The sequence below is a fragment of the Chroicocephalus ridibundus genome, chromosome 13 (assembly GCF_963924245.1).
Source record: "Chroicocephalus ridibundus chromosome 13, bChrRid1.1, whole genome shotgun sequence".
Lineage (NCBI taxonomy): Eukaryota > Metazoa > Chordata > Aves > Charadriiformes > Laridae > Chroicocephalus > Chroicocephalus ridibundus.
The window spans coordinates 4032657-4086930 of NC_086296.1; the positions used below are offsets into that span (position 1 = coordinate 4032657).

The 54274-nt window shown below is 56.0% G+C and overlaps 1 protein-coding gene across 2 annotated transcripts; it reads right to left on the minus strand.

Annotated features, from left to right (window-relative positions):
* Positions 1–2509: 2509 nt before the first annotated feature.
* Positions 2510–36571, minus strand: RPH3A (rabphilin 3A). Of its 2 annotated transcripts, none has more exons than XM_063351015.1 (19): positions 36441–36571; positions 27012–27238; positions 25493–25636; positions 16852–16981; positions 16453–16539; positions 15764–15929; positions 12668–12802; positions 11146–11238; positions 10914–10973; positions 10621–10842; positions 9449–9528; positions 9036–9110; positions 7719–7828; positions 7006–7132; positions 6449–6505; positions 6109–6260; positions 4276–4357; positions 3652–3748; positions 2510–3284 (listed from the first exon to the last, which is right to left on the minus strand). In XM_063351015.1, the coding sequence occupies exons 2-19, from the start codon at positions 27086–27088 to the stop codon at positions 3154–3156; spliced, it is 2025 nt and encodes a 674-aa protein (XP_063207085.1). In that variant the 5' UTR covers positions 27089–27238; positions 36441–36571; the 3' UTR covers positions 2510–3153. The 2 variants fall into 2 exon arrangements, with proteins under 2 accessions (XP_063207085.1, XP_063207084.1); XM_063351014.1 differs by having other exon boundaries at positions 10621–10845.
* Between the last annotated feature and the right edge of the window lie 17703 nt (positions 36572–54274).

A 54274-nucleotide genomic window follows, 5' to 3' on the forward strand; every position in this document is an offset into this window, starting at 1 on the left:
TAACTTTCCAGCGCTCCCAAGCCCACCACAATTTCCCACAACGAGGACAACTGCCCACCCCTACCAGCGCCCGTGCTCTGGGGTTCACATTCCCACAGGGAATTAAAGAAGCCAAAAAAAAATCACATTTTTGTTTTTTGGTTTTTTTTTTTCTTTTTTCTTTTCCAATAGTCTCACTTTATTAGATACCACATCAAGAGAGGATGTTGTGCTGCATGCAGCGGAAGACTGGAGTAGTTCTAGTTCCTGTGTAACATTTTCTTTTTCTCTTAATAGTTGTAAACTGATACTTTGCTGTAAAATCACTGCATGCAAGTTTGAATGCAAACAGCAGTAGAAGAGGCTTTTTTTTTTTTTTTTTTCCACCATTCCCAATCCATATGTGCATGCTTTATTTACAACGAAAAGAAGTCATTCAGGACAGAAATGACCACCAGAAAAACTCATAAGAGGGTGGCAAAGGGAGACGAGGACTGTGGTTTGCACAATACCGAGAGGGGGACTGGCAAGTTGCACTTTTATTTTTATGGGTGGGAAGAGATGATTTGAGTATCGTTTGTCTGAAGGGAAAGCAGGCTGAGCAGAGAATGTCCATAGAGGACGTGGGTAAAGGCAACCTTAATTTAATTCTTCTGCACACGCAATGGAGGCTGGGCTGCTGCAGGTCTGGAATAAATTAAAGTATTGCTCAAATATATATATTATTTTTTTTTTTTAAAAGGTAATTTCATCCCTAGCCCCACCTTTCCCCAGCACAGCTCAGAAGTGCACCGTGCCCAACTGCTGCTCTGAGAGGTAGAGGCAAGGGCTGTGCAAAGGTTTTAGGCAGGTCCATCGCTCTGGAAGGGACAACAGCAGCACCCCACAGCCAAACCATCTCTGCCCTGGCACGGCTGCATGAGGCAGTGCATGAGGACACGGAGGGAAACGATCCAAAAGAACCAGGTCATTTCAGTCTGGGTCCTCCTCTGTACAGCCTGCACTGAAGGCAGAGAAGCTCGGGGGCTCTGGGCTGTGCCGCTTTCTGGTGCAGGGTCAAGAACTGCAGGAAAGGGAGGGGAAAGCCATTTTTGGTGTGTCCTCTCCCACTACACTTTTCCATGCATCATGCCCCAGGCAGCTCCTGTGGTGGTGGCCGTGCCCCACGACGGAGCCTGGGGTGATGGAAGAGCTGGCCCAGCCCTGGCTGAATGGAGCAGAGCATGCACACGCGGGTTTAGGTTTGCTTTCCCCATCCGTGGTCCAAGGGTGTCTCCTTGTGGAGAGCTGGCTACAAAGAGCCGGCAGTGGCCAGCCAAGGGGAAAGCAGAGCTCCGTGGGAGTGCAAGCCCTGAGCTGGGGAAGGGCTGCCCCGCAGCAGCATCGCCCAGCACGCAGAGAGCTTGAGCATCACCCAGCGACGTGGGCATCGCCCAGCACGCAGAGAGCTTGAGCATCACCCAGCGACGTGGGCATCGCCCAGCGCACAGCCCCCGCCAGCTGCAGCAATCCCGGCCCTGCAGAGGCAAGTCAGCACTCAGAGCAAGTTCTGCTGGGGGAAGGGTGGGGGGAAAGAAAAAAAAAAAAAAAAAACCACCACAAAAAAAACCCCAAAATGTACCAAGAATAGGGAAATAACTCATCCAATTCAAAAGAAACAGCTCTGCGGTACAGCTGAATTGAGAACACGCCACACGCCAGCACAACACAGCAGCGGTTGCAAGGGAAGTCATGGGACGACAGCGTGAACCGAGGGGGCTGGGGTTCGTGTCCCATACAACATGCGCAGTGACCGACAGTATATTCCAGCAGTGCTCATTGTGCTGCTATCGACATCGCTACACCCGAGGTTGTCCAGAGACAGCGGATGGTACCAAACACCTCCAGACCATCATTAACGCGCAAGTTGAAGACAATGGTTCTTGTGCAGATTTGAAAAAAAAAAAAAAAAAAAAAAAAAAAAAAAAACCAAAACAACAAAAAAAACCCAAACAAAAAAACAAAACAAAAACAAAAAAACAACCCCAAAGTTTGGAAGACCTCTAACTGTTCCAGCTAATTTCAGTATTTGTGGTATCTTAAAGCCATAATCCTTGCACACATCAGCTAGGTGGTGGGAAGTATCTTCTCCCTCGCCTTCCCTCCTGCGTTTGGTACGGCAAACGGTCGGCAATGGCAAGGGTAGTCCACGGAGGGCCCAGGGCCTGCCCTCGGGGTCCAGCTAGTCACCACTGCGCAGCTAGGGGCGGAGGGGAGGTAGGCACGAGCTTCAAACGCAGGTGGGCTCCAACAGCAACGGAGAGCGAGTTCCTCGGGTGAAAGGAACCGCACGTGGCGGCTGGAAACGAAGGCACCCCAACCCGAATCTCTGTTTCCCTGCACGCGCAGAGTGACTCCCTAGTTCTCCTTATTGTATTATTGGCAGATCTTCTCAGCAAAGGTTGTACCGCAATATTGCTCAAGTGTACCGAATCAGAACTAAAGCTCAAGCAGGACTCGCGGGATGACACCAGTGACACAGGCTTTAGCCTAATCACGACAACACAGATACCAGGCTACGGTTACGACCCACACCAAAGCCAAACAGCTTTTTCATTATTGCAACTGAGGTATCGATATCACACAAGCAGAACAGGCCGATGCTCTGACACCAGCACTCATCGCCCCCCCCCGCCCCGACGCCGGACGAGAGCACGGCCGGGCCGGTGGCCACGCATCCCGCTGGGAGATGAAGGAGCCACGAGCTGGGGGCGATGGGACGAGCCACGCGAGCGGAGGCTGGAGGAACACAGAGCATCACACACACAACAGGAAGGCTACCACAGCGTGCGTGAGACTAGTGAGAAAGAGGAACAGTCAGAGGGTAACTATTGCTTGACAAAGTTACACACCAGGACAACTCAACGACCCCTCTCCCCCCTGCCCGCCCCCCCCCCCCCCCAAAAAAAAAAAAAAAAAATGACACAAAGGAAGTGAATACAAAAGATCTGGGTTAGTTTTCGGGTGGAGGCGAGGAGCGGGCACAGAGGATGCTTGGAGGAGGCAGGAGAGCGTTGCTGCCCTGGGACCAGAGACGTGTAGCAAGGCGTGACTGCGCTGGAAGACGGACATCGGAGATCTACAGGGGCTTGGCAGAGGACGGGCCGTTTGGGGAGGTTCGGGCAGCGGCTCCCTTTAATCACTGGCAACGTGGTTCTCGTTTTGGAGGGTGTGCCAGCGTTCAATCTTCTTGTCCTTGTTCTTCAAACATTCATACCAGTGTTTCAAGCGCTCTCCCTTAGCCGTAATGCCGAGCTGACAGCCGCCTGCAAGAAAAGGAGAAGGGTCATCATATTCGGAGATGACGCTGATATTCCAGTGAACCATCTCCGTGGGGACAAACCCCACGTTTGGGGCATTTCTCTCCACTTCCTGCATTTCAAGTGTAGCGGAAACAACTAGAGCTGCTCTGCCTGCACAGAAGACCCCATGGGATGCTGGAGATAGGGTGGTACAGGGGGCAATACTGTATTTCACGGCCTGATACAAGCACCCGAAGAACCTGCGTGGTCCCACCTCAAAGCTCAGCCTGGGCTTCCTCACAGGGCAGGCGACCTGCGCATCCCTCCCGTACAGCGAGCACTATATCGGGCACCAAAACCGCACCCCAGAGCGCAGAGACTTGCGGCTCACCAATGTAATCATTCGATTTTCCGATGTCGTAATCCCAGACGGAAATGTCCAGTGACTTCTTGGCCAGATCGCTGTGTTTGATATCATAGAAGAACTCCTGCAGAAGCAGAACACCCGCATCACCCCGAGCATCCCAGGAAAATGCACCCAGAAAACTGCAGTTGCAAGTGATCTCTCTGTACGGCCTGAATTCAAAATCCAGGATGTTTAACACACACTAACGAGGACAAATGCTCCTTCCACGCAGCTCCCAGGACCACAGCATGCTGCACAGGCCCATAAGCTGAGCTCACCCTTTGTATCTAAGCGAGCACTTTGCGGGTGTCCCATCAAGGCAGCCCCAGCCATGGGACGCCCCAGGGATGCTCATCCTCACCCACGTCCCCGGCTGGGGTGACACGGAGCCGGCAGCAGGGAGGTTTTGGTGTGTACGGTGCTGCCCGGCACCGAAATGGTGAGATCTCCCATGGCAAAGTCATTCCTAAAATATTCCCGGGTGCAGAAGGGGGAAAAGCAGGCTGAGCGAGGAACCAAACCTCAGGGAGTTTGTCTTCCACCTCCTTCGCATGACATTGTAATTGGCTAAGTTGATTTAATAATAATAAAAATTAGATCTGCGCTTACCTCGTTAAACTCAGGATTCAATGTTTTCTTCTTAATCTGTGTCTTGTGCTTGGCCTTTTTTCCCATGTCGGGTTTCAGCCAACTGGGGGCAACAGAAAACAGCTCAAAAACTCAAGTGCAAGAAGAGCATGAGATTATAAGCTTAAAAAAAGTGAGGTTTGGGGCTAGAAAAAGAGACAACTGAAGATATTTAAGGAAGAGAAACGGGTTAGCCAGGTCTCCCTTCCCACCTTCTAAAATTATCTAACATAAATGTAAAATGAGTAAAATCCTGGGTAATTTTTTATTTTCTCCCTCGGATTGCCAGACGAGACATGGGAAACCACAAAGACCTGCTTTGCGCAGAGCGCCGAGCTCGGCAGAAACCTTTCTGGGGGAGCATCTCTTGCTCAGAGCAGCTGGGCAGCGCCCAGAGCCCAGAAAGCAGCGCGCAGCCTGGGCGCCCTTCCAGACCACGCACCCGGGACAAGCCTTCTTTCCCCGAGCCACGCTAAAAGAAACGGTCGTAGATGTTTTACGGAGCAAAAGCGGGTGAACTCTGCGTTCTGCTGGGGAGAAAGAAGCCTGCCGAGGCCGGCAGCGTGGAATAGCTGAAACAAGTCAGGGAATATGGAAAATGAGCAGCTGGGATGGTCACCAGCAGATGGAGGCAATTGCACGGCTGGTCACCGAGCCTGGCCGCTGGAAAACCCAGCCAAGAATGTGTGAGAGATGGGGAGAAACATGGGGAAAAAAAGAAAAAAAAGCTAAAAATAGCCCATTTTAATACCGTGTTTAATAGCCCTTGTTTAATACCACACAGACGAGTGTGCTCAGACAAGGTAAGTTCACCGGCAGAACGTGGGAAAAATTAGGTTTTGGGTTCCGTAGCCTGGCTGCAGACTCAGAACTAAATCGTAGAGTTGGCATTAATTAGATCTGCCTTGGAAGCTGATTTGGAAACGGAAAGCCACCGTCTTCTGTTTGTGGGAATGGAAAATATAAAAAAAAAAAAAAAAAATAAAGAGAGAGAGCACGGAGCGAAACTACCCAGTTGCACTCAGCTACAAAAAGATGTGCAAAATGTTCAACACGAGAGTTATTGAATGAGTTTTAGGGAGAACAGAGGTTTTTTTCCGAGGGCAAGGAGAAAACAGTAATGAAAACCGCAACAAGGAACGACTGCAGGGTCCTCTCCGTGTCACAGTTTATGAGATTCGAGTTAAAATGATCTCACTCCCCCCTGTTCGCAGGAGCCACCCGACGAGCACAGCTCCCCCATCGCCCGCCTCCGCTGCCGAGGGCGCCGACGGGTGCTCTGCCGCTCGAGGAGACCCGCTCCCTGCCGCAGCATGGCATCGCCGGCACGAACCTCACGAACACCATCGTCCGTATTAATTAAGCCAATTTATCTGCAGTGGAGACGTGGCATGGGACAGGGACAGGCACAGCAGGACACATCCCTGGGCTCCTCGTCACACACAGAGGGACATCAAGCCACCCCCTGTCCTGCAGCCATGACGGGTCAGAGCTGGGGAGAAGGATCTCTTGTCCTCCAGCTCTGCAATTACAGGGTTGGGTCTCGGTGTTTGGGAAGCTACAGGGAGTGGATGGACCTGAGGGCTGGGTCAGTCTCACCCAGCTTCAGCCATGGCAGGGGCACTCCAGCAGAGCGTTCCCACCTTGCACAGGCATCACCGAGTCCCGCAAGAGGTCTCAAGGTGCTTGGGAAACACTCTCCTCTCTCCGGTGGTTTTGGAAGGAGCTCTCAGAGCATCAGCTACTGCCCAAGGACAGTGGATGGCTCCATGACCACGTGTTACCGCACTACGCCAGCCCCAGCTCTTCACTTACAGCTTAACGAAAGGGTCTGAGTATCCGTTGGCATCCATGGCTGCTAGATGCACGCAGCGTACGATGCCGACGATCAAGCCGCCCTGCTGGGTGCTGTACATGAGGGACACGAGGATCTTCCCACGCTCCTCCACATCCCCGCCACGATCTACCTGCAAGAGGAAGCGACCAGAGATGGGGACACGGGGACTGAGCGAGGAAGATGGTCAACTGCAGAGCAGCTGAGACAAGATGGATGCAAGGAAACCTTGTATCCCCACAAGGGGGGAAAAACGGGGCTCATACATGAGAGATGACAGGTGAAATTACATGGAGCGTGTTGTCCTCCAAGGACTCTTACCTCCTCTTCATACAGTGCCATCCCACGGGATGAGCCAGTCGTTCCAGCACGCTTCATCTTGGATGGGGAAGGGAAAAAGAGAGACTGCCATGAGCGACCACAGCTGGGAGAGGCACCATCCTGCTGCAAAAACACCCCCAGGAGCCCAGCCCAGCTCTTTCACTGGCCTCTGGAGTGGAAGGAGGCTCAGGCACATTCATCTGCTCCGTCAACCTCCATCTCACCCACAGCACAGGGGAGCAGAGCTCAGGGATGGAGCAACCTGCCATCTCCTCCACAGTGACATACATCAGCACAGGCTGGCAATGCCAGCAGATCTACGGCCACCAGGGAGGTCCCTGGAGTCACTTCCCCTGGATTCCCACCACGCTTTTATCTCCTGGCCTTGACATGTCACATCAGCCCAGACATGGGTGGGAATCCAACTCCTAAAGGTGCCGGTGAAGTCAGACACCCGCAGCCCTCGGCTGGTTCCAGCTCCAAGCTCACCACCAGCTCCACATTTGTTAGCAACCTCATCATTAAAGGTAGCAGAAAGACATTGCACAGAGACTCACTGGTATTACTCTCTCCAAGCAGATGTTGAAGTTCTTTTTCTGATTGGCTTTGAGTTTTTTCAAGGAAACCCTAGTTTCTCCAATAAACTCATTGTGGCCAAATTTATCTTCATCACACACGGAGATCCTGAAGGGAACAGGAAAGGTGAGCATCAGCCAGGCTGGAGCAGTACCTGACACGGGAGCACAAAACCACCACCGCTGAGGGGTGGACAAAGCAAAGCACCATCTACCTGGCTCTCCTCTGGCCAAAAGCAGGCAGAAAACAGAACTTGTTTTGCCAGAAAAATCAACATTTTTAATATGTGCTCTGCAATGGGGCAAGAAATCAAAAGGTAGAAGTTTCTGTAGGAAGGAAACGCGAGGAATTTTAGAGACGTCTAAATATTTGGGTGGGACACTGTCAAATCATGCACAGATATGCAATACACAAATGTCTATGCTGGCAAGAATAATAATAATGCCAATAATTTAATACTAAATGACAGGGTCAAAATGCCTTTCTTTCTCTTTTTAAAAAGGACCACCAAAATTAGCATGTTGATGGGAAGGATGCTGATTTTGATAAAAAACCGCATTTCCAGGTGCTCTATCAACACCTGCACTTTGCTGCCGGTGCCCTCCTGGGGAAGGCTGGCTTGGGATGCTCCGTGCAAGGAGACCCACGGTCCCCATCCCACCACACCGGGGGACACCCCAGCTCCTCTGCTTGCCTGAGTGTTTTCCTTTGCATGTCCTCATCTGTGATGCCGTGGTACACCAGGGTCTCGTTCCACACTGGGTTACGGGTGTTGCGCAGAGTCTTCGTCCTCAGCTTATTTGACTGTGACATCAAAACAAAACAGGGCACAATTACTCCTCCCCACCTAAATTTAGGCTCCTGGCAGAGGAGTGTAAATCGGACGCTCCATCACTTCTGGCTCGCAAGAGGTGGTTTGACTGGGGCACGGAGGACTCTGCAGGGCGTCACCGCTGCCTGCTGAGGCTGTCGCGCCGGTGAGCCATCAACTCCAGGTGAGCATCACCGACCCGACAAGGTGGACCTTCATGCAAGCACTGGGGACTCTGTCACCTGCAGTGGCCAGGGCATCCTTCACCGCCCGGCTTTCTTCACTGCCAGGGGTCTACTCCCTCAAGGGCACTTGTACAAGAAAGAGTTGGACAGACCGTTGCGGGGCTTGGGTAATGGCTCTAGTGGTCTAAAGGAGATGACAGCTTGGGAAATGAGGAGCTCTGTCACTTGTTCACATGTTTTTCCACAAACACACGGGCACAATGAAAAATTAAAAGGAAGATCAGAAAACAAGGGAACAATAGAAATCAAAGCAGTTCCCAAGACCACAACACCTCGATTTACTCTGCAGACAAGGTGGCCAGGAAGTCCCTGCACATAAAGTAGACCCGTAAATATCAATCCAATGGTTTTATTATCAGTTTTCCCCCTTGCTTTACACTTAGTTCCTCTGAGCAAAACCCTGCCGCAGGAAAGAGCTGCTCCCGAGCAAGGATCCAGCACCCCTCAGGCGCCGTGGTGGTGGCCATCCCTTCCTCAAAGGTTTCCCTATCGAGATCAGCTTAGCTGGGCTGGGGAGTGAGATTTCCAGGGTTTTCTTGGCGGGGGGTGGGGGGGGGAGGCAGTTTACTCAGAGTTTATTCAATGGCTATTTCTTCACAGCTCTAATGAGAACATGCTGCAGCTTCAAAGCAAACGGATCTTTCAAGCTCCGGTAATAATTAGATTTGGTGTCAGATGTTCTGCGATGCATTAGGAGTGTCACCTCCTCCGGAGCTCCCTTCCATCCCTGAGCAGATCCCTGCCTGCGGGATGAGCTGTTCCTTGGGTACGGGAGAACATCTGCAAGCATCATCGCTTTTCAGAGATACCTCCCGGGTGAAATAGCAGCAGCGAGCGACTGCGCGGAGAAATCAAGGGGAGGGAGCCTGACGCAGGGAGGGGACCCTGGGGGGCTTTGAGAAACCTCTGCTCCATCCTCAGCCCAAAACGCCCTCAAAACCAGGCAAAGACGCACCTTGCTGGCTCCAGGCAAGAGGTGCAGCTTGACGTAGGGATCCGCCAGGCCGTTTGAGTCCATTGGTTTTAAGCCCTGAAAGATAATAAAGAAAACACGGTGCAGGAATCCTCCTTAAGCAGAGCCAGGGATGAGAAAAAGCTACCCATGACGCAGCTCAGTAAAGAGAAAATGTGTTCAGCGAGCCAAGAGCTTCACGCTCTGCCCTGAGACAGATCAGACCCACTGGAGGAAAAGCCCCACAGAATTCTCCTTCCCAGCCAGGAGCAACGGTGCCAGCCCGGGCTGGGTGTCCCGGCGGAGCAGCCTCTTCCAGCACCCACACCGCTTCCATCCCACCTCACTGGGGACACTGGGAGCCAGCTGGACTTAAATCGGTGAAAGAAGGAGGGGAAAAAGAGAGGACCGCTTACTTTGGCCTTGATGAGGGTGCAGTGCAGCGAGCTGTTCTCCTGGTCATAGAGCAGGCTGAACTCCAGTGCTCCCAGCGTAGCTGACAGCGGAGGGGGGAGAGAGGAGGTGGAAACAGGACCCGGTTAAAACCCCAGCCAATAACTGCTTCATCAGCCCTGATGAGTAATAATTAGAAAAGATCTGCGGTTCAAATGTAAAGCCAAAAGTGGGAAAAGCATGTGGGTCTATGCCAGCATCGGCCGAAGTACCACGCACAAATCCAGCCAGATTGACGAGCTCTGGTCATCAAAGCTTTATGGAGGTGGAGCTCCCAGGGTACAAGGAGGGCACCTGGGGCTCCGGAGCTGACTTTAATATTCCCACGCAAAGGAGGATGTAACGGTACAAACCCTTCTCTGGGCACAGCTCAGGGCAGCAATGGCACCCCAGGAACACCCTGAGAAGGTGTTTCAGCTCGGGTGGCCAGCATCTCCTCCCAAGGCTTGGGGCTCAGCGTTTGGCCCCCATTTTGACTTGTTGGAGACCAGCTCACGCTTCTCTTCACGTGTTCACCAGAAAAAGGTCACAGGGACGAAGAGTGAGCACAGAACCTCAGCTGGGTCCACCTGCTCCTATCCGAGCACAATTCCTGCACCCGCTCCTGGCCGGAGAAGTTCTTCCCATCCTGGGAAGAGGCTGGAGAGGTGAAGCACTGCCCGGCCATGGACACTCACCCTTCACGCAGCAAATTCCCTTTTTGGGGAGCAAATAACTGAACACCAACATCTCATGGCATAAAGGTACTGAAGGCATGAAGCCGTTCCTACAGAGGAGTCCAGCGGTGTTTCTCGCAGCGGAGGACGCTCTGATGGAAAGAGGCAGCCGCCTTCGGGACTCAAATGGGAAAATCGCGTGAGCACAGAGCCCACACCAGCACACCTCGGAGCTGAGTCATTTGGTGCAAAACCGACTGCAGATCCCACAAGCTGTGCTGAAACGGCTGAGCGGGGCCAGCCTGCGAGACCCTGCCCCAGCTCCGAGCCCCGCAGGGAAGCAGATTCCCCGAGGGCTCTCCCTGCCAGAGACCCACGACCTTACGGTGCGAGTCACACTCCCGCAGCACCCACCTCCTCAAATTCCCAGCTTTCCCAAAGAAACCACTCCCTCCCCTCCAGTCATCCCAGCTACATACTGCCTTCATCAGAGTCGTAGCTGTTGGCGTCCTCCTCCTCTTCCTCCTGGGGGGGCTGCCGTAGCGGGGCACTGGGTGCCGGCGAGATGGCGGGGGGCTGCGGGAAGGTGGGGGGCTGCCGAGCTGGCCTCTCCTCTCTGGCGGGGGGCACGGCGTAGCCCCCTCCTCGCTCCTCCCTGGCGGCAGCACGGGCCGGCTCCGGGGGTCCCAGTGGTGGGCTCACTGCTGGAGGAACCCCGTTAGTGCCCGGCACGCTTTGCCCCCCCAGCCCCTCGCAGGTGGCCGAATTTTACCTTGTCTTTCCGGGAACCGGCCAGCTGCCCCAGGACCCGGTCTTCCCACTGCCGGCGGAGCTGGGAACAGACGCAGCATTACTGGGGCATCCGTCTGAGTGATGCTCTCCGTCCCTCTCCCACCCCAGCACTAGCACTGCCCCGAGCAGGGGGGTCTGTGCCCATGGCAGGACATCGGAATGTCCCCCCCGCAGGGACCGAGCATCCTGGCCACATCCCCATTGCATCCTACCTGTGGGTGCTGCTGGACCGGGTCCAGGAGCGGGGCCGGCAGCGGCTGGCGGGGGCGGCCGTTGGGCTTGCAGGGAGTTGGTCCTCTTCACGCCTGCAAGGAAAGGGGACAATTAGCAACGGCATTTCGGGCCCCAGGGGTTTTGTCTGCGTTGTGGAGGGGGTTACAGTCGGAATGGGCCAGGGAAAGGCATCTGGAGGCAGCGGAGAGAGGTTTGGTTGATGGATGGAGGTGGTGCGCGTTGAGACAGCGGCTCAGCCCCGCACGCTTTTGGGGCCAGCGGTGCGGGGAACGGGTGCAGCCCGGGCTGGAGCAGGGAGCATTTCACTAGGGGGACCCCGTGCCGCGCCGATCCGCCTGCAAGAGAGGGAGACGCAGGAGAGGTGGAAGAAGGAGGACGGATGTGGTTGCCGCCAGGAGCTGGTCTGAGCTGGGAGGTGAACAAACCCATGAGCATCGCTGCGATGCCCGTCACACCCCCGTCCTCCTGCCCATCACATCCCCATCCTCCCGCATGCCCGACCGGCAGCAATATCCCCGGATCAGCACCGCACTGCATCCCCCCGGGCTGCACGCACATCCCGAGGCAGCGATGAGGCACGGGTGCACCCTCGCAAGGGTTATCCACCCAAAAATGAAGAAAAACACCATCTCCCCATGGCAGAAGCCCGGACAGCCCTGAATGCCCCTCTCCAGCTATTACCCGACTATCTGGCCATTGAATATTCCTTTCTTTCCCAAGGAATTAAAGAGGACTTGGACGTTTTCCAGCCACTTTCAGCTTCACCAATTAAACTTGCAAGCTCAGCTCCTAGATGAAAAGCAGTCTCCGCAAGTGCCTTTCCCCTTCTGGAGGCACCTGGGGAGGATTCGGGCCCTGCCGAACGCTGTCAGCCACCCCTTCGTACCACAGCCATTTACAACAGCTCGGAGCACATCAAATTTTCATGAAACAAGAAACGACATCCCCAGCCAGGCGCCCACCAGCGAAGCACGGGCTTCCACAGGCAGGGCTGGCTCCTGCCTGCTCCTTTGTCAGCACTTTGTCGTGAAAAATAGTTTTACTTAGGGTCCCGACTTGGTTGCATTTCATCTCTGCTTAAAATTAGCCCGGTAAGCACTGAGCCTACTCCTTCTTCCACCTGCAGCTCTCACACCATGCATGGGCCTTCTCAAATTCATGTCCTTCCTGGGCCATAAAATGCCCCTTTGCGAGGAAATGTATGGCAGGATCCTTCCTCCCGTCCCTGCATGCAGGGGAAGGGATGGGGATCCCCCTCGATGCCTCCCCCTGGTCCCACCAACACCCTGGACCTCCCCATCAGCAAACCCCACGGAGCAGTGTAAAACAGCGGGCGAGCGGCGCGGGAAGCAGGCACCGGTGCTCTGCCACGTGAAATCCCCCAGCATCGCTTCGTGCTGCACGTCGAGCGGAAACCACCCTCATACGGCTGCCGGCTTCGTGACCCCCCCAGCCCTCCCCTTCCAAGCACACAGAAGCACGCAGGAGAGCGGCTCTCACCGGGGCTCCTGCTGACCCCGCTCTCGGCAGCGTAGTCGCGGCTATCCATGTCCCCGCCGGTGTCTTCACTGCCCTCGGCCGGCTTGCGGCCAGGCGCTGCGTAGCTGCCCCGGGCAGCCGCCGTCGCATCGCTGCCTGCAGGGAGAGCGATAAAGGCAGCAGTGAGGTTTACACCCCGATCGCCCGTCCGTCCACAAAGCTGGCCCCGAGAGGAGCCGCTCGGGTGATGCCCAGCCGGGGTGTCAGCACGAAGAGGATGAGGATGGGTACGGCCACCGCGGCATCACCCCCAGCGCATGGGGGACTGCCAGCCATCCCGCACCCGCGGGGCAGTAGGAGGGCTCTGCACCATCAAACCTGCACACAGTGGTCGGCAAAGCCCAAAGGTCACAGCAAACCATGGGGACACCAGGAGAGATGAGAACCCCGCTGGAAAACAAGGCCAGAGGCATCCATCAGCCAGTCCTCAGCACCCATCAAACCCTTAATGCCATTAGAGCTCCGCAGGCCCCAGGACGGGGGCATCATATTTTCTTTTTGCTGATCATCTTCCATTTATTAGAGAGACAATGGTGACAGCTGCCTTTGCCTCTCGCTTCCATCCACCCAGCAGCAGCCGTCCCAGCGGATAAATCCCAGCCGCGCGCGCCAGGGTGCCGAGATGCTCCGCCGTGATAAATTGCAACCCGCGGATGAGATGGAAAAGGTCTTGGCGCTCACCTGGCTTGTGCCGGAGACACCAGATATAAATCTTTGCTGTGACATAAATGGGATGTTTATCCTTGGCTGGGCTCTCAGGGTCGCCGGGCACAAGGAGAAAGCAAAACGCATCAGATTGCGGATGGGAGAAAGGAAGGGGCGGGGGGGGGGGGTGTAAAAATGCCACGATGCTGAAAAGGAGGGAGGAGGGAAAATGAGCATCCACAACCAGGAGCGTTGTGGTGCAGAAACAGCGATGCAATAAATAATTTTCCAAGGGAGCTTTAGGAAAAACCACGGGCATGTCGCGAGCATGCTGATCACCGGGAGGGACCTGTGGAGCCTGACAAACCCTCCCCGACTCGCAGGCGAGCCGGCGGCTTTATAAAAGCAGCCTGTTGTGGGTCCGGGAAGCTTAACGGCACCAGCTACCGTTGCGATTAAATAGTCTTAATTAAGTGGTTTCCCCAACTGCTGCTGCGTGGGAAGATGAGGATCATCACTCAGCACCACCCGGCTGGGCACAGCCTTGCCAAGGCCCAGCTGGAGCCCCCCCCCTCCCCCGCCGGCACTACGAGCTGTAGCACGGGTTGTGGTTGAGCCTGGGTGGCCTCCCATGGGTACCCCAGCCTGTGCACGTCCCCATGGGTACCCCGCCATGGGGCTCACCCCGACACCACCACCCAGACACGTAGGATGTGTCCCCATGGGGAGCGGTGCTGCAGGGCTGGGGGGAGCACGGTTCGGCACAAGGCTGTGCCACCCGCCCTGCCCGCAGCCCACCCTGCGCGCAGCAAAGCCCCAGGCGGCCGCAACTGGGAAAATCGATCAAACGCGGCCCCGGGAACCAGCCATTAAAACCTCCTGCGCACCGACGGCCATCTGCCAGCTGGGTCATCGCTGCCCCGACAGACCCCGGGCTGAAGGAAGGGTGGGATGGAGGGGACCGCACCGGGGGAGGTGGGTGTTGAGTCCTCAGCCCTCTGTGCAGCCGAGGAAGTGGAGAGGAAGAGGAGGGTTTGCAGCCACTGGGCCGCTCCCAGCCTGGTCCTCACCCAGCCGGGAGCAGGCAGTGCTGGAGGGGAATCAGGGAATCTCATCGCCTCGATGCTCCCATGCCAAACGGGGGAAGTGGGGGCTGTTACTCAAAATTAACTCCCAGTGACGCGGCCGGTCTGGGAGCACCCCCAACCCCAGCTCCTGCCGGTGCTGGCAGCAGAGTCGGGGGGATGCGGGTCTAGGGCAGCGCAGGGCGTACGTGAGATTAGAACGAGGAGCCCCGGGGAGGAAGATGGCCTCACCCCTGTAAGTGGGAGGCACTGATTGCTGCTGCTTAAACGCAGCCCCCTGGGTCGGCATCGCTATTAAACACACCGATGCAGGCAGAGCTTCGGGGGACTGGGAGTGCTGGAGGGGACAAGGTATAATCATAATAACCATCCTCCCGCATCCTCACCCTGCTCCGGTACCCATGCACGGCACAAGCCTGAGCACAGGAGCTTCGATGGGGGAAACCCGACGTGGCCAGAGCAGAGAGCTCGGCTGCTCCATCCCTCACCAACATGCGCAAGCCCCCCACGAGCCTCCTAAAGTTTCCACGGGAGGTTTTCTAAGGACTGCCATTAAATAACCAGAAAAACACCCGTCAATCAGCAGCAGGAAACGCCACCTACGGAGGCAATTCTGCTCAGCGCTCTAAATTGCAGCGTTTCAGCCCAGGCGTGTGCAGTAGGTGGGGAAGCCCCAGAATAACTCGGTCCCCGCGCGCGGTGGGTGGTGGCAGCAGCAAGAAGAGGTCCTGCCGCTGCAGCCTCCCGCGGGAAAACACCGTGGGGAAAGGAGGGAGGGAGAGAGGGGGCTCAGCACAGGCGGCACCGAGGCAGCGGCACAGGGGAGGGTGCGAACGCTGGTGCTTACCGTCAGGGTCCTGCTCAGCCGGGGGCCCGGCGTCCGCCTGGCCTTGGGGGGCACAAACAGAGCAAGAAGCGGTGAAGCTGGAGCCCACCTGCCCTGCCAACGCCAACCCGGGCTGTGCTGCCACTCTTTCCCCAGGTTTCCTTTTTTATTCTTATTTTTCCTAGGTTTCTGCATCGCCGCGTTCATCCCCAGACACTGCCCAAACCCCTGGCCGGGCGCCCCAGACCCCCACCCAGGGCTGTTTGGGCTTGAGGGTGTCCCTGGAAAACCCGCCCATCCTGACTCGGACAGCCTGGAAAAAGGCTCAGCGGGTAGGGAGGGCAGCAAGGAGGGCGATTGCTGCTGTCTTTAGAAAACAGGCAGCAGCTACACGACTGCTCTGGATGCTTTTTGCTGGGGCTCGCCCTTGCAAACGACGGGGAGGAGACCCAACGCCTCGCTGGCGGGACCCCTCGCACCAAGGGAGGGGGTGGCACCTACCTCGGGCGGGTGCACGGGAGGGCAGTTTCGGGTCCTGGGCAGGCGGCTCCGGTGGGCTGGGCTCGCTGGGGGCTTGGGGTCCCTTGTTCTTGCCGACGGGCATCGGCTGGGGCAGCACTTGCTTGGGCAAACCCTTGAAGAACCAGGCGCCGGAGCGCTTCCACACCTGGGGGGGTGCAGGCAGTGGGGTGGCACCCATGTCCTGGGGGGGATGCTGGGTGCAGACCCGGCAGCCTTCACACCCCCCACCCCTGCGTCACCGGGGTCTGCCTCCAGCAGGCAACACCGAGGATGTGCATCCCCAGATCCCCCAGTGATCCCACAGCCCCTCCTGCTAATTAATTAAACTTCGGTGTTCGCAGACTGTAGGTGGCGGGGAGCTGATCTCTGGCCACCACAGCCTCTTCAACCCCAAGGACTTTGTTTTTTGGTGGGGGGAAAAGAAAAAAAAATAAATAAAAAAATAAGGCATTTTATCTAGAAAACAAGATCATCTTTCAAGAACTCAAATAGCTGGGCAAGGTTTAATGGTGCTGGGGGACAGGCTGAAGAGTCCCTGGGAGCATCCCCTGGTCTGGAGCTGGTCCTACCCCAGAGGTCTGGGGTGGGGACAGTGCACGGGGTGAAACCAAAGGGAGGGACCGCGTCCCCGATCCGGCAGGAGGAAGACAGGGGGCTGCCACGCTCACCTCCCGCTGCTCGCTGCAGATCTTGCAGAGCCAGATGGCGTGGGGCCGGCTGTTGGTGGTCTCCACCCCGCACTTGGTGCAGACGTTCTGCAGAGAAAGCAAAGCGCCGGGTGGCAGCGGAGACGCCGAGGCCACCCAAAGGTCCCACCGCCCCAGCACTGCCCCTCGGGAGCGTGAGGTTAATGAGAGATGGATAATGGGATACTTAATGAGAGCTCTCCCAGCACAAACACGGATGATTGCAGAAACCCCCAGGGACGTCCCGTTGAGCCACAAGTGGAGGGATGTGGGCAACCAAAACACGCGCCGGAAGACCGAGGTGGCCATTTCCACACTGGGGGGGGGATGTGTGGGTCCAGGGGACTGCGCCCAGCAGCGGGTCGCAGGGAGATGCCTCACCTTCTTGCAGTCCTCGCAGACGACGCAGGCGGATCCCCGCGGCCCCAGCTGCTCCCCGCAGAGGATGCAGCGGTTCACCCCGTCCCCCAGCACGCTGCGGCGCATGTCCTCCAGCCGCGTCATGAGCCGCCTGGGCAGAAAGGGGACAGGGCATGTCAGGAAAGGCACGGCGCGGCCTGGGACGCGGGGGTCCCGCTCCCAAGGGGTGGCTGCTGCCGTTGGTCCAGCTGCTCCTTCCCAAAGAAGCTGTGGATGCCCCTTCCATGGAAACGTTCAAGGCCAGGTTGGATGGGGCTTTGAGCAACCTGGTCTGGTGGGACCCGCCCATGGCAGGGGGTTGGAACTAGGTGATCTTTAAGGTCCCTTCCAACCCATCCCATTCTATGGTTCCCACAGAGCCTCTCCTCTTCCAGCTATGGGAACGCAACCAGGGGAAGAGACACATCCCAGGGGATGTGTCAGAGTATTATATTCCCCTATAGCTTTCTATCGCACAACTATTAACTTCCACTGACACTGCCAGAGAGCGGACACCGGCCCCAGCTCCCACATACACACACGTGCAAGAGCGCCATCCAAGTGGGCACCTTCGCACAAAGTGGTTTGGCATCAGCCAAACGGCTTTTTCCCCCCCACACGCAAATGGAAAGCTTTCCAGCCGGTCCCAGCGACTGCCTGTGGAAGAGCTGCGAGAGGAGATCTTGGAAGGGCTCTGGCGGGAGGACTGAATGAATTAATTAGTTTTCTCATTTTCTAAGAAAAAAAATGGCATATCATTTACTTTATGGAAATTCTTAGCCCTTGGAGTAAAAGGCAAAAGGCCCACTGGAGGACAGGCTATAAAAACACATCTGTTTACTGCAAAGGTAAAAAAAAAATCCCCAGTTAAGCAACTTCAGTCGACAAAAGCAGTTTGCAAAGCAGGAGCAGGAGCGAGCTGCCTGCCGAGCATCCGAGAGCTGGCGGCGAGTGCTATGCTCAGTTAACCCAGAATCCTGGCCCTAAAAATAGCACCAGAAGGGAAAAAGGATGCATTATTTATGTCATTCAGCAAGGAGGGAGAAGGAATGGAGAGGAGGAGGAGACCCAAGCCCACCGGCGGGAGCAGCAGCCCCCCCCCTCACCCATGGGGCTTCCATCGCTCCCATGGCAGCCTGACCCAAATCTGACAACGCCGCTAACACGGCGTGCCGCAAAAAAAAAAAAAAAAAATCCGACGTTTAAAAGACATTTTCCCACACGCCTGATGACAGCTTCAGATTTATGGCGGCTCGGCTGCCAGCACCTCTGAAGCGCTCATAAACATTAGATGAGCTCTCCTCCACCTAGGGTGCCTCCGCGGCTGGTCGCTGGACGGCCGGCAGCCCGCGGACAAGCAACGGTGTTGTTGTACGCGGGTGCTTCATAAAGGAAGAGCAGCAAGAGAGGAAAAAAAAAAAAATAAAGCATCGTGGAACATGCAACCTATGACAGTTCATAGAACGCCCCCTTGGAAACTCGCTGCCATCAACAGCGGCATCTCGAAGGACTTCATCAGCCACTGAGTGAGGCCCAAAAGATGCGGCTCCATGATTCAGCGTGTGTTATCCAACCCAAGCCACGTTATTACAACATCTCATTCAGGTGGAAGACATCAACCCATCAGCGACCTTCCCTCTCCTCCCCACGCAGGGGCTGATCTCCGCGGGCTCAAGCACGCTTAGGGCTGCTGCTGCGGAGATGCCTCCTGATGGTTATTAATGAACCCGCAGCCCATTCCCAGCGAGGAGACGGCAAAGCCGGGCTGGGATCTGCCAGTGGAGCCAGACGGAGCCAGCAGTGGGGAGAAATCACCCTGTTCACAGCGACGGTGTCACCAGACAGCAGATGGGCGAGCTCGCAAGTTCCTCCAGTCTTCGTCGCCTGAAGTTTGGGCGGCGGCATGACCACGGGGCTCTCTAAATACAGCAGTTCTGGTTCTCACCCTCAGCCAGTTTGTTTCCTGAACAAACCCGGTTTTGTTGAAAAATGACATCCTCGGAGCGCAGCGGGGTGCTTTAATGCCTTTCCACTTTGCTCTTAATGAGGAAACTAACTCCCTGCTCCGGCTTTATTCCCCGAGAGCTGTGGCTGCCCATCCCTGCCCTTGAGCATCTGCTCTCTGCTTTGCAGGTGATCCACAGGCGATTTCTTCCTACAGAATAAGCCAGCTGCTACAGCCACCATCCACCCTCGGCGCCTTCCCAACCTCCGCGGCCGATACACCCTGCTGCAAACACCGATTCCCAGGGATTTTGAGCGCGCTGCATCATCCCATAAACACCTGGCCAGCAATGAGCCGTTTTCCAATTAAAACCTGGAAACTGGCCGTTCCTAAAACACTTCTTATTCAAAATAAATGAATCCCACCACAGTTGTTACCAGCCCACCGCCCACCACGTGCACCGTGGGGTCCCCACCAAGAGCCCCCGACAGCAAATAACCAACAACATTCAGCTCCTGTCGCAGCGCATTGCTCCCACCCGGGGAGGGAAAACATTTTGGGGGCAAAACCTTTCTTTTTCCTAGCAGGGAAGCGCATTACAAGCCCATATTTTCCCCTCAGTTCCCCGCCCTGTGCTGCAAGAGCTCTGCTCCAAGAGAAGCGGCTTCCAGTTGGAAATCTGCAAGCCCAAACAAACTTATTATAGAAACGAGAACAAATGGCACAATCAAAGGAGAAAAAAAAAGAAAAAAAAAAAAAAAGCCTTCGCATGTCAAGAGATTCATTATTTAGCTGCAAAATCTTTCCCAGTCTCTCATTTAGCAGAAGCGGCTCCTTAAGAGGTTGTTTTTTTTTTTTTTTAAACCAGTGGAAGAGCTGCAGCAGCCAGTACACACACCTGCGGCACCAGTTTCAAGCAAAGCACTTTTGCCTAATTAAAACATCCATTCCAGCTGGAAAAATTGGGCTTCCCCCCCGGCCCCCCAGCCTATTCAAACACTGCCATGAGAGGACTGTATAAAGTCCTGGTGTGCGCCAGGCAGAAAGAGAGCAGGAGCTGAGAAAGGGGGTACCGCAGCAGCGCCCACAGGCTGGGAAGCTCCTGATTAAGGTGAGAACTGGGAGCAAAAAACCCAGGTTTCTCTTCGACTTCATCCAGCATCACCCTACGCACATGCTGGACCCCCACGTACAGGCTCTTTGCCCACCGATAACCGGAGGGATGCCCCGCTCTTACCCAGGTAGCAGTCAGGAATGAGCTTTCTGCCTTCCCAAAAGCTTTTCCCTTCCCTCTCCCCTAGGTATCATTTCGTTTCTCATTTTTATTGCACGTCAACCAGCCATCCAATTCATCCCTCTGCCCTGCACGTCTCGGGGACTCCAGCAACATCTTCCTCACCGTTATGCGCACTTCAGAGCGCCCAGCCCTCTGGCCTCGGTAAAGACTAACTTCAAAGAGCAGGAAATATGCTTCAAACTGTTAAAACAGGGTAAAAAAAACCCAAACAAACCAAACCACACACATACACAAAAAAAACCCAAAAAACACCCAAGAGAGGAGTAATTGAAGCCGGTGGCTTGGAGCTGGCTAAGCCTGGCACCCAGGAGCATCGCCGCTCCCAGAGCCAGCCCTGCGGAGAGGGAGACCATCCATCATCCGCCAAAGAAATATGTATTAGTCACTGATGGGAGCAAGATACGAGAACCGGGCGGTATGCTATATCCAAAATGCTTAACAGGCACCCGAGATAACAGCAATAAACCAGTCCCCTGATAATATAATATCTGCCTGGCCTCATAAATACAAGTTTGGGAGAGAAAAGCCAGCAGCCGCGGGGCAGCGAGGGCTGGCGGGGGACCTGCCCTGCCGGGAGGAAGGCCTGCAAGCACCTCCCGGGATTTCAGGCAGGCGGAGGGTCCCACCGCGACGCAGCCAAGGCTGAGGGACCAGCTCAGGCCAGGCTGAATCCCAGACAGGACAGAAACCCGCAGTGCTACGGCACCCGCGTTTTCTCTTGCGCTACGACCAGAGAGGGGCAGCGAGTCCCTGCCATTAAGAGCTGATGAACTCGGGGGAAACAAGACTGAAGAGCGGGGCAGGCACGCAAGAGTTTGTCGTGTTTAAATATTCATTGCCGCTCTGCCGAAATGAATGGCTGATGACGTGCCTAATGGGTTTTTAACCGCCCGGTGGAGGACGTTTTAATGCGGCAGGCAACAAAAGTGCTGCGCAGGGGTGGGAGAAGGACCCGACCTGCGAGGAAGGGCCCGATCCAGGGCACCGAGGAAGGGCCCGATCCGGGGCACCACACGGGAACCGGCGGGGACAGACTCGGCCATCACTTACGTGGCAAAAAGAAATCAAAGTAAAGCACAAAGGAGGTCACAAAGCGCCTCCAGAATTAAGCACTGACTTGGCTCCGTGGGGAAATCATGTGCCTTAAAGGGCTGAATATTAAATTAAGGCTAATTTTAATGGTCTAAAAGAGACAAGAAAAGAAGCCAAGCTACAGATTAAAGAAAACATAATTAAAATCAGGATGAAATATTAGAAGTAATTTTCTTCCCTTACAAGTGCACAGGTAACTAAAGGTAAGGCGTCATTTGCGCTTTTACAGGTCGACTTTCAGAGCTCGTCCTTGCTATGGGGGGGAAGATGCCCACGGAGACCAGGGGGATTCACGCACTTCAAAATATCCCAGCCCCTGCTAGTGCATCACTGCGGGTGCTTGCTGCCTCCTGGGATGTGTTACAGGAGGGTTGTTAGTTTGCAGTTTCATCCCACTCTCAAAAATAAGAGAGGAGGGTTGGTGGTTTTTTTGGGCGGCAGGGGAACAAGACCAAAACCCCACAAAAATTCAGGAAGCGCAGGAGCTGTCTTCTGGCCATGAATCAACCTTGTCTCTTCTAGAAGTTGGCATCTCAGGAGAGATTTCTGCCTGCCTCCAGCAACTACCCTGCCCTTCCCGGCCCCTATTTTTATTTTTGTGTTGTCTGAACACGAGGAAGAAAATAAGAGACTGTGGTCCCCAGAGAGCATCCCTGCTGCTGGCCACCAAGGTTAATGACTTAATCCCCTGTGACTTCAGCCATCTGCTCCAGCATTATGCATGTGTCATCCCAGCAATAAGCAGCCAAATTAAAATGCAATCCTGCCTGATAGCTGGTGCTCTCAGAGGAAAGGTGAGGGGCTGTGACCCACGGGGAGAAAGTCAAACCATCGCACTTTTAGAGGGGACCGGAGGGAAGGGAATAGCTGCGCCCAGGCACGGCCAGATCCAGGAGCCATGTGTCATGTCACCCTGGGAGAACCGGCTCTGTACCACAAGGCGTTCTCCAGAAATGGCAATTTCTGACTTTGGATGGTTTAAGATATTTCCTTTGATGCCGAGAGCACGATGGACCTCATTAGGCAGCAGAGCAGACTTGGTGGGTTACTGATGGCACCCAATTATAGGTGCATAATGGAGCCAGTTAGTGCCTGCAGGTGCTCCCACGTCAGCTGGGAGGAACAGGCTCCTTGTGCATCACAGCTGGAGCACCACCACCACCAGAGCATCACCACCACCACCAGAGCATCACCACCACCACCAGAGCATCACCACCACCACCAGAGCATCACCACCACCACCACCAGAGCATCACCACTGCAGCAGGAGACAGCACAGAACCACCGCAGGGAACCCCTGAGCACAAGCCCAGGCCAAGCAGAGAGGGAGAAGGGACAAGAACGGATCCATCCCTCCACAGGTCCGCTTCGCCCTCCGAGCCCTTTGCCCACCAGCTTTCAGCCCCTCTGCCCCAAACTGACCCAAAGGATTATCCTAATCCCCAGGCAGTTGTAAATTCCTCCATCGACTCACACCCAACGAGCTCTCGCTGTATCGCTGTTTAAGATGATTTCAGATCCTATTATCCTTCTCAGTGCTATGAGACAATGACCCAGCCAAAAAAAAAAAAAAAAAAAAAAACAAAAAAAATCAAAACGCAAACAGACACCAAAGTGTCCCTGTCCTACAATCCTCATCAGCATCCCGAGCACGTATCCTGCGGGCCTCCATCCACCCCAGCTGCTAAAAATACTCTTTCACTAGATTAATTTGAGCTGGATTTGACATGAAGCCCAATTCCACAAACACCTTCTCAACGAGCAGCAGCGATTTGTTCCCACCCTGTCCTGGCCGGCTGAGGTAAGGTGCTCGTGGGACGGCGGATGCGGGAGAGGGGATAGGAGAGGGCGGGAGAAGATGGATGGGCACTAAATCAGAGGGACTCTGAGGCACGAGGAGGTGCATCTGTGGCCAGCACCCAGCTGTAGACTCCGCGATTGCTCAGACATGACCCGTGAAGCTCAAATCCACCCCCTCAAACACATCCACTTACTAAGACAACTCCAAGGATTTACCGCACGTTCCCCCTTTGGAAGGGGCATTCACTTCATGTAAGCTATTCCTTATATTCACCAAAACCAGGTTTTTAATGGATCTCCCTCCCCCCCCCCCCCACCTTACAGGAATATAAAATCCCAGAAAACTGCAGAAAATCAGGCTTTCCAGGAGCAATTCCCTACAGCAGCCTGTCCGGCCAAGGGACGCCATCACAACCGCAGCATCCCCCGCCAGAGGCCAGCCTGGCAAACCCGGATTATTTTGTAATATAAGGAGCTATCCTGGATAACGTCCGAGCAGCTCCCCAACGCTTGACTCCGTACGAGACCGATACGGACGCTTGTCCCATATTTCTGTAGCTGCACATCCTACAGCTCTCGTCGCGCAAGCCAACAAACACAAAGGAGCTGGCAGGGCTCCCGCGACGCCTACACGCGGCAGGGAAATCAGCTGCGACTGCACATCCGCCAGCCTTCCCCTGCTCCGCTCCCAGTACGGCACCCAGTCTCCCCCCCCTCGCCCAGCTTTTTCATGAATGAGAAACCTCCTCTGACTCGGCTAACGGAGGGAGAGAAAAAAAAAAAAAAAAAAAAGGGGAGAGTTTCTGCAGGAAGGCACAATGCAAAAGAAAAAAATATATATAAATAAATAAAAATCTCTCCCCCCCACTGCTAAAGTTCATTTAAGCATAATCCAAAGCGCGTCGCATTTGAGACTAATTCCCGCACCAGGCTGCAAATGGGCAAAGCGGGGGAAATGCTGTTTTCCAAGCACTTTTCGGGAACGAATCACCCCCCCGCCCCGTTCATAGCTACTTTCCCCTGGTTTCTGCTGGAAAGCTGGGAGGAGAAAGCGTCGCGCGTTGTAACATGAGGCGGTGCCGGCCGGGAGCCACCCCGCGCCCACGGGACCAGCACATCCCCGGGGCACACGCCGAGCCCCGGCCAGCACCAACAGCCACCGTCGAGGTGATACCTGCCTACGCTGCTCACAGACCCGCTCCTAACAAAATATTCCTAAAAACGAGTAAATAAATCCACCCCTTCGGAGGCCACGGGCTGCAGCCACCGAGGAAGACAGCCTGCCGCAGCTGGAGCGCCCCGTGCCTGCGTCGCAGACGCACACCCAATATTTAAGGGTTATTAAGCAGCTGGGGTGATGGATTTAAGCTCGGTGGGTGCGGGCAGGTCCTCTCCGCGTTTCACCAAGCGGCTGCCCCGCAGGACCACGCGCCTTTTTGCTGAGCAAAGCTGTCCCCAAGCTACGGGAGGGACTTTGATGGTCTCCGAGGCAGCGGAGAGCACGGCTCCTGCCTGGGCCTGAGTGCTTTCCCTGCAAGTTGGAGGAGACGAGGAGGGAAAGAAAAAAGGAAAGAAAAAAAAAAAAAAAAGGCGGCAGTTGATGCTTAAGCTCAGCAAGAATAAACTGCTCCTCTGTAATGAAAAAAGGCATGACGCCTGACAAACGGGATTATGGAGATCCCCTCCGGAAAACCATCCCCAGCACAGCAAGTCGATACCTAATTAGCAGCATTACTTCGCCTGGCACCTTTGCCCAGGCAGGGGAGAGATACAGGAAAAGCAAACACAGGCACTTCTTGCCCTCTGCTCCGCGCCGGGCGCGTCGGCACCAGGGATGCTCCCAGCGCCCACCAGCCATCGTGGGTACCCCACCACGGATGCAGCTGGGGCAGCGCCAGCCCCCCAGGAGCTGGTCCCAACGCGTGGCCAGCCCCGAGACGGGGCATCACTCAGCCCTGTTCAGCTCGTTTCTGGCTGGCAGGAGGGATCAACCGCCAGGAGACGCGGCTGGAGGGGGTGATGGATCCATCCGTGTTCCCGAAACAAGACAAAACCCCTTTTGGTGAGCCATGGCTTTGCCCGTGCTGACGGGAGCTGGGGCTCAGGTCTGGGCAAGCAGCAGCAGCTTCGCTCCCTGAAACGAGATGTTATTAATGATCCCTTCTGGCCCAAAATATAAAATAAAGTAAATGGAAAAAAAAAAAAAATCAATGAGACGATAAATTCTTGGTCCAGAACACAGCGGCACACCGAGCAGCTCCCTCCCTTGCTTACAGGTTCCTCCTGGCCAAGGACCAACGCCAGCTCAAAAAGATCCCCCGCAGGCTCCCTTTCAGGAGAAACACTGCAGTGCAGTAGCTGCTGGCCAGGAAAGCAGCCAAGCGAGAGCTCTCCCCCGTGCCGTGCTTCGGGCTGGGCTGGCCACTACAGGCTCGGGGTCCCTCCCGTCCCACCGGCATGGTGGTACCGGTGCCACCACGCTGCCTTACCCGATGCGCTCCTGCTCCATCTCCTCCATCTTCTCGGCCCGGGCGATGACTCGGTTGATGATCTCCTTCTCCTCGTCCGTCAGCTCCTCGCCCTTGCGTTGCCGGTCGGGCTGGCCCCCCCGCGCCGCCCAGCCGGCGGGGAGCCTGTGGGGGAGAGTCGGGGCTTCGTCCACAGGTCATGCGTGGGCAGGCACATGTGTGGGGGCAATCACATGTGTGCGGGGGCAGTCGCCAGGCACCAACTCCCAAGCCCAGGGGAGAAGGGGTACGGCACCCCCCCACCCTCTATTCCAGCAGGACGCCTGCAAACGGCCCCCGGCCAGCAGGTGGGAGCTCTTATACCCATTTTGGGAGGGGGGGGTCATATGGAGACACTTGTTTTATATGGAGAAAACCAACTTCCTTTTAAAAATATTTCCATGTTAAGCATTAACTGACACAGCTAATTCCGCACCCCACTATCCGACGGGTAACGCCGGGTTTGCCAGCGAGCTGCGGTGCTGGGGCAATGGCCGCAGGAGCGGGCAGGTTTTTTTGGGTATATTTCATCAAACGTGGGAGTTCTTCCCTCTCCTAACATCATTTCCAAGGATCCTTTCGCACAGCGAGCGCAGCCTGGCCATCAGGCAGCTTTAACCTGGTGACACGGTAACGGCTGCCACTCAGCCCTGCAAATTAGCAGGCGGCAGAGGGGCAACGCTAACGAAGGACACAAAAGGGAAAACACCCCTCCTCCCCCCATCCTACCCATCTAAAGACCCTTCCAGGCTCTTTTGCCCCTGGGCTGAGCAGACCCGCATGGTTGTAAACTTTAAAATTTATTAAAGCCCTATGCAACACTTCCCAAAGTGAACTGGTTTTTTCTTGCACCCAGGGCAAGGGCTTTCCTGTTCTCTCAAGGCCATTAGAGTAGCAGGTAAAGAGCAATAGGACGAAAAAAAGCCAAGCGAGATACTTACTGCTCCTTCTCACTGCTGGGAGGCACAGGGAAAGAGAGGGAAGAAGGATTAGGGGAGAAAAGGGACGAGGCGAGCTCGGCCCGGGCGCAGCCAGTGCTCTCCCCACCTCGGGGGCGACGGTCCCCGACAGCACACCCCGTTCCACCAACTGTCCCCGCTGCTCCTCCGAAGCGGCGCAGAGGGGCGAGCTCCGAACACGAGCTTCACCCAGCCCCTGCATCCTCCGGGCACCCAAAACCAGCTCCCATCCACGGGTGCTGCCACCACCCATCCAGCCGGGACGGAGACCTGCCATGCGGTGGGATGCATCCGGACAGACGGATGGGGCTCCTGGTCAGCACGGGGGTACGTGCACACCCGGGGGTCCGTCCCCACCACCTTTCTCAGGGGGTTTAGGAGGCAACATGGCAAAATATCCCCATCCAAGTGGTGCAAACCCAATTCCCAGTGTCCCCAGAGGAGGAAACGGGATGGCTGCGCCCGCGTTGCCTCCCACCCCCAGGGACTCCCCTCCCTCCTGCAACAGCAGCATCCCTGTGTCCCCGGCTCCCTCCTCTCACCTGGCCCGGAGAGACATGGTCCTATCGCTGGGGCACATCCACCGGTCAGAGCTGCCACCCACCACCGCGTCAGTCATCACCCGCTGCCGAGGGGACGCGGGGACACGCGGAGCGAGTCTGGGCACACCGGTGCTCCGCCGACAAGTGCCGACAGTCCCTTTGCCTGTCTGCCCGTGCTCTCAGATAGCAGCGATGCTGACGAAGGTAACCTGGTGCTTTCAGCCAGGCTGTAGGGGAAAAAAAAAAAACAAAACAAAACAAATGAAAACCACAAAATCACGTTGGGCAGGGATCTATTTTTTGCCTTAAGAGGAGTAGGAAAGAAACAGGAATGTCACTTTAGTCGCTGTCTCAATACCATGCACGAGACGCAGGAGCCCACAGCCACCACCCTCCCAGGAGGGTGACACAGCCGCGCTCAGTGCGGAGGTAATTAATGAGATACCCGACCTCACATTAATTATGAGGCTTCGGAGCTGAGAGGGAAGAGGATGTTTCTGTTTCAGAGAGAAATCCACAAACTAGGAAACTTTTCCCCCTAAACCCAGCACGTCTCGCTGTCCTCCCCCAAAGCACAACCCCTCCGCAACAAAACTCCTCTTTTTTTCATTTTTGTTTACTAAAGTTTTTGCAAAATGAAAGCCGGAGAAGCACTGGAGGAAGATGAGGCAACAGGACCTGAACACAATCTTCCGTCTCCTCATTTCCAAAAGAGTCAAAGGCAGGGACCTCTTCAAACCCTCCTCCTTTCAGCAGAGCTGACAATTTTCATTAAAAAAAGATGTAAAATTCAGAGCCTGAGTGCTAATTTATTCCCACTTTCTGGGGATGTTTTACCCTTCCACCCACTGCCCCTACTCACTGCATTGGGATGAGGATTGGACGGCAAAGCCCAACCTGATGCCAACCGGCATCGCCCACGCCGCACGGATGGACCCATCCATCCCATCACCTCTTCTGGGGGAAAACCCGTGCTTTTACACCGGGGAACGCCGCAGGTATCCAAGGACAGGACCTATCCTCCTGCGCAGCCCCCCATCCCTGCCCGGCCCGTGGGGTGCCGGGGGATGCTGCGATTACGCTGCGAGTCACTGTCACACCTGGACCCATCTAGGGATGGTCCCCAAGAGCAGTGGGTGCAGCTTGTGGGTCCACGGACGGCATCGCCCATGAGGCATCACTTGCGGAGGGAAAAGCTCAGGTCGAACCCCCCTTTACAGTCATTAAGGTAGAAATAAAAGAGAAAAGGCAATCCATCCACGAAGGGGTTGGCTTTGCTGCAACACTAATGAGAGCGCAAGGCACGGAGGACGATACGACTCACCCCTTCTCTAGGGCCCCCCCCACCGATGGGGAAGTTTTTGTGAGCTCAACTATTTCCCCCATCCGCGCATTTTTCCCCATCATCCGTCTCCTCTGCGGAGCCGCCATGGGGTACCCGCTGGGATCCCCCCGCAGCGGCAGCCTCCCGCCTGCATCGCTTGCAGCACCTGCATTTGAATTGCCTTCTCCTGCCTGCAGCAGAACTTGGGGGGGGGGGAACCAAAAACCCACCAAAAAACCCCAAACCCCTCTGCAGAGCCCGGCCCGCAGGCACCGAGGCTGCATCCCATTCATCCTCCCAAACCTGCTGCCCTGGGAAGACGCTGCCCCAGACATGTCCCCCCTGGCTGGAAGGGACCACGCATGAGCCACCCACGTCCCACCGGGTCCCAGCACCGAAACCAGCACCCCAGCAGGACCAGAGCTCAGCCCAAACCCGACAAATGCACCTTTGCAGGGCACAAAGTGACTTCATCTCTCAGCAAAACTCCAACGGGAGCACCAGTCGGTTGTCCCGGGGAGAGGATGGAAAACAGGAGTTTGAAAAACCATCCCACCGAAATCACAAACTCCAAGCCATGAAGAGACGTGCAACGTTCCCAGAAAGAGGGGAAAATGTAATTCCCATTCTCTACTTTCTGCTCTGCAACATTGCAGGGGTTTCTCCATCAGTCTCTGAGGAATCAGCAGAGATTTGAGGATCACCTTTGCATCACTGATAACTTCTAAAAATACAGATATATATTAAAATTTAAAAAAAAAAAAAAAAAGTGAAGCACGTGGGGTAATTAGCGCTCTGCTGGTTTCATACAGCGACTATTCCTGTGCCAAACCAGAAGGCTCTGATTGACAAGGTCGGTTAAATAAGCAAATTGTTCATTTACAACCCCACCTCCACAGTCTGCACTGCAGCACCACACTCCTGCCGGGGATTTAGGGTCCTGCTGCGGCCAGGATTTGGGGGGGGGCGGCGGGGGGGGGTGTCTCATGGGGGTGCACACAGATTTAATGGGGTGCCCTGGACGGGCAGCACCGTGCCACCAACACCTGTTTTGGGGGAGATGCGCCTAAGTCCCTTATCCAGTGGTCCAAGGTCATGAGGAGCCGGAGCAGCCACACAGACCCCGCAAAAATAGGGGAAAATCCCTGTTTTTTTCCCCAGCAAAGAGGGCAGAGCAATTACCAGCACTTCAGCCACGGGGGGGGGGAGGAAGAAAACTCCTTCCCTCAACTAGAACTTTCTGCTAATAATAGAGAGGCCGCGGGTGTTTCGCTTTGTTGCGGATGGAGAAGAGCCCGGGGACGGCTCCTGGAGGAATACACAAGCCTTTCCCTCCGCCTATAAATAATAGATTTTGAAGATCTACTTTGCATTACTTCCAGCAACTACTCTTGCTTGTCCTAATGCTTGGTTCTGCATTTTTAGCGCGCAGTAAAGAACAAAATAACAGCTTACAGCGGCTTTCCCCCTCCACCACCACCACTCTGCCAAATCCTTGCTCGCAAGCAAAAGGATGTGGCAATCCAAGTGGTGATCGATGGGACGCAGCAGCATTTCGTTAATGAAATGGAAATATCCCACCCGAGGAGGATGCCAAGACCTTCCAGGGTTGGGCTGTGCCCAAAGGGTCCCAGGACCTGCTCTCCCAGGTCCCTCTGGTCCCCGCACGGCGCTGGATGCTCGAGGTTCCCCAGTGGCAAGGAGAGGGTCAGAGGAGCGAGGTGGCAGCTCCCGCCGGCGTGAACACGGCGTGTCCCGGGCAGCGCCAGGAATAGAAGCGAGGTCTTAATTTCTGGCCTTAAGGAAGAGCCGCATGACTCTAATCACGCCGCTCCATTACTTCTGTATGACGGAGCCCATGAATTTGATCACGCCTTAATAAAAAGGGACTGAACATCTTCCGTGAATCACTCGACTTCTCCCCGAGCCGCTGGCGCTGTCGTCCCGCGTGCAGATGCCGCTCGCTCCCAGCCAAGAGGTGCCCATTCACGGCACCAAGCCCTGTCCCAGCAGGTCCCCCTCGCCCTCCAGTAGCCCTGGGCCAGTAGGGAAAGGCAACCGGAGCCCCACGGCACAAGCCCATCCTGCCTCATGGGCACCGGGAGGGACACAGGGCTGCTGGTGCCCATGGCAGGACCCAAAGCCACCGGAGAGACCCACATTGCCACCACCAACCAGGCATCGGCAAAGAGGGACACTCACAGGGCTGCCCAAACACGCTGGTTTAGCCATCTGGAAATAACATACCAGGGTAGAAATACAGACGATTCAGTATTTTAAAGACTCCCACTGCAATAATCAGGTTTTTACGGTGAGCTCAACATTTCACACTTGGCGGTGCCTGCAGAGATCGTCTCCACCAGCAAAGACACTGACACAGGCAACCTATTTCTCCAGCCTTCTCAGCTCTGCAATGCAGCTTTCTTAAATATTGAATAAGTCTGCCGCTCTACACCACCTGCCAGTGCCAATGATGAGGTAATTTTTGCATTGACAAAGCCTAATGCGATTAATCTGGTTTGAAAGAGCAGGTTTTAGAGCCCGTCTCCATTCACTCGGCGAAACGCTCTCGCAGACAGAGCATCGGCAGCAGCTTGTTATTCACAGCCAGTAGCCAGACCCCAAACAAACAACCCAAACCACCGCTCGGATGCCAAGCGAGAGATTATTTCTGCCTGTCATTGCCAAACAGGAGGATTTTTGAACTCGAACGGATCCAAACACCGTCCTCCGTCAGGCTGCTGGGATTTTCACACCAGCTCCAAGGCCAGCCTGGGCACAGAAGCTGGTTTATGCTCCCCAGCGGGATGGTGAAACTGGGGATGGGGAGGGAAAAAATAGGGTACGAGCGTGCGATTGCCTGATGGGGCTCCCCAGCCCCACACCCAGGGAGAAGGGGTGCATATTTTGGGGTGACAAGTACCCAGTAAGACACACCCCCCCCCCAAGCCAAGCGTTGAGAAGAGCGAATGCAGAAGCCGGGATGCACCAACAGCCCCGGAGACGGGAATCGTGCCTCCCTCGCCTCTCAGCAGGCACACGTGTCCCCAAACACCATTTTTAGCTGGAACTCTCTCCCAGTGACATTTATGGTGATGTAGCGGTGACATTCGCCACCATCTCATGAGTCCATCGGGACCGGATCCCTGCCCTCTCCTCCACGCCCCAGCACCGGTGCCTGGCATCCCTGGGGACCCCGTGTCCCAACCCCAGACCTGGCACAGACACTGGGCACCCCGTGTCCCGAGCATCCCGCAACACCCAGGCTCTCCCTTTCCCAGGAAAAATAGTCTGCCCAGCGCAGGAGCCACGCACACCCCACGGCATCCCCCACGGTGTGCGTGTGTGGCTGCCCGAGCCGACGGCGGGATGCTCGCTCCCCACCAGGGTCAGGCAGGATTTGGTACTATGGGATTTACATGCACAGAGGAGCCGGGGGGGGGAAGAAAAAGGTGTAAATAGCCCCAAAACAGCTGCTGAAGCAGCTGTGGAACGCTGCAAAATAATCAGCGGACCAGATGGAGGGGCAGGAGAGCAGCCCAGCCCCGTGGGGTCCCGCGCACCAGAACGCCCTCGAATTCCGACATCCCCGAGCAGCCAGGATCCGCGCTTTGTCTCAGCTCGAATGGAAAGCATTTCAGAAAGTTTGGGCAAAATTAGACAAGCTGCTTTACGGATGGTGCTTCAGGAAACAGCCCACGTTCAAGACTTGCCTTTTAAAAAAAAAAAGAAAGGAGAGAGGCAGATCGCAGCTGGCAGAAACGCGTGGAAGCGGCAAATGGAAGCTGCTTGGCCTGGAGCCACCCGCAGACACCTGGACAGGTCTGGCATCAGGGCACGGGACAGCAGGACAGTGACTCCAGATGAAGCACCAAGCGACCCCCAGCCGCGGCAGCACACACTGCTGTGCTCCCGTGGGGACCCACGTGCCCCAACCGCCCGCAACGCTGCTCCCGTGCGAGGTGGGATCAGACCCCGGGGCACGGAGCCCTCCCGCCGCACTGCGGCAAAGCCAGGGGTCCGGGAAATTCAGCTTTCGGGAAAGACCCAGTACCAGCAAGTCCTAAACCCAGGTCGCTTCATCCTTTGCCCCCATGCCAGACCCTTACAAGGAACCAAGGCCCCACAACGTCTCAGCCCAGCTTGGCACCAGTCGGTAAATCAAGGTAAATGCGGCCCCGCAGGTAACCGACGGTGATGGCCGCAGCCCACAGGTGACAGCGATCCACAGATTAGAGGCATACAAGAAATGCAAAGCAATGAAAGTCCTGGCCCATCCTCTGGTTCCCCGATCCCACGGCTGTCCCCACGATTCCAGCCGGCAGCAGCCTGTCTACAGCATCCATCCACCCAGCCCCAGTCCCACAGCACGCCAGGACGGGACCACCGCGACCCGGCACACTGCTCAATGGCACGGGGCATTCACCCACGGGGCTGCTCCTGCCTCCACCGCCCTCCAGCGAAATCCACGCCACAGCCCAGCCTGGAGCAACAGGGCTAGGAGCTCTCCCGAATGCCGATGGCCTTGGCTTGGCCAATGCCTCTGCCACCTTTAAATTCACATAAGGTGCTGAGAGATGCCTTTTTTTCCCCTTCTCCTTAATTCCCAGTTCCCTGCCATCCTCCAGACAAAGACCCATCCCAAGGCAGCTGAGCAGCAGCGCACAGACAATTTTATTTGAGCAGCACGTTGACATTTCCTCCAGCAGCTCCTTCCCAAACCAAACACCGTTGTGATGCTGTCACAAGGATTTACTGCCATTGATTAATTGCAGGAAAGACAATGGTGTGGGGAAAAAAAAAAATAAAATAAAAATCGCTTCTGGGTTTGTACGACTTACCCGCGGCTGCTGGAGCTGGGGGTCTCCGGCCAGGTGATGCCCGAGTGCACCCCAAGCCTACACGGTGCTATTAAATGCAGCAGCGGCGTTGCCATCGCTCCTCTCGCCACGGCAGAGCTGCTCCGAAGGCTGCTTAGCAACAGATCGCTGCACCGCTCCGGCATGCCGCCCGTGATTCGGGCACTGCCGAGGACAGGGCATGTGCCCGGAGACACCAGGATGGACCAGCCCCATCAGGGATGCTGGCAGGAGGACGGCACAGGGACCCCCGCACAATGACGGCAGCTGAAGGAAGTTTAGCGATGGGAAAAGGCTGGGAATACGCACCAGCCCAACGATGCAAAGCGCAATCGGAGGCAGCAGGTCCTGCTCGCTGCCGGGGGTGTTTTCCCAAAGGCAGCGACAGTCCCCGCAAGATGCCCCAGCGGCGGTTGAGGACCACGGCATCACGCTGCGCCGCAGGACGCGTGCCCCATCCCCGGACCACATCCCTGGGTAAAGGATGCTCAAGATGCAAACCTGCCCTCCTGAGGGGGCAGCAGGGATCCCAGCCAGGGCCAGAGGAGCCAGGCACCCCATGACAGGCCTGTGCAGAGGGGTCCCCCCAGCACCACAGCCCGACCCTCCCCAAGAGCCACAGGGAGCCCGGCCGCCAGCAGGGAAAAGTGCACAGCCCCCGAGCTCGGTGTCTGCACCACCCTGGGAGATGCTGCGCTCCCAACTTCCCCAGTCACTAAACGCAGCTCCTTTCTCTCCCCACACACCCTCGTTAAGCAACTGGTGTCACACAGCCAGACCTGTCCCCCACCCCTGACGCATTGGGCCCGAACAGGAGAGCCCGTACCCACCTCCCGGGGCTGGAGGAAGGCGACACTGCTCAGCCCCACACCAGCAAAGACGGGGACGGAGCCAGGGCATCTCCCAGCACATGAACATTATAAACCATCATGGTCATTATAAACCATCACCATCGTCAGCTGCTCCAGCCATTCCCCAGTCTCCAGCTTTAAGGAGGTTGGGGGAATTAACCAGGCTGGTCTTGGGGGCAGAGCTCTCCTCCCCACCCAGACCTTGAGTGCTCAACTGGGACCACCTGGAGCGATTCATTACCTATTATCACTAATTGGCAATGACTGCAGTGACATCACCACCTGTCTGCAGGCAGGAGGAGGGCACCGGGCCGGGGCCACCAGTAGCCCTGGCGGGCAGGCAGAGGGCAGGCACAGCCCCCAGGACCTGCAGCAGCACAGAGGAACATCTCATTTTCAGGTCCCAGAGAAAGTCCCTCAAAACTTAAGCAGAAAAAGAGACTGTGAGTGAGTCCCCTCACCTTTCCTCAGCAGTTTTTCTCCCCTTGTCCTTTCCAATACCGGGGAACATTTAACACGGGCACACACGTACGCACGCGGCCACAGAGGCGCAGCAGAGTCCCGCAATGGGCTCCTGGGTTTCACCTTCACTGCAAAGGGTGCTTCCACAAATAAAACATGCTTTTTCCACATTCAGCGTGCTTCTCGGCTCTCCTCGGGAGCCGGGGCAGTGCAAAAGCAAGCCTGCGAAGGAGGAGAAAGCAGACCAGCAGGCTGGAGGCAGTGCCAAGCAGGGGTCGGTATTTGCACCCAGGTGGGTTGCAAACGATGGGGTTGGTGGGTCTGATGCAGGGGGGCTTCGCTGGCAGCCCACCCCGCAGACCACGCACACAGGTGATGGCAAACAGCTCCCACCGCATTGCCTGGATATGGCACAGCTCTGCCGGAGGCGGCTGGCGCCCGCCCGGCTGCGGGGCTGCTGCGGACCAGCATCGCCCACCCAGCGCTGCTCTCCTGGGGGATGCCCAGCAAAGTGCCCACGGGATGCCACGGCGATCCCCGATTTAACATGTGGGGCTCAGACCCACGGCCCCACATACCCCAGGCTGATCCCCACAGAAGGGCTGAACGCAGATCTCCTGAGTCAGCCCCTACAGCAAAAGTGAGCAGCTCGCTAAATCCCTACCAGATGAAGGATGCATCATCAAATAAAGCCCAGTATCACAACATTAACAATATTTATTTTCAGGCTAAGCTGCAGCCTGGGCTTTTGATACCAGTAATTAAAGCAAATGGTTCATCTGTTATCATCTTTGCATCCCTGGAGCCAACTGTCCGTGTTTTGAAGCCCTGTATTATCTTTTTTTATTGCAGCCTCCCGGGAAGGGAAGGATCAGGCTGATCCATACACACTTTTTAGATCCCTGGAGCGGCGTAGCACGGACCGAGCCCAAAGCAGAGCCACGATCAGGGCAGCCACCTTGCTCAGAGCGTTTTAGCAGCGAAACGAAGCAGCATTAATTGCTCAAAGACAAACTGCTGCTCCAGTTTGTACCCGAGATTAGAATTAATAGAAAGACATCAGCAAGAAAGACAATGAGATCCCCTCGCTGAAACAACCTGTCCCTGGGAACGGCAGCATCAGCAGCCTCAGCCTATTTTCCGAGGTGGCTGGGTTTGCCTCCAGGAGGCTTTTAATGCTGTTTGCAACACTTTTTGTCTGTCCTGGGAAAGGAGCAGAGAAGGCACCTGGCTAAAGCCCTTGAGGCAGCGCCGAGCCGGGCAGCGATGCCCTTTCAGAGCCCTAACGGGGAGCAGAAAACCCAAAGCACCTTTGCAGCAGCTCTCCGCTCCGGGGCCAGCACGGTCTCCGCATCCCACCGCTGCCAGATACCCAGGGATGGGGCTCAGCTCCGGCTGCCATCGCAGCTCTCGCTATTCATGCTCCAGGGACAGGGACAGGAGACGATTTCAGGGGCTTAAACCCCCCCCCCCCCGATACCTAACATGCTCAAAAGTTGCCCGCACACGGCAAAGTCCAAACGCAACGACCAGAGCAACCCCTCCACCTGCAACAACGCGCCCAAGGGGCGATGCCAGCTCCACACACAAGCCGGGTGCCAGCTCCGGCCGCTGCCACCGGTCCCCCACCACGGGAGACACGGCCGTGGTGGGGGGGTCACCCACCTCCCGCGCACAGCCCCGGGACGCCGCAACTTCCCCCGGCCGGCTGCTCCCCGCGGGCTGCGGGGCGCTTTGCCTTTGGCCGAAGCATCCCCGCACCCGCGCCCCCTCCGGAGCGGGGACCCCCAGCGCCTCCGCCGCTCCCCCCCGGGGCTCCCGCTCGGCGGAGAGGAGCGGCGAGACCTCCCCCCACACACACACGGGGTGCCGCTCTCCCCGCTCCCCACGCCCGGCTCCAGCGCCGTGGGGGGCCCCGACCCCCTGCCCTTACCTGGGCCGGGGTCCCGCCGCCCGGGGGCCGCCGCCCTCTGCCCCCCGCGCAGAGCCGGGCTCGGCGCAGCGCGGCACCGGCGGCGGCACTGCGGAGCGGCGCGGGGGCGGTGCGGGGAGGGGACACGGCCGGGGACGGCCCCGCTCCGCTGCCCGCCCCGGGGAGCCGCCCCCGCCCTGGGGCGCAGCCCCTTCGCAAAGCGGGGCGGGTCCCCCCCGGCTCCCGCAGCGAGATGCTGGGGAGGGGGGGGTTAGGGGCAGCGGCACCTTCTCTCTGCCCATCCTTTCCTTTATCCCAGCCCCTCTCCATCTCTCCCCCACTCCCATTCCTCCTCCCTAACCCTCTCCCATCCTCATCTCCCATCCCTTCTCCATCCCTCCCCATCTCCCATTCTCACCTCCCATCCCGTCTTCATCCCTCTCCCATCCTCACCTCCCTTCCCCTCTCCATCCCTCTCCCATCCCCTCTTCACCGTTCTCCCTCTCCCATCCTCATGTCCCATCCCCACTCCATCCCTCCCCCTCTCCCATCCCATTCCCTCTTCATCCCTCTCCCTCTCCCGTCCTCATCTCCCATCCCCTCTTCACCCCTCTCCCATCCTCATCTCCCATCCCCTCTCCATCCCTCCCCCTCTCCCATCCCATTCCCTCTTCATCCCCCTCCTGTCCTCATCTCCCATCCCGTCTTCATCCCTCTCCCATCCTTACCTCCCTTCCCCTCTCCACCCCTCTTCCATCCCGTCTCTCCCCACCCTTGCAGGACACAGCACTTTTTTGCACACACACATCACCTGGGAGAGACTGGGCTTTGGGCATCTCCCCCCAGCCCTGCCTGCAGCCCCCCAGCTGCCTGCGCCATCATCTTACCAACTGTACTTGGGGGCCCAAAGTGGGGCAGGTGCTTCCCCCACACACCACCTGCAGCACCAGCCAAAATCTGTGGGGTCTTCCTGCCCTGCCGGGCTCCCCATCACCGGGGTTTTGGCTCTTGCACTCGGGTTTAAGCAGCACAGGGGATCCCACAACCTGGTGGTCCTTGCCCAGATTAGCCCTGAAGACCAACCTGAGCCTCCTGCACAAGCAGGGAACACACTGCCTCTGGCCAAGATCTACAGTGACTTTAGCACTGCTCAGACCTTCAGGAGAGCACAGACCCTGCCTGCAGGCACCATCACTGCAGGGAATCATAGAATCATAGAATCGTTAGGGTTGGAAGGGACCTTAAAGATCATCTAGTTCCAACCACCCTGCCATGGGCAGGGACCCACTAGATCAGGTTGCTCAGAGCCCCATCCAGCCTGGTCTTAAAAACTTCCAGGGATGGGGCTTCCACCACCTCCCTGGGCAACCTGTTCCAGTGTCTCACCACCCTTATGGTGAAGAACTTCTTCCTAACATCCAGTCTGAATCGTCCCATCTCTAGTTTTAATCCATTCCCTCTAGTCCTACCGTTGCCCGATATCCTAAAAAGTCCCTCCCCAGCTTTCTTGTAGGCCCCCTTAAGATACTGGTAGGCCACTCTAAGGTCTCCTCGGAGCCTTCTTTTCTCCAGACATCGGGGGAAAGGGGAAAGCAAGTGGTTTAGAGCACAGAGGGAACCCTGTTCCCAAGCTGAGGCACCCATAGCTTCATAAACTGAAAGGGGCAGCAGCCTGAACCCACCTCCAGGCACCACCCCACACCTCCCGGCCGGAGGGCTCTGACCTCCTTCCCCCAATCCGGAGGGTGGGGGACTCAGCTCCCAGCCAGGAGCTGGAGCTGGGCTGGGATGGAGCCCACCTCACCAATGTACTTTTGTGCCAAGTTCATCAGGTCCAGCAGCCCCGTTTTACCCACTCTCAACATTCCAGCGGGGAATCAGAACAGCCCTCGGGCTTTCATGACTTTCCAGAAGATCTCCTGCCAGTTGTTCCTGCATCATCTCCTGCCAGGTGAAGCGAGGTGGACAGATCATCTGCCGGCAGGAGGGGATGGATATCTGTCAGAGCTGGCCTGACACCTCGGTGTGAGGAGCCGAGGAGGGAAATTTAATGAAAAAGTTTGACAAAAGGATGCTGTGAGATGAAGCCGAGGGGGTGAGTCGTGGCTCTGGGCTCCCTCTGCGAGCAGGAGGAGACCAACAGGCTTTAAGCAATGCTAAGCCACAGCCAAGGATGCGATGCCTGAGCCGGGGGAGAAGGAAAGTTTCTTTTTCCTATATTTATTTCACCATTTCTATATAAAAGATTTTTAACTGGTGGCAAGTAAGCCTTTCATGAAAATCCTGCTTTTTTTTTGGATTTAAAAAGAAATCCCCAAAGAGACAGAAATCCTTGAAGGATTGAGCAAGTTCCTGCCTTCAGCAAGGAAAGTATTCCACCACTCAAGGTTGAATCCTGACTGGCATTCACCTAGGTGCTTGATGGACATCTTCTTCTCTTTCAGGCTCAACTATGTGTTTTTATTTAGTGAAAGAATGCCTGGCTTATGCAAAGTAGTTGGAGAGACAAGCACAGCACTTTCAAGCTGATATGTCTTGACACCTTCCTTGGAGATTCACAAAAAAGCAGCAGCGTGTGCTGGAATTTGAAAATCAGATCTAAAACCTGCTTTCCAGAAAGGAAGAAAGCAACACCTGCAATTCTCTGTTCTGAATACCTGACACTTTCACTCCCCCTTTTTAGCCCGTCTTCTAAAAATAAAAGAGACGGTTTGATTTTTGTTGAATTATAAATACATTTTGGCAGTCTGGCATCGCCTGCAGCAGATCAAAGCATGGGAGTTTTATTTATTTATTTCCTCACGGCTTTATTTTTATGTCCGCGAGCCCTCTAATTCTCAAGGATTTGTCATATTTCCCCTTGCGATCCGAGGCAGCACGCAGCAAAACGCTCCGTTCAGCCCCAGAGCCGTCCTTTCCGGGGGCTCGGATGGAGCCCGTCTGCGGTGCTTGGCTGCAGCGCCGTGTACCAGAGCTGCTGCCCGCACGCTCAAGTTCAAGCGAAGAGGGAAAACTCACGGAGGTTATTAAGGGCATCGCAGCATCTCCCTGCTCGAGGTCGCGAAAACTCAGGCTGGATGCACCCGGGGCACCGCTGCATCGAGCCAGTCTCCGTGCTGTGGTACCCACGGTTGGGTACCACAGTCTTGGTCTGCTTACCATCAGCAACCTCACTGATTTCCATGGGAATAACTGAGGGATAAAACCAAGTTCATGGCTACAGACAGCCCCAGGCATCAAATCAGCACCAGAACCAGACAGGGAGGCTGCGGGGCTGGGCTCTGCTTCACCTCCAGCTGTCTCCCCTCCTCGGCTGCAGCCGGTGCTGGGGATGGAGCCGGGAATGGAGCCGGGGATGGAGCCGGGGATGTAGCACTTTCCCCTGGGGCAGCGTGGCCACACAAGCACAGCCTGATGGCAGGGCACTGAAAACATGGCACCGCAGGCATTTTAAAGCATCAAAAGCATGGCACATGCCATACTCAGCTATTGCCACCCTTGGACCACTGGGATGCTTTGGGAGGAAACCTCTCCCCTTGTTTTATAGCCCAATTAGTTGCACCTAATTGAAGTGCTGGACAGGAGATAGGGAGTGGTGAGCCAGCGCCAGGGGTTATCCGTCCGGTGTTTGCACAGTCGGGCAGAACCCTGGAAAAAGGAATACGAGCTTTATAAAACATTTTTTTCTGCAATGTTTTTAATTAGGATTAAAAGCGTTCCAGTGGAAATCTGTAAACTCTCAGAGCTCGAGCACAGGAAAGCTCAGGGCTGAATAACAGCTGCTGTCGCTGGCTCCAATACCGGGAAAAATAAACCAGGAGCACGTCAAGCGCCCCCCCTCGCAGCCGCAGCTCCAAGCACGGTTGCATGCGTTAAATTAAAATGATTGATGGCAGCTCGGGCACCCAAGAGAGCATTTTCCGCTTCTGTAAATCACTAAAAGCCAAGCTGCTCCCCGCCCTCCCAACCAAGCCTGCCTGGCCACAGATCCCGACGGATGCCCCCAGGAGCTCCCGGGGATGCGATAGCAAGAAACACGAGCCACCCCCACCATAACTCACCGCCGACCGCCTTAGCACGTGCTCCCCTCCGCACCCAACCCAAGTGCTCTAGTGCTGACTCCAGCATTAGACACGCGAGAGAGATGGGAAAGGACCCACCTCCCGACACCCGGAATCTGTAACCTGCCGCCCGGCGCGGCCAGCGCGGCTCCTCTCCGTTAAACTGTGCATTGGAGGAAGAGGTGGAGGAGAAAAGAGGGAGAGGAGGATGGAGAAGGGGATGATGGGCACCAGCCTGAGCTCTCCGGGCAGGACGGACCCTGGCAGCTGAAACTGGGGAGGTTGTGCCCGGCGCTTTGGCGAACGGAGAGTTTGTACCTACTTTTTCAAGAGGACAAAATGCCAAACCGAGACCTAGGCCAGAGTGGGAGAAAACCATCCCTTGGACTCTCCCTCGGGACCTGCGCGGGATGCAGCCGAACCCATGCTGTTTAATTAACACCTTGTCCCCCTCCAGCCCGAGCTCCTGCCAGCTCAGAAAATAATGAGCAAGGCACAAGCCAGAGGAGACATTCTCGATTAATCCCCTCGATTCAAGTGCCGGAATGAAAAAAAGAAAAAAAAAGACATTAAAAAGGAAAGGACAAGAAAGCAAGTTTTCAGTTTTCCCCCTTGTCACAGGGACACCCAGTTGCTCCAAGAGCTGGTGACGGGATTTTCTCTTCTGCAGAAGCGGTGGCTGGAGAAACAGAGGAGGAAAAGCGCCTTGTGAGGGTGCTGGGACATTTTTAACCATCCCCTGTGTCTCTTCACAGTGTCTCAGCCCTCACCGGCCCCATCCCGGCACTGTCCCTGCCAGAGATGCAGGAAAGCCACTGCAGCGAGGGGACTTCAGCATCCCCCCCCTGCTCCCACCATCGCAGGTGCTAGCAACCCCAGGAGAAAATTCCCTTCCCCAGCTCACATACTGCCTCGCCCTAGAGCCACCAAGTCCCAAGAAATCCCACGAGGACCCAAATCCCTCGCCAGCACCCCTATGTCCCCTTCCCTGCAGTGGCTGGGGCAGGACGTGGACCCCCAGCCCAGCCGGGGAGCTCAGCCCACGGTCCCAGCACCGGTGCACAGCCCCGAGCTCAACTGGCCCAGCTCAATCGTGTAGGCAGCTCATTACACTCTTTTAATAAGATATGTGCTAGTTTTACATTCATTTCTCATTTCTGATAACGTTCTGTCCTATATAACTGCACTATTATCCTTGGCGAGGTGAGGGGAAGAATGTATTTCCTAAAAGACTGCCTGCATTAATTTTTCAGTAAGTGCCATAAAAGATTTAATCTCCAGCTCCTCTTTTGTTAATGGGATTAGTATAACTTATTTACTGATTTAATTAATTAGCATGTCTTCCACTCAGCTGAGTACAGCGTTTCAGAAACTTACTGGTTTTGGCTGAGAATAACTGGGCTTCATTTCATTTTAGAGACTGCAAAGTGCCCGCGCCTGTAAGCTTTAAATTATTTGAAATAATTCTGATCGGGCGCATTAAAAAGAGGGGAGGAAGGAGCTTTATCTCCCCTTCAAGCCGTGAACATGGAGCATCGGCTGTACTACAGCATCGCCAATACATATTCGATAAAACAGTTGTCGCTGCTGGTAACACCCTCCAGCGCCGGGACGGACCCGCTCCATCCCACGGCGGTTGGAAGGACCTGCCTGCATCCCACCCACCGCAGCCCTGCGCACCCAGCTGCGCCGCACCCTCGCTAAATGAGGGGTTTTATTAATTTACCTGTCTCCCATCCCCGCTATAGCCCAGGGCAATGGTGCTCGGGGGCATGGGGTGCCCACGGAGGGGTCCTGAGCCGCAGCCCTGGGGCTGGGGGACCGGCACCCCCCGATGCCTCTTCCATCGCTTTATATAGGTCACCCTGTGCTCGGCGGCACGGCAGCCACGCTCGCAGCGGGGGAGGTTGGACTTCACACTCTTGCTCTCCGAGCTGCTTTTCTAGGTCACCAACCCACAGCGGTGTATTAAAATAGAGTCTCTCCACTTCCCATTTCCCACGGCCGTAGGCTGAGATGCCTGAGCTGTCGCAGCCGCCAGCCGAAGGGGAAGAGGTGCCAGAGGGCGGCCGCAAACCCCGGGGTCTGTGCAACGCCCCGTACTCGCTCCTCCGGGCATCCGCAGCGATGCACGGGGAGGGCTGGGGGAGGCAATGCTGCACCCCCAAAATAAGCAACTCCAAGGGCGTTGGGGTGGGTGCAGCAAGATAAGTCCATGCATGGGGACACCACAAAGCGGGGGGTCAGGGAGCCCAAACGGGGGCTGGGTGCCCAGCCCCGCTCCTGGGGGGGATGCTGTCCCCAACCCCGGCTCCCCGTGGCACTGGGTCTCACCTCCACGCCCCAGCTGGTGCCAGAGGATAACCACCCCGTGCCAGACTTTATATAAAGGCACAATGGACGCCAGCCCCCAGCTCAGCTTGCGACCCGCAGCCTCCAGCAGCGATTTTTGTTCGATTTGCAATAATTAACTCACAGCAAATAGCGACGTCCAGGCAGGCGGCCACATTCCCAGCCAGGCACAGAAACCTGGAAACACTCTCCTGCGGAGAGGTGGGCTGCTCCGCTTTGAAGCAGAGAGGCATCGTTCTGCTCTTATCTCACTCCCCAGCAGCTTCCAAATGGAAATTTTATACCGGGAAAGAAAAGCCTGGCCCGGCAGCAAGCGGCAGCCCGCAGGTGTCTGCTCGCTCCCCAGCCCGACTCCAAGAATATCTTCCCATTCTGCCAAAAATCGCAGGCAGAGTTCAGCCGGTGGCTCCCCCATCCCTCCGCAGCCGGGGAATCGCATGCAGACCGGCGGGGGGGAAGCAGAAAGGCTGCTGGGGTGGCGGGGATGGCAGCACCGGGTCACCGCGGCGCTTCCCACCGAGTCACCAGAGACGCTGACACCACTGCCCCCGACCTGGACCAACATTTCATGTGGTGGTGACTGTGACCGCTGGTTGTTTCCCCTTCAAGGACACCCTGGCAGGGCACCCTCTTTGGGATCATTTGTTGGTGTTTCTCTTCCCTTTGATTTTCCGGATGCTCTGTTTCCTGCACCCTAGGTTTGCTGCTCCACCCCTTGTTTCAAGATTTCAACCCGGGCAGAAGGTTCCCTCTTTCAAGAAAGGAAAACAATATTTTAAAACCCCAAGGAGCCTTGCAGAGGCATTCCTGTGGTGCTCCAGGACGGAGCATCATCCCCCATCCCACCGGCCCCACCGTGCCCGGGGGCTGAGGTCCCTTCCTCGGCCTGTGCAGGGCTGTAGGACAGCGGGTTTTGTGGGGACGCATCTCCATGCCATGTGTGCTCCCTTTTCCATATGAATCCACAGCAAAAGGCCGGTCTGAATGACCCAAAAATCTCTATTCCTCACCTGGCAATCGAGAGGTTAAATCAGCACGCGTTATACTCACAGGGGGACCAAGCAAGAGAGGACCTTTTCCAGCGAGGGCAGCTTGTTTAACAAGCTCAGAAATCAATACTGTCGTCAAGCCCTATCCAAACGACAGCGCGAGCTGCAAAGGGATTTGGCCGTCGAGTCTTCCCAGAACGGAGCGATTTGCCGGGGCCAATCCCAGGGGCAAATCCCAGCCCGGATGGGCAGCCCCGGGGGGGAGGCGAAGGGTCCAGGGGCCGCGGTTGGGGTCCCCGGGGAGCACCAGCTTGGCATCTCCTCGCACCCACGGGACGCGCTCAGCCCAAAGCCACCAGCAACCACCTCCCACGAAGGGCTGGTTTCCAGCTTGTTTTATTTCCCGGCAAAGCCTGCAGGCTATCGATTGCTGCTCGGGAGCTGCTGCCTTGAGGGTAACGATTTGCTTTGAAAAATGAAAGCAGCAGCAGCTGAGTTTCTCACGCGACGCGGGGCCGGGGCTGCGAGCGGAAAGGTCGCTCAGCCGGTAGCACAAGGGTTTAACCCAGGAGCTGAAAACTGCCTGGTTGGAGCTCCCAGGACACGCGGGTGGTGCATTTACAGCTGCCCTCGCTACCAGCGGTGCCCTGCTTTGGGAAGAAGCCCAGCAGACATCCCTCATCCCGTGCTAAGAGCAGCTTGCCGAGGTGCTCCACTTGCCCAGCAAGGACAAGCAGCCCCTCGCAGCCGGCCGCGGAGCAAGCGGGAGCCTCTGCAATTCTGCCAGCACCTGGGAAGGGTTAAACCTGGAGTATCACCGCAGGAATAATCTCGCCAACACCTGCATCTCATTCTGCAGGGAAGGGAGAGGAGAGTTTTTGAGATATGCCAGAACTAGTTGTTTTGATCTTTAGTGCTGTGGAGTCCTATGGCTGCCGCTTAAAGGAAGAACAACCTCCGAGAGCTTTGATATTCTTGAACACAAACACACTCAGGGAAAACGGCAGGCTGAGCAAAGCTCCCCAGTAGTTAACTGGTATTGACGCTCGATTCTGTTAACCTGGAGAAAGAGAGCCCTCGTGAAAAAGCCCAGGTTCGCCCTGAGCTTCCTCCCAGGAGGGTCCTTGTACGATTCCTCTCCCAGGAGAAACGTGCAGAAGGTCAGAGAAAGTCACCCAGATCAGGCCAATAAAGGCAAGTTACTCATCGCTGGGCAAACTGCAGCCGGTTAGTTGAGATCTATAGCTCTGGGGTTTTTTACTGAAGATAAAATGCTGCTACTGGAGTGGTGACCCAAGAAAGGGGCGCAGCGTGGAAGCCATATATTAAAATGTATTGCTGGGTGTTCACCGGACAGACAGACACACACGGCCAACGTCCCTCCCGGACACAAGAGCAAGTGATTTATTTTGCTGTCACTGTGGAAGATCCACCTTCTGCGTGGGGATTTCCCGGCTTTGCCCTGACCCTGGGCAGCAGCATCTCACCGAGCTGCGGCTCCTGCTATAACGTGGCAAACGCAGACTTTCCCAGCTCCCCGGCAGCAGGGACGATTGCAGGCAAGAGGTTTAAGGCAGGACACACATGGCTTGAGCTCAGCACTTGGCTTGACATTTCTCACTCCATCCCCTTCCCCAAAGGATGCTCCAGCACGAAGCCGCCCGTGCTGGGCTGTCCATCATCTGCAGGGTCGTGGGCAGCACCTTCCCACCCCGTGCTCCAACGGAACCACAAATGCACCTGCAAACCCTGACCTGAACTTCTATGCAAAACCTGACCACAATTTACAGTTCTTTTCCCAGAGGACCCAGAGGACTAGATCTGGGTGTTTTGGTGAATTCGATCTTTGCCTCAGCAGGCACAGCCAAGGTCAGAGACGGATGCTCCCCTCCAACTATTGAATTGGGAAATTATAAGACATAATAAACACATTCTGTTTGGACCAAGAGCTAACTAAGGAAGAGCAAGTGACTTGGCAACAGCTACAGCCCGCACCCAGCCACGGAGATTTGGCCGGAGGCAGCAGAAGGTCCCCCAAGCAGCACCAGGAGAAGGCACCCCGTTAGTGCCAGCACCGTGCCGGCTGGCGGATTAGCAGTGACAGCCCAGAGCCCTGCAGCGGTAAATCTCTGCCTGTCCATGGAAGCCAGCGGAGATTCGCAAGCTGATGATGCCAGGTGAGAAGCCAGTCCCGTCTCTGCATCCCTGCTCCAAAAGCAGGAGATAACAGCAGGGAGGAAGAAATTCACCCATGAGGGGCAGCTGCCTGGGGTTTAGCACACAGCGCTTCCAGCAAGAACCTTGGTGCCAACAGCACTGAAGGCTGGCACCAAGGAAAGGATGGTGTGGATTGGCCTCGGTGCAAGAAAAACTATCTACCTCCATCCCGATTATTTTCTCCTTACAGAAAGTCAACGTTGAGCACAGTAAGGTGCCATCCAGGCTTGCAGGGAGCGGGATGAAGAAGGCACCTCTGTGGGTTGGAAACAGCGGCACTGCTGAGAGCTCAGGAAGTGACGGTCAGGACCAGCCTCCCACTACATCAGCAGAGGCAAACGTGCACGTTGCAACACGCTCCATCATCTGTCCCACCCTCCTGCAAAGCCACCCAAAATACAGCCCTGCGGCGCCAGCCAAGAGCTGCATCTGACCGCTCCCAACACCCTCACAGCTACTCATCTCAGAAATAGTTGTTAAAACTATTTTTTTTCTTCCAGGAACAGATTAAAGTGACCTGCTTTCCAAGACTGCTCAGGTGCACCTGCATCCATTGAACGGACCCTGAGCTCCTCATCCTCACGGCTGTGGTCTGCGCAGATGCTGCTGGCTGTGTCCCTCTGCCCTGCAGCCCCCTCCTCTCCTCTGCTGGTCCCCACAGCTGGTCCAAAGGTGTTTCTAGAAGGATGAGCGGGATTCCTGGTCATGGCTGGATGCGGCCACCTCTTGCCTGTGATCACCGGAGCAAGAGTTGAGCGGCCTCTTCCCTGCATAGGAAGCAAAGGGAGTTACGTGTCCTCCTTAAACTGTCTTCAGCCAAAAGCAGTGGCTGTAAATCTGTGGCCGAGCTGCAGCCCCGGTGTCCCAATGACATCTCAGGGACACCTCAGCCACAGCTCCGACATGTGGTGGATGGTGCATCCTGATGGGTGGCCTAAATCTCTCTCCACGTCCCCCTCCGGCTCCGGCACATCCCCGGCCACAGGCGGGAGGTGACCCAGTTGGGGACACACATGTCCCCCAGACCCTCGGGGCTTTGGCAAAAGCGTCCCCGATGCCAGGTCCTGTGCCTGTGCCTGGCTGTCCCCGAGGTCCAGGTCAGGGTAGGGAGGGTGACTGTAGCCACATGGCAGCGGCACGTGCCACCACGCCACCGGGCTCCCAGCACAGCATCCCTTGGGCAGAGACCACACACAGACAGAACCAGCCTGTCCCAGAGCCGCCACCTCTTAAGACAGCAGGAAAAAAGACCTTAAAACAACCCAGGATGAGTTTATCCTCCCGGACACCCCCTGCCGCAGCTGGAGCCCACAGGACTGTGCCCCCAAACACACCTGCAAAGCCTGACCTGAATTTCCATGCAAAACCTGGCCGTGGTTTGGAATGCAGAGGATCAGATCCGGGTGTTTTGGTGAATTCAACCTTTGCTTTGGCAGCACCGCTTTCCCTCGTCCTCTCCTGCGGGCTCAGCGGGGCCACGCGCCCTCGCAGCGCCCTGCGCCGCTTCCCGTCACCGTGTCCCAGCACCCCGGGGTGGCACCAGGGACGGGCAGGACCCAGCTGCGCTGCTGCACTCGGCGGCCGCTGCCAGCGCCGCCGGATCAATAACTTTCATCTGCATCATTATGTGCCTTTGCAGTGAAATAAATTAAACGAGCAGGACACCGACCAGCCAGCATCGATTCTTGCTCCATGGGACAAAATACCTCCTTATCTGTCCCAACAGGTCGAGGCGCGAATCCAGAAGATGACACATGCCCAGAACTGGAAATCAACCCCGGTCCTGAAGGGTCTTCTGCTTTTTTTTTTTTTTTTCTGGATTTCTTCATATCCTTTGGTTTCTCTGACTTGTGGACCCATGTATGAAATGGGTCCGGGGAGATTTCCCCATGGGGCAGATGGAGAAATCCCGTCCTGCTGCCATCTGGGGGAGGTCCTCCCCAGCCCATCCTCAGGCATTGACTCAGGCAGGAGAAACCCATGGGATCACCCGAGGTGTTGGAGACGGATGGGAGACACCAGGCAGGTCCCTGCTCCAACCAGACAGCAGCCAGCCATGGAGTAGCGTAAAAACCTACCTGCTGGGAAAAAACTGAAGGGAAGAGAAAGAAAAAAGAAGAAAAGACAAGAAAAGGGAAAAAAGAAAAGGGAAAAAACAAGAAAAGGGAAAAAAAGAAAGGGGGAAAAAAAGAACGGGGAAAAAAAGAAAGGGGAAAAAAGAAAGGGGAAAAAAGAAAGGGGGAAAAAGAAGGAAAAAAGGAAAGAGCACATTACTGTATGCAAAGAACGGCTGCAGCAGCAGCAATGCTGTGTTTCGGTGCTCACCCAGCTGCGAGCGGGGAATTTTGCACAGATACGAAGTGATACTTCGTGATGCGTAGCATTAATTAAACACAAAGTCGTTTTCCCATTTCTGCGGAAGGGGAATAAAAGGCAGGGGCTGGAGCTGGCAAGGTCAGCCTGTTTGCAACGAGCTGCAAGGGGAGAGCTCGCCTTCCTCCTCTCCTTTATTCTTGGAAAGAGTTCTATGATTTCAGTCTCGATATTTTTTGGCAAAAAAGCGACAAACAGCTGAAAAACAAGGTCCCACCATAGGAAACGCCAGGCAGCTCGAGCAATAAGCGGCACAACCAGCCCCGACCGCAGGAAAAATTGGGCTCTGGGTGCGTTTCAAGGGCTGCCAAAGTTGGGCAGAAGCGGTGACAGTGGCCAAGCAGGTTGCCCACGGCCAGCTGGGAGGTGGCGATGCTCCGGCCAGGACAGGAGCCACCAAACCTGCAACCACAAACAGCTTTTTACACATTTTTCCACCCATCAGCTTTCCCAAAGGTGGCTTTCTCTGCGCCTACAGCATCATAGAGCCCTGAGAAACACCAAAAACCCTTTCCAGGACCCCTCGGGTGCTGTTGGTGGCCCAAAACCAGCTTCTCTTTCTCTCCTCCCAAAGTCTGCCCCCGGGGCGGGGGGGCTGGGGCCCGAGCAGGCTGCTGTGGCCTTTTCTTTTCTAGGGCTGTAAATCCTGACACAGAAAGTTGGGGTTTTTTTTTTTCCTGCTTTTTACTGTTTGGCAGCCGTTCAGGTTGTATTTGTGTTTTGGCTGCCAGCAATGCAGCATTTACAAACCTGCCCTGGATTTATCTGCTGCAGAGTTGGCCCCTTCAATTACCGGGTACAAAAGTTGGGGATGTTTTGGGAACGGCAATTTCATAACACCCGAGGTGCCCGCCGGCCCCCTCCCGCCCACAGCCCCCTTCTCCTGCCTTGATTCATTGCCCCTTACAGCATCAGTGGCCTTCGGTTTTCCCCAAAATGGATTAAATACACATTTTGCTTTTCTTTCCTCCCTCCCAGCCGGGTTTGCCCCACGCAGAGCCCATACAGCAGCTCCGGGAGCGCTTCCACGTGGGTTGGGGCCCCCCCACACCTCCTAATCTTGAGGTTCCCCTGGGAGCACATGGCCTTGCAGAATTCCCCCCCCCCCGCAAGCCATCTCTGTGGTGTCCCGAGTAGATTCTCTAGTGCCTAATAAAGATTGAGCACCTACACCAACATCTCTCCAGTGGGTGCATTTTCTCCTCTCCTTGCTGCTTAAACACACCAACTTGGAGGAATTTAATTCCCTTTGAAACCCTTAACGCTTTATCAAGCGGCCCAACAGTTCACATGGTGCTGGAGGATGGGGACAAGGCGGCTGACAGGCACACGAGCCCGCATTTTGGGGGAAAGCTGGCTCAGAAAAGATGCTCCGCGGATGCCCGGGGCTGACACTCGAGAGGGGTTAAGCATCCCGTAGCGATGCCACACCAGGGCTGATGGTTCAGTCAACCAACCCCAGCCCTGCCAGAGCACAGGGAATCCCAGATGGACACGTTTTGTCCATTTTCAGGTATCAGCTCATCCCTGCTCGGTCTGGCTTGCAGGAGAGAAGCTGGAGGCTGTTTGCACCCAGCAAGGCTGTGGCGAGTGGTGCTGGCTCATCCCAAATCCCACCATGCCGGGACCACCCCGGGACCCCCCAGCAATGCTTTTCATTGCAACCATGACCCAGCTCTCTCCCTGGAGCCCAGCTCACCGCCCGCACCTTTTGGCCATCCTTCCCCAAGAGCATTCCCAAGCCACCTGCCAAGGAGCAGAGAACGGTGATGCAAAGTTACCGTCCACCAGAGGCCAACCAGCAGTGGATTTCAACCAAAAAAGGGGATTTTCTGGGCTCCTCAGAGTCTCATCGCAAAGTCAAAACCCAGCCCTGAGCTCACCAGATAGGGAATTCTGGGAAAATTCACGCACAATTTGAGAGTGAAGGAAAAAGGTTTATACGGAGAAGATAAAAGCTCCCATCTCCTCACTGCCTGCAGAGTGTTCCTCTATACCATGGATTCACGTCATGTATCAGCCTCAGGATTAATGCTGGTTGTTTAGAGCTTCTCCCCTCCTTCTAGGTTTTCTCCGTGGGATTCGAGCTCTTGCTCATTCCCGCAGTGCCCTCCCCGGCCGATGCACACCCTGTGCCTCGGTCGCTTCCTTGCAGCATTCGGCTTTTTGGAGAAACATCACGGCGGACAGGGCGAGACGCGGCCCATGTCACAGCAGACCCCGCGGTGACCCAGGGTGCAGCAAGACCCCAGAGGAAAGGCTTTAAGGTGCTGGCACACACAGTCCCCATCCCTGGGAGTCCCCTGGAGAAGGTGGCAGGACCACGCTGGGACATCTCCCTGGGGGACGGCTCTGAAGGATGCTCGTCCCATCCACTTAGCAAGCAGGAAGCCAAAAGTGTGATGACACCTGGGGCAGGTGCTGCTGTGAAGTGCCAGAGCTGTTCCTGAGGGCTTTTCCCGTGACAGAGATGCTCTGCTCCGCTCCTCAAACCATCGGAAAGCAGGGACGGGTTTGGAGATGTCGCTGCTTGCCCTGGACACAGAGGGTTTGCATCGGCATCACGCCCAGGCGATGGCTCCTGCTTCATGCCCTGCACCCACCAAACAGATCCCAGAGGGATCCAGCGCCAAAGGAGGACCAAGAAGCACAACTGGACCAGGGATGGTCTTGGCACCATCCCACAACATTGTGTCCCCAGGCTGCCGCCGGCCCCACTGAGCACAGCCGTCCCCGCTGCCGGCTGAGCCGGGCCACGAGGTTAAACACAAACTCATCAGCTGCCCAGATTCAATCTCTTCCAGTGATTTAGTTCTGCGCTATCAAAGCTGGTTTATAAAATAAAGAGGTTTCCTTTCAAGAACTGCCAAAAATTTATTAAAACAGTGACCGGTAACCCCCCAAACCGGAGGTCCGCCGCGGTGCTTGGGGCAGAGCCTGCAAACGCTGGAGCCAACAGCGCTGGGCATGGCTTTTGGCCAACCTGCACCTACATTTGCATTTACGGGGTTTAATGGCTACCTGAAGGAAAACAGCAAGCACGAGTAAACTTAATAGAGAGAAAAACTGAGCTCAAATGGAAACAACGTGGAGGGAATAGGCCATATAACATTAATAACCTCCATCGAGTTGGCAGGATTCTTGCAAGGAAAATTAGTGGCTCCTTTTTTCTAATCAGAGTTGATGGGGACGAGCCAGAGGAGACGGAGACTTTGCAGGGAAGATCAGGATTTTGGTGCAATAGCCTGTAGGACGGAGACCCAGCCAGATCCACCCCTCTCAGCTAGAGAGACTGGCGCAGAACTGAGGTGTCCCAAGATGAAGCAGCAAGACAAGCTGGAGAGCACGAAGGTGCCAGCAAGGACCAAGTAACGAAGGCCCGAGGAGACGACAGCTCTGGCTGTGCCCTGGAGCAGGACAATGCTCGGTGTGTGACATCCTTGGCTTCCCTGGCCCAGGAGACCAGAGACCTTCTGCGTCCCCAGCTACCCGAGTTTAAAATGACTTTAAAAAACACGAATCATGGAATGGTTCGAGTTGGAAGGGACCTTAAAGCCCCCTTGCCCTGGCCAGGGACACCTCCCACCAGCCCAGGTTGCTCCAAGCCCCGTCCAACCTGGCCTTGAACCCCCCCAGGGATGGGGCAGCCACAGCTTCTCTGGGCAGCCTGGGCCAGGGGCTCACCGCCCTCACAGCAGAGAATTTCTTCCTAATATCTCATCTAAATCTACCCTAAAGTCTCTAAAGTCTCCTCGGAACGGCCAGCTCCTCACTCTCTTTGCCTTCAGGGTTTCCCTGTTCAGGCTCCCTCTGCGCAGCCGTGACCCTGATAATTGGAAGAGGAAGAAAGTGGGTTTAATTCTTCCCCCCGTCACTCAGCCAGGTCCTGATCTCTCGACACCAGCATCAACCCAAAACCACCGCTTACTTCCCTGGAGCTACTCCTCCTTTACATCAGCATAATTGATATTATGGCTCGTTAGGTTTTAATGCGTATCTTCGAGAGCTTATTTAAAATTCATTGAAGCTTCCCCGCTCAAAAGGATTTAAGAAAAAAAAAAAAAAAAAAAAAGCATGTTTGTGGAATTCTGCAAAGCCCCGAAGACAGAAGGACCGAACGTCTCCATCTGCTCCGCAGTGCAGCGGGAGCGGGGCTGTGGTAAATCAAGACGGGGTGACGCAGCGATCCCTCCCGCTGAGGGTTTCCGCAGGCACCGGGGCTCCTCTCCTGCCAGCCCAGATGGTGGTCCTGGGGTGGAAGAGCTGCAATAAACCCCTGCGCTTCTTCCCAGTGTTCCCCAGAGAGGGAGAGCAGCAGCTCCGGGCTGGCAGGGACGGGCACTGCCCTGATGAAAGGCAAGGAGACGGAGAGGACAAGTGGCCGCTTTGCTAGAGCATCCCTCGGGCAGCGCTGCACGTTGGGATGGAGCTGTGGGAGCAGGGACCGCTCCGCTGGGTGGGATGGACCTTCCCCATCACTCAGCCGGCAGCTACGGCCGGCCACGCTGTGCACGGAGCTGAGCTCAACAGGCTGCTCCCGGGGTCCTGCAATGCCGGGACGGGGAGAGGGACACGGTGGCACGGACACGCTCCTCGTGCCACGATGGGAAGCGGCCGCCCCATGCCCTCGCCCAGCTGGGGCTGCTCGGGGACGGGCGAGAGAGAAATAAATCCCGGCGCAGCAAAGCGTCTGGCTGCGCTTGCTTTTGGCGCTATTGCTCTGAGTGTTGATCCTTTCGCATACCTCATCGCAACAGAACTTTTCCCGGCCGGCTCCCCCTGGGATTCATCGCAGGCGGGTGGTGAGATCAGCAAAGTGCTTGTCCCTGACGCGCTGATCAGTAGAGAACAGGCACCCACCGGAGCTGCACGTCACCCAGTTAAAACACAGGGTGGAAGGAGAAATCCTGCAGGTTTTCCTCTCCTTTTTCCCTAATTCCCATTGAGTCCAAAAGCACGTTCCAGGCAAAGCTGATAAATACTCCAGAAACAAGAAAGATGAGACAACAAGCAAGAGGGGAAAGCAACTTGGGTTCTTCTGCTGTTTGATTGTTCATTTTTTCCCCTTTCTTTTTTTTTTCCCCCTCCTTTCTCTTTTCCCAGCCTGTGCTACCACCCCTCTCGCCCCCCAGCACCCACCGACGAACGGCTCCAGCTGATCACAGCAGATGTGGTGATTTATGGCTTCATCAGCCTGAGGCCAAGGAAAAATATTCCTCGACTGTTAAGTCTGGGTAGAGCCAGCTCCTTTCAAACGGGATGTCACGGGGGACGGAATTCCTTTGCCACCGGGCTGTGTCCGTGTTATTCTGGGGACACGTGTCAGGCACCGACGCTTCGCAAACTGATGGGGCAGCTCCTGCCCAGCCCGCGGGGAGGGAGCCACCGCTCACCCCGTACGGCCACCAAACAGGGACGGGAAGGCTGGAGCCGAGCCGGGGGAGAGGATGGAAAAAGAAATTAGGAGGATGTTAAGACCCTGGAGGACTATCGCGGACTATGCACCTTTCTTCCAGCTAAACCGCCCCGTGAGGCCGAAGCGTTTCTTCCTCCTCTTTTTCCACCCTAAAAAAGAAAAGGAAAACAAGAGGGGAACAAACCCAGCGCGGTATTTCAGAGCAAATCACTTTAAAAGCGCCCATAAAACTCTCGCGGCGCAGCTTAAGACACATAACGCATCCTCTCAAAGGAAACGGGTTTCCCCCCCCCCCCATAAAATCATCCTCTATTGGCTTCCCAAATGCACCGTGTGAGAATAATCTCGAGGCATAAAACCACTCGCCAGAGGCAGATTCTGTGCAGGCTGTTTGTCAACAGCTCCCTGCTGCACCCGCCCCCCCCCCCGCCCTCCGGATGCAAAATG

Coding starts and splice junctions, on each gene's coding strand:
- RPH3A (XM_063351014.1), bottom strand. CDS start 27,088: ATGACTGACGCGGTGGTGGGTGGCAGCTCTGACCGGTGGATGTGCCCC. Junction 7,133..7,718: donor ATGCAAAGGAAAACACTCAG/GCAAGCAGAGGA, acceptor TGTTCCCTTCAG/GATCTCCGTGTGTGATGAAG. Junction 4,358..6,108: donor TCAGACCCTTTCGTTAAGCT/GTAAGTGAAGAG, acceptor TGTTGCCCCCAG/TTGGCTGAAACCCGACATGG.